Genomic DNA, 72,089 nt, shown 5'->3' with positions numbered 1-72,089 from the left:
TCTCTACTTTGGTTCAGCCAAGTTATACTATGTGAACAATAGACTTTTGAGGAGTGACTTTTAACTTAGCACAAAAAAATTTTGGCATTATATTAGAAGAGGCTCCCGAGTCGATCAAACAATTATGAAGATTCCTTTTGAAAATTTCATAGGTTAAGAGGGAAGGAGGCATGTGTGAATTAGATTTGTCACTGATTAGGATGACATCTGTAGGGTCAACTTTGTTTGAAGAAGTGGGGGGTTTACCCATGCCTTTAGCACCTTGAGATACAACAACAATAGGTAGGGGAGAAGCATGAACTACATTTAGTTCTCTAAGTAGTATTTTCTATTGTTGCTTCAGTTTGCTAAGTTCATGTATCAAAATATTGGCCCTTGTTTCCTTCATGTCTTCCACAATGTTATACTCCATGGTATTAGTAACTACAAGGGTCTTTGTTGTAGATGGAAGATTTGATGAAGATGGATTTGGCTGTGAAGCCTTAGGAGAAGAATTTTTGCTAATTTCTTTTTCCTTAGTAGTAGGAGTTGGAGTTTTCTTCTTTTGATTTGACTGAGTCATATCAACTAGACCTTTTCTTTTGGTGCTAACGGGCAAAGCTTCTGGTTCTTCTTCGTTTGAAAGGATAAAGTCCCACATCCCTTTTAGTTTGACTACTTCTTCTTCTTCAGTTTCTTCATCGTTCATTGTGGTTTCTTCTTCCTCTTCTTCTAAGTTGGACTCAACATTAGATATGGTATTCGATGACTGAGGACTAGAATATTGATTCCTCCTAAAATATCTGGAAGGTTTTTTGGTAGAAGAGGATTCAACAACTTGTTTCTTCATTTCAACCATTTCGTTAGACATGGTTTTCAATACTTTCTGAAGGCATTCAAGATCAAAAGGATCTTTTGGGGCTTTCTTTTTAGAGTCATCTTTGAAAGTAACTTTCTTAAAAAATTTGTCTTCCTGAGAGGTTTTCTTTTCAAGAGAAATTATGTGTTTCTCTACAGATAGGGCTTCCTTCATGTTTTTAGCTACTGTGGCAAAATTCGCTCTATCTAGAAAAATGGTTATATTGGAAGGAAGAGATATGTACCACTCAATTTGAACATCAGCACCAGGGACTGACGTAGTTGGAATTTTATTGAGTAGTTTGTTGAATATGGAGTTGAAATCTTTGATCTTTTCTCCCATTTTAGCCTTTAGATTGGACAATTCATTGATGAGCGATGTAGTGGTTCTATCATCTCCAAACTTAGCTAGGAATTGTTCTTCGAACATATCCCAGCTAGTTATGGAGCGAGGGGGAAACAAAAAGTACCAGCATCCTACCGATCCTGTAAGAGTATATGGAAATAATCTGACTACGCAGTCTTCTTCACTAACTTCATTTAAATTGATGGCCAACATATAATTATGGAGATGTTCCTCAGTTGGTATTTCATCATCAGGATTAAATTTAGGCAACCATCTCTCAGGATGCTTAGGAATATGGTGAAGAGGAGCTGCCATTGCTACAACACCGAGATTATTCCATGGTCTTACTCGCGATGGTGGTTGTTGTCCTTCCATTGGACTTTGAGTGGATGAGATGATAGGAGAGGTTTGAGTGGATGAGGATATGGGTGGCGTTTGAGTTGAAGAAGAGGCAGATTGGGTGCTTGGACTATAAGAACTAGCATGGGTAGTTGAAATGGAAGTTACAGTTCAAATTACTAGAGGAAATGAAGGAGTTTGAGGTGGAGAATTGGATAAAACCTCGCTAGTGGATGTCTGCGATTCAGACTTCTTGGTTTTCTTTCGGAAAGAAGAAATGGGAAATTCAAAAGGAGGAATTCTAGTCTTCTCACTTTGAGAACGAGTCAAGATTTGTCTTGGTTGTAGAACAGACGAAACACTTCCTTCAGATGACTAAGATCTTGCAGAATTTTCAGCTAAAATAGAGATTTTCTCTAACTTCTCTATCAAAGTCTGAACTTCTGGGGTTTCAAGGTTGTAGTATGAAGAAGGTATTTACTATTCTTTGAGATTCACTAGGAGATTTTAGAGAGGTTTGCTCAACTTCTAATCTTTGGATTGTAGTTCTAGATGGGGATCTACAAATTGGAGGAGATCTAGAGGGGGAATGACTCTTAGGATGGATTTTTGATTTATGATCAGTCTTTTTTTCCATTCACCATCGTGGCCCTCCTTCTAGCACCAAATGTTGAAGCCTCGAAATTCCATTGCAACAACATGAAGGATAACCACCCGGTCTAGACCTTGGAAGCAACTCCAGTTTCGTTTGATATGGTGGCTCTAACTGGGGATAATGGGACCAGTTTCGCATCAAGAATTGATAGGATGATGATTGTGGTTTGAAATAAGGTATAATGGAAAATGACTTAACTAAAATGATCTAATTAAACAATAAACGCATGCATCTATCTATTCTAACATTTATCTTAATATATACCCGAGGAATAACTTAAATCATGCGATCTACAAAGATATCTTAGAGAAACAGGTAATAAAGATCATTCAATTGCTATAAGAGATGAAATCATTACTGACAATTATTTTGACTAAATATTTAGGCAAAATAATTGTGAAAACTATATCGCATATATCAATTTCTCGTGTACTTAATAAGGAATTACAACTAAAACATTTTACAAAAGTGCTATAATGTCAAATTGTAGCTCAAATTTCATACATAATACAATATAAGAAAAGATTACTGCTAATTCATAAATAAAACTCATTCATAAAGATAGAAGTACCAGATATCAGAGGTTCTACTCATGAAGTCGGAAATATTGATCTGCTTCCTTTCAACTAAATATACTCTAAGAGTACAAAAGTGAAAAATCAGTAGAGTATGCTTTAGTTTCTAAGAAAATCAAGACCTTGTTCCAATTATTTCATCAAGATAGTCACAAAGTACAAAAGTGCAAACCTTTGCAAAGCGCTCTTGATAAAATTATGGACCCCTCTCTAAATGCATGAGAGAGGTTTAAATAATACAAAATATGTATAAAAAATAAACTATTACACAAAAAGCTGAGAAGGTTTCAAACAACCTTCCTCGAAATAAGTAAAATAAAAACTAAAAATAGAAATTAAAATGATGATGAGCTTTTTTAACTTAAATGTTTCTAATTAGCCATTCAGTCCTTTAGTTCATAGATATCTATCATCATCTTCACTTGAGGTGGTTGGTCGATTCTAGATCTTAATTGGCCTGTAAAGATAGCATCGGAGAGTGGAGGCAACATCTTTTGAGTGGAATTTGTTAGACAATGCAGAGTCATCCATTGATTGTGTGATTTCACCAGAGACTTCCAATAAGTGTTCCAATCAGGCTTAGACAGTATTTTGATTACCTTTTATTTCGTTTTGGCGGTCTCTTTCCATTTTTTATCTAACTGTTTGAAGTCTGGGAGAATTTCTTGCTTCCATTCTTTGATGAGGTTGGCACTATGAAGGTTTTCAATCATAGCTTCAATTATATTATTTGTTGTGCTAGTGGCTCTAGCCACTTTCCTTTCTTCTTGTTTCAATTGTATGTCCCAATCAATGAATATAGTATCCTTGTGGGACTCCTCGATCTTTGGCAGGTCAACTTTTCTACCTTCTTCTGATTCCTGTCAAGAAATAAACTTTGTAATTCTCTTATTGACCTCGTCATATTATAATCTATTATCAACAACTTGATTGGTTAATGCATCACTTATTTCACAATATGGATTGATCAATGAGATTTTCTGGAAAAATACTTCTTGTTGCTATGATAACAGAGAGTTTAGTTCAAGTGCTTCTTTAATAAATTCCTCTCTTTGAGGGTTGTCTCTGCGTTTATTTATTATAGTCCACATTTGATTAATCTATGAATCCTTTTCTGCGATGTCTACTTGATGTTGTAACCTCATATGTTCAAAATATTTCTATAGTTGTGCCATCTGTCTCTTCTTGTCTATTAGTGCTCTGTCTCTCCAGGTCAAGTTGTTGTTCCAACAACTGAATTCTTTCTTCTTTTTCTTTGAGAAAAATACAAACTTCAGTAGCATTATCAATTGTCACATTTGCATAAGCACCTGAAAATTGTGATAACTTAGTAAGGCAATCTGTTGGATCGATGGGGGTGTCTTTCCATACTACCTCCATCGATTCATTTTCAAGAATTGTTGTTGTTGATGTATCCAATTTCCTCTTCTTCCTTTGCCTCTTCACTACAACCTTATGTGTTGGGTTGTAGAATATATCTAGTGGGGGTATTTCCTCAATTTTTAGAACCTCCGAAGTTGGGTAGGCCAAGATGATTTCAATATCTTTAGTAGCTGTAACCCCTTGTATTGTTGTCTCCATGCTTATGACCTATTGAGTCTGTTGAGGAGTCTGAAATCCAAACGTTCCTTCAAGACTCATCTTTGTTTGCTGTACTTGGAGCTTTTTGTTAAATTTCTCCCATTCTTGATCCAAATCAATGACTTTGGTCTTTTCTGCATGAACTTGTGTGGAGTCAATCTCCTTGTGTTCCTCAATTAAGGCCTTTTTGGTCGTTTCTTCAGCACTTTTCTCGGTGTCCTCCTTAAGGTTTTTCTCAGGGATTTCTTCCATATCTTGACATTGGTGTTCAGAATGTTCTAAAATTTGAACCGATTTCCCTTGAGATTCCCTATCATAATTATGCTCAAAACCTTCCTCCAGGCTTATGCTGGGAGTGGGTACTCTTCATTCACTTGTTCTTTAATCTGCAATAGGTCCAAAGGGACCTTTGTTAGCCTTTTGTTCCTGTATATATGGAAGTGTTTGAGGTCTTCTGGCTCAGTTTGATGGATGCCAAATGTAAGACCTGCGAAAATATTTTAGCTGACTCGAAGAGATCATCGAAATCATCGTTCTCATGAGTAAATTGTCTAATTTTAGCCATAAAAGTGAAGTTCTAGGTGACCTTGTTAGGGTCGTACTGTCTGCCTAGCACAATAGCCAAATTTAGGGATGTAATATTTTGTATCTCCTTTGCCACATGCCCAAAATCATCTAATACAAAAGCACCACATTGCACTGGGAAGGTAGGCCAGATAGATTTCTTCATTTCTTTGATGGTTTTGGTAATACCATCCCCACTGTTTGATAGGAAATTTCTCTTGCCAATAACTTATCAGGAACATATAATGGAAGAACATGAGGAGTTGTGATACTCCCAAGAAATCTGACATAAGTAAATAACTCTTCGCCAAACCATCTTGCCAATGACAAGATGTTTATTTTAGCTTCCTCTAATAGCCTGGGGGCTTTCTTATAAAAAATAGTTTGGTGAATTGGCAACATAATGCCATGATAGATTTTGTAAAAGTGGGAGTTGAACTGTGATTCCCACAAAATCTTATGATAAAAATGGATATGAGTAGGGTCCTGTAGAGTCCATTTCCAGCCCATGTTTGGAAAATTTGAACAAAAACATATAGCGTCCATGACATATGCACTCATATAAAAAGGAGGGATAACCCAAGAGATGATAAATATGTTCTACATATATTCTTTAATGTTCATAGCCAAATTATCTAATAAAGTATTGCTCCAGTTCATAATGATAGAATTAACAGCGCATCAATTAATGGTACCCATTCAATAGAAAACTTAGTATTGTCTGCCTTTCCAAATAGCCTACACATCATTGTGGCTGCAAAATTATGTGGGGCTGATAGAGGTGCAATTGGGTACATACCTGTCAGTTTTAACCCCGTACAGAAATTACCTGCATACGAATTCTAAAACACATAAAATAAACAATGCGAGAGCATAACACATAAAACACATATACACAGAGATTTCCCCAAGATCCCAAAACTGGGACTACTAGCTTGATTTTTCATTATGTTCCTTTCAATGTTATAATACATATTTATACATGTCGAAGCATCCAATACCATGGACCAAAAACCATCGCGTCCAAAAACATGTGGGAAAATCATGCACAAAACCATAGGTGGGTCCGCCCATCCTAACATACGATCCAAAACCAAAATTTTCTGGGGCACTACCCCGGACCCCATAAAGTGGGGTTATGGGTACACCTCAAACCCCCTGTGACCCCCCCCCCCCACTACACAATCAACGCAACAAAGGGGGGCTACGCCCCCCCTCTAACCCCTTGGTTGACTACGTAGGCTAGTCGTAGAAAGAATATAACACAACCCAACATTCTCCCACTTGTTGTTTTCTTTCCACAGGGATCCACAAGAGAACTTAGTCATTTTTCCAACCCTAAAATGCCCATTGTCTCTCTACACCAAGAGAACTTCTCAGAGCTCAAAAATTTTGTCAATGCATCTACAGTATTCTTCAAAGTGTCCACCTTTACCAGCAACACCTTTTTGTCTTCTATCATATCCCTCACAAAGTGATACTGAACATCAATGTGCTTTGTCTTTGAATGATATGCGGGGTTCTTTGCCAAGAAAATTGCACTTTGGCTGTCACAGTATATCCTTATAGCTCCCTGTACTAACCCCATACTTGAACACAATCTCTGCAACCAAGCTGCTTCCTTGCTTGCATGAGTAGCTGCTATGTATTCTGCCTCTGTATTTGATAGTGCCACTATAGATTGTTTCTTACTCATCCAACTGACTGCACCTCAAATACGTTAAACACATACCCACTTGTAGATCTTCTCTGATCCAAATCTCCAGCCCAGTCTGCATCAACAAAGCCACGAATATCCAACATTCTGTCCAATCCTAATCTTCCTTGGTAGCACAAACCATAATCACTAGTGCCACGCAAATACCTGAAAACCCACTTCACTGTTATCCAGTGCACCTTCCCTGGTTTTGACATAAACCTGCTCAATACTCCCACTGCATGTGCAATGTCTGGTCTAGTACAAACCATTGCATACATTAGGCTACCGACTGCACTTGCATATGGAACATGGGACATGTCCTCTTCCTCTTCTTGTGTCTTGGGACACTGTTCAGCAGATAACCTCACACCTACAGGAATAGGAACCTTCACCGGTTTACTATCTTGCATATTAAACCTCTGCAGTATTGTCTCGACATCCTTCCTCTCGTTTAACCAGAGCTTCCTCTTTGCCCGATCTCTTTTAATTTCCATGCCCAAAATATAGTTTACAGTACCAAGATCTTTCATGTTGAATTTGGAGGACAATTGGGTCTTCAAATTTTGGATAATTTCTTTGTCATTTCCAACCAGCAACATATCATCCACATACAAGACTAGATAAATAAGACAGTCACCAATTAATTTAAAATACACACAGTGATCTGCTTTGCTTCTAGTGAAGCCAAGTCCCCGTATAAATGTATCAAATTCCTGATACCAAATCCTTGGTGACTGTTTTAACCCATACAGAGACTTCTTTAACTTGCATACAAGTTCTTTCTTACCCTTCACCACAAAGCCTTCAGGTTGCTTCATGTATATTTCCTCTTCCAGATCCCCATGAAGAAATGTTTTCTTCACATCCATCTGTTCTACCTCAAAATCAAAAGCAACAGCAATAGATAAAAGTAATCTAATAGAAGTTACCTTAGCAACAGGAGAAAAAATATCACCAAAATCAATTCCCGGCACCTGGGAATAACCTTTTGCTACCAACCGAGCTTTGTATTTCTCCACCTTTCCTTCTGCATTTGTCTTCTTCTTGAACACCCATTTTCTGCCAACGGGTTTCCTTCCAGCCGACAACTCCACCAAATCCCAAGCCTCATTTTTGTGCAAAGATGCCATTTCATCAACCATGGCCTCTTTCTAGAGTTTGCCATCCTCTGAGTCTATTGCTTCCTTCACAATTCTAGGATCATCGTCAGTAATAGATAAAGCAAAATTTGAACAGAAAGTAGATGGACTATACCTTTTTGACTGCCTTCTTTCTCGAACTAATCTTCTCACACCCAGAGTTTGTGGCTCTTCATCTTCTGATTCCTCCTCTGCTGTAGAGTCTAATTCTTCCTCCTTAAGCTCAAATTCTATCTTCTCAGGTTCCTTTGGTTGACTTCATGTTTAATAACATCTTTTACCTCTCTGAACACCACATCTCGGTTGTACACAACCTTCCGTGTGACTGGGTTCCAAAGCTTATAACCCTTTAAACCATCCTTATACCCAATAAAGATGCACTTTTCAGATTTACTATCCAACTTGGTTCGTTTCTCCTTTGGAACATGTACATATGCATCACATCCAAATAACCTCAGATGTGAAAGAGAGGGTTTCTTACCAGTCCATACCTCTTGTGGAGTCTTATCCTCCAACGCTGATGAAGGTGACATGTTGACCAGGTAACATGTAGTATTCACCGCCTCTGCCCAGAATTCCTGTCCTAACTCGACACCACTGAGCATGCTTCTTGCCCTTTCCATCAGCGTCTTAGTCATTCTTTCTGCAACTCCATTTTGCTGAGGTGTATATGGAGTAGTCTTCTGTCGTGCTATACCACACTTCTTACATAATTCTTCAAATTCCTTGCTGCAAAACTCTCCACCATTATCTGTCCTCAGCACCTTTATCTTCTTCTCTATCTGATTTTCCACGAGAGCCTTAAATTATTTAAACCTGTCAAAGGCTTTAGATTTCTTCTTAACGAAATGTATCCATGTATTCCTTGAGAAGTCATCTATAAATGATACATAGTACATAGACTTACCCAGTGATGGAACCTTCACAGTTCCAAACACATCACTGTGCACAAGTTCTAATATTTGTTTTGCCCTCTTACTACCAGAGGGAAAACTCACTTGATTTTGCTTCCCATATACACAATTTTCACGGAAATCAAAATCCAGAGAGCTATTACTCATACCTTCTACCATACCTTTACCATGAAGTATTCAAAGGCCCTTCTCTCCAATATGTCCAAGCCTTTGATGCCACAACATGGTCTTCTCTCCAGAGACCACTAGATTTTCTGCTCCACTTTCAGGAACCACAAAATTGTTGCACACATCAATAATAGTGCTACCTTGCAGCTTGTACAGAGTTCCAATTCGAACTCCCCGCATCAATACCAGTGCTCCCTGAACCATTTTGCAGGTATCCTTCTCTAACATTGTTTTTACACCTGCATCATCCAGCTTGCTTACAGAAATCAGATTTATGGCCAATGCAAGAATATGCAGAACACTTGGAAGTGTTCTAACCCTTCCACCTTGCAACTTCAACTTTACTTTTCCACGACCAATGATTCTAGCCTTCCTATCATCCCCTAAGAAGACATCACCACCATTGTATTTCTCATACTCGCAGAACCACTCTCTATGGGGAGTGAAGTGAAAGGATGCACCTGAGTCAATCAACCATGCCTCATGATTTACATGTGTACTTGAAGAAGCCAAGTACACATCCCCACCTTCATCTGAGGTGGTTTTCACCTCTGCAGAAGGAGCATCATCATATCCATTTCCTTTATCAGGAGCTTTAGATTTACAGTCCCTTTTGTAGTGCCCTTCCTTTCCGCATTTCCAGCACACCACCTTTACAGGGTTTCCTAGAGATTTAGATCTCCCTCTAGATTTAGATCTCCCACTTGATGACTTATTTTTGTTTCTGTTCTGGGACCGTCCTCATATAGACAAGGCATCACCATTCTGGCTCTCCATATTTTTCCGTCTCATCTCCTCTGTTAGCAAGGATGAGACTATTTCATCAAACTACAAGGCAGTTACATTGCTACCTATTGCAATAACCAGACTATCCCACGAATCTGGTAGAGAACACAACAAATTGATGCACTTATCTTCATCTGAAATTTTAATATCAACAAATGCTAACTGACTTACCACAGTATTAAATGTGTTTAGATGCTCTGTCACTGAGTCTCCATCTTTCATCCTCAGGTTATACAGTTTTTTCCGCAAGAATAGTTTATTCACCAAAGACTTAGATTGGTACAAAGTCCCTAACTTGTCCCACAAAGCCTTCGTCGTAGCTTCTCCTGATACATTGAACAATACTAAATCTGAGACACACAATCGTATTGTGCTCTTTGCCTTCTGATCCAACTTCTTCCATTATTCATCAGACACTCCCATTGGTTTAGTACCCGGATCTACTGTGATCCACTGATCTTTATCCACCAACAGATCCTCCATCTTGAGTTTCCACAACTCAAAACTCTAACCATTAAATTTCTCGATCTCTATCTTTCCACTGCTCGCCATCTTCTTTCACCACCAGAATTGATCTCGTAGATCTCCCACTGAATAGGGTCTACCACAGGCCCGAGCGAAACCCCTCAGCAACAAAGGCTTCCCCTTGAAGCCAAAACTGCTCCGATACCAAATGTAGGTTTTAGTCCCATACAAAAATTACCTGCATACAAATTCTAAAACATAGAAAATAAACAATGCAAAAGCATAACACATAAAACACATATACACAAAGATTTCACCTGGATCCCAAAACCGGGACTACCATCTTGATTTTTCATTATGTTCCTTTCAATGTTATAATACATATTTATACATGCCAAAGCATCCAATACCATGGATCGAAAACCATTGTGTCCAATACCATGGACCGAAAACCATCGCGTCTAAAAACATGTGCGAAAATCATGCACAAAACCATAGGTGGGTCCGCCCATCCTAACATAGGGTCCAAAACCATAAAGTGGGGTTATGGATATGCCTCAAACCCCCTGTTATACAGCTTTTTCCGCAGGAATAGTTTATTCACCAGAGACTTAGATTGGTACAAAGTCCCTAACTTGTCCCACAAAGCCTTCGTCGTAGCTTCCCCTGATACATTCAACAATACTGAATCTAAGACACACAATCGCATTGTGCTCTGTGCCTTCTGATCCAACTTCTTCCATTCTTCATCGGACACTCCCATTGGTTTAGTACCCAGATCTACTGTGATCCACTGATCTTTATCCACCAACAGATCCTCCATCTTGAGTTTCCACAACTCAAAAGTCTAACCATTAAATTTCTCGATCTCTATCTTTCCACTGCTCGCCATCTTCTTTCACCACCAAAATTGATCTCGTAGATCTCCCACTGAATAGGGTCTACCACAGGCCCAAGTGAAACCCCTCAGCAACAAAGGCTTCCCCTTGAAGACAAGACTGCTCCGATACCAAATGTAGGTTTTAACCCCATACAGAAATTACTTGCATATGAATTCTAAAACACAGAAAATAAACAATGCAAAAGCATAACACATATACACAAAGATTTCCCCTGGATCCCAAAACCGGGACTACCAGCTTGATTTTTCATTATGTTCCTTTCAATGTTATAATACATATTTATACATGCAAAAGCATCCAATACCATGGACCAAAAACCATTGTGTCCAATATCATGGACCGAAAACCATTGCGTCCAAAAACATGTGCGAAAATCATGCACAAAACCATAGGTGGGTCCGCCCATCCTAACATAGGGTCCAAAACCATAAAGTGGGGTTACGGATATGCCTCAAACCCCCTGTGACCCCCCGCTACACAATCAACGCAACGAAAGGGGGCTCCAGCCTCCCTCTAACCCCCTGGTTAACTACGTGGGCTAGTCATGGAAAGAATATAACACAACCCAACAATACCAGTTTTCTCCCACTTGAACTTGTTGGAGCCAGACCTCAAATTTTACATGTTGTCCATTGGGTCTTCATTTTCTTTTGCGAAGTGCTCAATGAAGTCTTTGTCATATAGCTTTTGTGGTTCTGGCAAATGATACATTCGACGTAGATTATCTAGAGTAAATGAACCCATGACTTCGTGCTTGGAATTCCTAAATGTTCTGTCTGAAATGTCCACATTGTCAATGATCCATCTTACTATATCAGTGTATGGCAAGATTTTAGGCCTTGCAGCTATTCTATGCAGGAAAAAACATGTTGCTTCAAAATAATAAGCCTCAGATGAGACCTTGGCATTTGCTATTGCTTTAGTCACAAGGACCCTTGGGTTTTCTTCCTCCAATAGATTGTACATTGCTTCCCATGAGGTAGTTCGCCATCCTTATTGCATGTAGTATCAGAGAACAACAGAAGCATGCCTGAATCTTCAGACGCAGTAGCCTCTGCAATCTTCTTTCCTTTCTTAGCTAGTTTCCTAAGCGTTGTTTTCTTTGGAAATTTCCTAAAATTTTGGCAATGGACGAAACAGAATGAAACGCAGAGTGACAATGAAAGAGGAAACACGATAACATAATAAAATCTAAAATGACATAAAGATGAAGCTTTTATTTCAAGATAGGTAAAACTTCTCGAGCCGTGAAAAGATTAAATGCAGTTAAACCTTATTAATTACTGATTAAGGCTTACGTGTGATTTTCTTTATGTCTCATCAAACCATCGCATTGCAAGTTGTAAATGATATTTCAAATTGGTGTGTTTTAAGTGTGATACTGATGAAGCGATTGCGATAAATCGCTTTATTGCAATATCACAAATCGGTGATGTTAGGTTATGTGGAATAGACCAATTCAAAGTCGCTTTGGTATTTTTTGCGATTTGCAATGAGCGACGTGCTTTTAATTTTTTCGAGCGCTTTTCCCTAAACAGATGATTATTCCATTGAAACAGATATTCACGATAGGTCGGACTTGATTCAAGTTATAACAATTTTTATTATTTCGTCAAGTCCGGACCATATCGCAATTCATAGTTTTTATGGTTTGAATATTTGCGCCTTTTCGAAAACCGTGATGCAATAAGTACTTTATATTATAAAGAATACTCTAAGGCTTAAGGTTTATAAAAGATTTTAACGCTATCGTCGGTCTTCTAAGGGGGTTCTTTTATCGTGTTTCGCAGACTCCGACTCATGAATAACCTTTATTACTTTGGGATCATGCGATGTGCAATAAAGCAAGAATGCTTAGTCATAAATTGACCCGAATTAATATCTTAAATCCATCTAAGGTTTTATTCCGAATGGATTGAAAGGCAAGCTCTTATTTTCTAGGTTTTTTTTAATTTTTTTTTAAGGGTCCCCATTTAATAATACAATACTAACTATTATATAATAAATGGGGGGTTTGTTGAATAGTACAACACCCTGTTGACTTTGATGAAAAAGGACTCGTCTTTCTTAATGAAGATAGTCCAAGACAAATTAATTCTCCAGAACCCTCAGTTGATCATCAAGAAGAACCAGAAGGACCAGGAAAACCTGTAGAACCTATCATCATTCCAGAAACCAGAAAGAGACCTACTTGGCTTAAAACAACTTTGCAAGAAGTTGAAGGACATGTAGCACCAAGAGGAATATTTAGAGAAAGCAAGAGACCCAAAAGGTACTCTAGTTATGCAACATTTTTTACCAAAGTCATTAAATTAGAACCTTCTACTTATGAAAAGCTTGTTGAAAAATAAGTATGGAAGAATGCAATGATAGAAGAATATCAATCAATAACGAAAAATTATGTTTGGGAAATCATTCTTAGACCAAAGTAAATCTAATGTGACTTCCAAGTGGGTTTATAAGATTAAGCATGCAATTGATGGGAGAATCGACAAATATAAGGTAAGATTTGTGGCTAGAGAATTCTCTCAATAAGAGGGAGTTTACTATGATGAAAATTTTGCTCCTACAATGAAATACACAACAATTACAACTCTTATCTCTATTTCAGCTTCTATGGGATGGAATATACATCAAATGGACATGAAAACCGCATTTCTCAATGGCATAATTGATGAAGAAGTTTATATTGAACAACCTCAAGGATTTGAAGTCCATGGGAAGGAATCCTATGTCTGCAGATTAAAGAAAGTTTTATATGTCTTAAAACAAGATCCTAGAGCATGGTATGCTCGTATGGATGCTTGTTTAATAAGGTTTGGTTTTGTCAAAAGTAATGCAGATCTGAATCTCTACATCAAGATAGTAAAGAACGAACCAATGATCATATTGCTATATGTGGATGACTTTTTAATAATAGTGTGGAGCATCTTATTCGTCAATGCAAGTAGCAACTAGTAGCTGAATTTGACATGAAGGATCTTGGATTAATGCACTATTACTTGGGACATGAAATTTGGCAGAAACATGGTGAAATATTTCTTGGTGAAGAAAAATATGTGATTAATATTCTACAAAAATTTGGGATGATGGATTGTAAACCAATGGCAACACCAATGATCACCAATTTGAAGAAGTTGAGAAGTTCATAATCAAATCTTGTTGATCCATCATCATATCGACAACTAATTGGTTCTCTGATGTATTTAGTGAACACTCAACCAAATATATGCTTTGTTATAAATACTCTAAGCAAGTTTCAGATGGAGCCCTAGACATGATCATTGGATAACAACGAAACACATCTTAAGATATCTCCATGGAACCATACATCATTGTTTGAGATATGTTGCAGTAAATGAGATTCAATTACTAGGTTACATTGATTATGATTGGGCAGGCAATGCTAATGATGGGAAACTTACTATTGGTGGTTGCTTTTGTTTGGGATACATTATGGTTTCTTAGATGGTCATAAAACAAGATTTGGTTGCACTAAGTACTATTGAATCTGAATATATGACAACCAGTGAAGTTAGTTGTGAAGCAATTTGGCTACATAAATTACTTATTGATTTGTTTGAAGGAGTATTGGATTTTACCATAATATGTTGTGATAATCAAAAGTTGTATAAAGTTCTTAGAGAACCCGATCAAGTTGTCAAAGAACCCAATATTTCATGTGAGGTCGAAGAACATTATGATTAAGTACCACTACATTCAAATCATGGTCCAAGATGGAGCTGTGAAGCTATAGTATATCTCCACTGACAAACAGGTAGCAGATGTATTGACAAAGTCCCTTCCTAAGGGAAATCATGAGCATTTTCAGACAAACTTTGGCTTTTGGATATCTCCTCCCAAATTGAGAGGGAGTGAGGATGGACACCTAATTCTCCACGTGTCATGTACTTTGGCCAAGAAAAACACTCGTAAGTCAAGTACATGAACATGGATATGGAAAATAGTAGATTGGATAATCATCATTGATCGACATTCTTGAGTCATGTACTGTGACTAGGACTAGTAGTTGTAAGTCAATTACATTGACCTGGTATAAGAATGGTCCTAGGGAGGACATACTTTGGTGAACCTAGGTGGAGTATGTGCCTCAAAGAGGTGGTTGTGTGGTGTCCTGTTGAATGCCTCCCAACATTGTGCTCTGATCTAGTGGAGAGATAGAGCTTACTTGTCAAGGCCTTGGTAATTTGACAATGTTGGTCATGATGATGTTTATAACGATGCTTATCAATCTAGATCATTTCTTATATGAATATTTCAACTTGAGATTATCCCTATGAGTCATTATGAATACCTCCCTAGTTAAGAGGGAGTGTTGAAGTTGTAACTAGGTTCGGTCTTCATAATGTAAATTTATCATTGATGTATTTATTATATTTATATTTTTGTCAAAGCATGTTCTTCATGCTTAGAGTCAAAAAAGTCAAAAGAATTTATTTTGAGTCAAAAGAAAAATTTATTTGAGTCATGTCCCATTTGGATATTTATAAGAAAAGGAATTTGAATTTTATTTTTGAGTCATAAGCCCACAAGATGACCAAATCGGCCCTCCCTGCACAAGCCGACCTAGCCCTCCAAGTAGCACTTATTCGACCCTCTTGGACAATTATATATAAGAAACAGTTTGACCTCTTGGAGAGATCATTCATTCAACACATCACATAGTATCTTCTACACCTAATGAAGAAGAATAAGGTTGAAGTCAAAGGAGAGAGAAGGAAGTCAAAACTCAAGAAGAATACCAAAATTTTTACTTTACTGTAGGCCGCGCATGTGGATGAAATTTCTTTGGCAAAGGGACAAATTTTCTTAGGTAATTTCAAGTTGAAATTCTGCCTCTACTATAAGACGAAAACTATGAGTTTGACCATATTTGAAGGAGTTTGACTAGAGTTGACTTTGACTTTTGGAGGAGACTTGGAGGAGGGTTTGACTTGGTATATTGGTGGAAATTTGGTCTTGGTCTTGGTCTTGGATATCTCTCATTTTGATCTAATTCTATAAGAGAAGGATTGTGGGGTTTTCCCCTTGTCAGTTTTGCCCTAACCTCTAACCTAATTTTTGGTGTCTCTTATCTCATTGTGATCTTTAAGTTTGGAACAATTTTATAATTGCTTGATGAAGAAGACATAAAATATTCACAAGTAATTATCAAGAAGAGGAATTAAGTGTTCAACTACATTGCACTTAGTTTCTCAACACCAAGGGCTCAACACCCAATGCTAAAGGGAAATTGAAAAAGAATATGGGCATCCAGGATCCACTCGTTATGAAGTATAGCTACAAAGAAACCACCTCGATGTCAGATACTAGATTTAAAGGATTAGCCCTGGGTCTGAGTGTATGGTTATATGGAGAAAAGAGCTAAAGGAAAAGGACCTTAAGCACACCAATGCCATTGATGAATTCAAAGGTTGACAGGGCATGATTTGTTGATAAAATAAATTGATAATTTCCATGACTAAATACCATGGATGGATACCCATGGTAAATAAAGGGCTAAAACCTTTTAATAAGAAGAGAACGAAATAAGAATAGTTGGCCTAAATGAATGATCAACGTAGTATAACCCCTCTAAGCTGATAAGAACAATGGAGTTAGTAAAAAGAATGTGAGGGGGAGTAGTTGTGGTATGATTATTATAACTAAGTGTCAAACCTTTGTGATATGAGTGTTGAAGATGTAAGTGTCAAGCTGTGCAGGATATAAATGTTGAAAGAGGTCAAAAATTTGGTGTTGTTGTGTGTGTGTGTGAGTATATGCTAATCAAATGATTTGAACTATGTTGTGTATATGATTTTGTATAAGAGAAGTCACTAATTTTAGTTTGAGAATCAATGAATGAGGGATTAAAGAGACTGACCAAGTAGGTTCTTGCAGAGAAAGGGGATTGGTGCCTCTTGTAGATTGGCGCCTACACAATCTATTGTAAATTAAAGTTGGTGCTTGTGTTTACCTTAAAAATCAAGAAGTATTTTGGTTTTCTCCCATTATGGGTGTCCACATTAACATCCTATGTTCAAAGCTTTATGTGATTGATACTATGTTATGTTATTGAATTTGTTTGGCCGGTTCAACAATTGTTAAAATTTATATAAAACTGATTTCCCCCCCCTCCCCCCCACTTGGTATTATTATGGGTTCTAACATGCATCCAGTCACAAAATTCATCTGATAAGTGGAAAAACCCATTATGCACATGTTTCATGGATTTTCTTAGCATGTATTTCCCTATGTTATTATTTGTTTTGTTATTATGGCTTCACTATGCTTATGGATTCATGTTCTGGTTGTGTCATGCATATATTTTTTATTATTTCTTTAAAATGTCGATATTTGTGAGAGTAGCATTGCCTAACTCAGTGGCTCGTGGATGTCACAAAACAAAATTTATGGCTATGTAAAATGACACGATCAAATAAAATTTATTTTCATTTATTTTTATTCTAACATGTTGCATCAAAACTTTGTATACATAAAAATACATAACACAAAATTTCATGATATACATAAAATAAAATCTTATTGAATCAACAAGTCACACCAAACCTAAAATACAGGTGATACACATAAAACCAAAAATCATTTTAACATAATGTGCATGAGCCAAAGTTTTTTTGGAAAAACACTAAATAAATAAAATTAATAAATGAAATGATTAACAACAACAACAAAACAATTAATACCTCAAATATTTTTTCAAATAAGAGACACAACGTATTACACTCAAACCTGCTTTATTTAATATACAATACTTCACATTCAAAATTAGTTTAATTATATGTACACCCTATCGCACTTTCTCAAACATTACTTCATTCTAATATAGGAAATAAGATGAAATGATATTTTAAGGTTTGCAAGACTAAAAATAATCTATGAGACTATTAGTTCCTTGTTTTTTGCTTTTTGCAATTCAATCCTTTTCCAATTCAAATTGATGATGAGCTGGCCCAACCTTCCAACAATCCCCTCGCTAAAAAGACAATGCTAAGAAACTAATGCTAGCATGTTCTCATAACTTTCTCTGATGTCTTTGAATGCATCAAATTCCAAAATGAAACGTTTTTCCAATCCCACTCGCCCAGAAGTGCAAAATGTTTGCACTCGTTCTTCCCAAGCTTCTTTAGGCCTTTTTCACCGTTCTGTTTCACACCGAAGTTGATGCGAGATGGTCCTTAATTGAGCAATAAGAACCTTTTCCCTCCATGAAATGCTAGCTCCAATGAACTCTTTTTGTTGTAGATCACACGTAGGGTTGAATTCCTCAATGTAGTACTTCTTCTTTCTACCCAACTCTTTTCCCCATACCTTTTTACGAAACTTTTCCATAACAAAATCCTTTAGATCCTTGCTATTTTTGGGACATGCATTGAGGTAGATATTCCATTTTTGCATCCATGTGTAGTTTTGTTTCATTCATGGTTTCTTTCTTTCACTCATGCCTTCATTGAAGATAACATTAGGCCATCTACTTACTCTCATTTGCTCAATTCTTTTAGATATCTTATGAGCCGCACCATAGTAATTTCTTCGATGAGAGTTGCTCCTATTTCACTCAAAATTATCTAATAAGGTCCTGAACTTTTTATTTTGAACTTGCTCATGATCAAGCGTTTTTGGATTTTCTCAATTTGTTTTCATTTTGAGACGGGGGTGCTTCTAGCCAACAATGCACACCCATACAGCATCACTGGACAAACTAAGAGTCCAAAAATAACTTTAATTGTTTGCTAATCCCATAACTCTGCCTCTCTGCATCTATTTTTAAGAGCATATAGTTCTTTCCACCCTCCTAAAATTCTCTTCTTTCTATAGTCCTCCCAATTGAGTTTATTGTTGAAATCAATCCCGAGGTACTTGTACTCATTTACTTCTTCAAGAACGTCGTCTTCAAAGAAGAAAGTACTCTGGCTCTACTTCCTTTTATTAGAGAAAATTATAATTTTGGTCTTGCTAGTATTGACTTGCATCCCCATTGCTCTAAAAAAATGCTCAAGGGCATATAAGTGCATTTGCAATCCATGGGCCGATTTAGAAATCAATACAATATCATCAGCATATAAAAGAAGCTTTATCACAAACTTCCCCAACCGAACACCATCTCCACCTTGCAGATTTAGCCACTCTTCTAATTTATCAATATATAAACCAAAAAGAGTAGGGGATAAAGGGCAACCTTGCTTAACTCCAGTGTCACTTCTAAAGCTTTCTGAAATACCTACTGAGGTTCTAATTTTGACTTTCACCTCTTCATAAAGTCTATGGACAACAACTCTATAATGCACAAGAATTTGAAGTGCTTCCAATATACGCCACAACTTATCTCTAGGGACTATGTCAAATGCTTTTTTGATGTCAACAAAGCAGCAAAATACTTCTTCTTTGTCCTCCCAAACATTTTCAATGATGTTTCTCAACGTGATGCCTTGATCCACTATAGAATGCTTCGGCCTAAAACCCGCTTGTCCTCTTGCCCTTTTTTCATTTACTTCTGCCCACTTACTAATTATGTTTTCTACCATGCTGCTGAAAAGCTTTGCAAACAAAGGATTGATCATAATTGTTCTATAGTTGGATGAATTATTAATGTCTCCACTTTTAAAAAGAGGTATTGCTAGGCTAGTTGTCCAATCTCTTGGGAATCCTTGATGAATGATGTTGTTGAATATTTCCATGATGTGCGATGCAATAGCGTTCATTCCCCATTTTAGATACTCTATTTGAAGTTCAACCAAGTCCTTTGCCTTTCCTGTTTTCAGCTTCTTAATTCCATTTTCCACCTCTTGTAACGTGAAGAGCTTTGAAGTTGTGTTGATCCTAGGGGGGCTTTGCCTCAGATTCTTTCTCATAGAGTTGCTTGCATATTCAAACCATTGATTCACTGTAATATTATTTTCAATTTGTTTCTTCCTTAGTTGCAGTGCTTGCCAGAAAAGCTTTGGATTATTCTTGCTTAAATATATTAACTCTTCTCTCCTTGTTTGCATGAACTCATCCTTTTTTCTTTTTAGTATCTGCTTATAAAACTTTACATTCATCTTCTCCTTTCCTGCCTTTTTCAAGGTTCTCCTTGCCATTTTGCATTCCTCATCAAACCAAGCCTTTACAGGAAAACAATTTGATTATGATTTCCTATTTTTTTCTCTTTTGCACTCCTCAAGTGCACTTTGAATTATATTTGTTAACTCAAGACTGTTGAAGCTTTTGAAACCAGTTTTCTCCTTCTGAATTAATCTCTCTAACATTGTCTTGAAGATAGTACAGTTTTCTTTTGTTAGAAGAATTTTGCCCCTTGATAGTGATTGTTGAGAGCCTTGAGTTTTCCTCCTATGCTGCCTTTCTTCTAACCATGATAACCTTATATAAATTGGGTTATGGTCTTATTTTAAGTCTCAAATACACTCTCCAATATTAACTTCATCTAACTTTTCTATCAAGCTTTGTGAACACATCACATAGTCAATGACACTTGCCCCATTGTATGTGTTGCAAGTGAAGTCCCTAGACCTTTTCCATCTATCTACCATTGCAAATAATTAAGTTGAAATCCCCAGACAATGTAAGAAACACCTCTCCAAAATTATTGCTAACTTTGTCATTTTCTGAACACCTCACCCACTAGGGATTCTCCTCTTCAGTGAGCCAAATAGGATTATTATCCTCTTTGCAACAAAGAATGCTAGCTTAATTATTTGTCGTTCTAGCATTGAAATCTCCCACTAAAAGAACTTCTCTCTACTGAGAGTACACGGAAATATCTTGTTTTAACGCTGCATATGGATCCTTGTTGTCAAGCCCCTTATTTTTGTAAGATTTTGAGACTTGAGGGGCAAAATATCATAATGCAATTCTTATGTCATTCTCATTATCTGATATTTTCAACCATAAATATTGTTTATTTGCATCTTCTTTAATTAACTGAATGTGACGACCTTCTTTTTCTTTCACTAAAACTAGTATTCCCCGTACCCTTTGTCATTTTCTACTACCTTGTTTCAAACTACCAACTTCAAATAATCGTCAAACACAAGAATTTTGCAACTATCATGCTCATGAGTTTCCATGAAACAAATTATGTCTCTACCTTCCGCAATAAGCCCTAACCCAAGTCCCCTCCTCCAAAAATAACCTCTACAATTCCAACATACTAAACTCAGATAAACATGGAAAAAGAGAAATTACTTAACTTTTATTTATACACAACCATGATCTTAATTTGCTCCACCAATTTGATAAACAAAATTCTCGCCCTCTCCTTATAATGACGTATTCAGTGACGTACCTTTTTGTACTTTCATGAGAAATTGCTCTCTGACAAGCTGTGCAAGTCTTACTGTTCGATTTCCCCGCATTGATTGATACGCCAATTTAACATTTTCATTTAAACAAAAAACATGTATAATGCTCACTGCTACAAAATCACATGCATCTCACAACAAATCATCAAGCCAAGCTCTGACTTGAACGCATCTCAGATGTATTCCGAGTATGCTGTTGGCACTATCATCCTATCAAAAGCGGATTCATTTGTTTATCATGAATACAATCCATGACACTTCCAAAATCCCATCCATTACAATTCTGGGAACAAAATCCAATTCAAAACCACTAAAATGTGAACCAGAAGGTTGCGGGAGTCCTCCATTCATGAACTCTGAGGATCCCGTACTTTGTAAAGATGGTAAGATGGAGGAGGGGTTGAACATTTTGGATGTGATGGGGGAGAACAGGATACCAATTGAATTTAACATGTATGTTAACCTATTGCAAGTTTGTACGGAAATGAAAGCTTTGGAAGATGGCAGGTTAGTTCATAATCGCATTCTGTTATATGGGTTAGAGCGAAGTTTATATTTGATATCCAAGCTTGTGAATATGTATAGTGTGTGTGGAAGCCTGAAGGATGCACGAAAACTGTTTGACAAAATCTCTAAACGGAATGTACTCTTATGGAATTCAATGATTAGAGGTTATGCCAACAATGGATGCTGGGAAGAAGCCCTTGGGCTTTATTATGAGATGCCGGGACATGGATTGCAGGCTGATAGGTATACATTTCCTTGTGCTCTCAAGGCATGTGCAAGCCTAGGTTCTTCTGCCTTATGGCAGGGTAAAGAGATACATCACTGCGTAATTAGGTGTGGGTTAGAATCTGATGTCTTTGTGGGCAATGCCCTTGTCACTATGTATGCCAAATGTGGAAGTGTGGAGTATGCACGCCAAGTGTTTGATAAAATGCCTCACAGAGATGTTGTCTCATGGAATGCAATTATTGGCTGTTATGCGCAGAATGGGGAGAAGGATAAGGCCTTGAGATTGCTTCAACAGATGGAAATGGAAAGCGTGAAACCGGATGCGGTTACAATTGTTAGTATCCTGCCTGTGTGCGTGAGCCTGGTGGATTTGCAGCAGGGTAAGGAAGTTCATGATTACATAAGAAGAGCTGGATTTTTACATAACCATTTAGTGGGGAACTCTCTAATAACTATGTATGCCAAATGCGGGAGCATAAATGATGCGCGAAATGTTTTTGATGATATGTCCCAGAGAGATGTAGTTTCATGGAATGCCATGATTGCCGGTTATTTCCTGAATGAACGTTGCGATGAGGCTTTGAATCTGTTTTATGAAATGAAACTAACAAATGTAAAGCCTAATGTCGTCACATGGAGTACGATAGTTGCAGGATATGCCCAAAATGGGTATGGCTTTGAGGCTTTGGAAGTTTTCCAGCAAATGCTGGAGGCAGGGGTGAAATCTGATTCTGTTGCCATTGCCAGTGTTCTCCAGGCATGTGCTCATCTCGCAGCTTTACTACAGGGCAAGACCATTCATGATTTTGTACTCAGAAATGGACTTGATGAGGAGATTTTGGTGGTGAATGCCCTTATAACTATGTACACCAAATGCGGGAGTATAGGATATGCCCACAAATTGTTTGATGAAATGTTTGAAAGAGATGTGATCTCATGGAATGCAATAATTGGAGGGTATGCAATGCATGGTTATGGTGAAGATGCTCTCAAACTCTTCTACAGAATGCAACAGGTAGACATGAAGCCTGATCATATCACATTTGTTTCAGTTTTGTCAGCATGTAGCCATGCCGGGCTTGTAGACGAAGGATGGCAGTATTTTGATCGCATGAGTCAAGATTATCACATCAGGCCCAGGGTCAAACACTATGCCTGCATGGTTGATCTTCTTGGCCGTGCTGGGCTTATTGATGAGGCTCAAAACCTAATAAATGAGATGCCACTAGAACCTGATGCTGATGTCTGGGGAGCCTTGCTTGGTGCATGTAGAATTCATGGCAACATAGAGCTCGCAGAAAAGGTGGCTGGGCAGCTTTTTAATTTAGAGCCAGAAAATAGTGGGTACTATGTTTTGCTCTCAAACATATATGCTGCAGCTGGCAGGTGGGCTGATGTAACAAAGGTGAGAATAATGATGAAAAATAGAAGACTGAAAAAGTCACCAGGATGCAGCTTGATTGATGTAAATAGGCAGATCAATAAATTTCTTGTAGGAGACAGATCACACCCTGAGTCTGATCAAATTTATGCAATGTTGGAGACCTTGTCTGGGCAGATGAAAGAAGCAGGGTATGTGCCTAACACAAATTTTGTGCTGCATGACGTTGAAGAAGAGGTCAAAGAACACATGCTTTACTGTCATAGCGAGAAGTTGGCCATTGCTTTTGGCCTTATCCACACAAGCCCAAGAACCCCTATAAGGATCACAAAAAACCTCCGTGTGTGTGATGACTGCCACAGTGCAACAAAGCTTATAGCCAAGATTGCTAATCGAGAAATTATTGTCAGGGACGCAAATCGTTTCCATCATTTCAAAGATGGAGTATGCTCATGTGGGGATTATTGGTGATGCCCTCTTAACGGACAATAAACATAACAGTTTCCATAGCAAGCAGCATGAAGACATGCTTTGGTTGACAAAGGGTCGTTGCATTAGTAGCTTCTAGAGTAAGGTGTTTCGAGATGGAAGGCTCAATAATCTGTCAGTGCAAATTATTCTTCCATCCAGACATTCTTTGACATGCTTTGACATGCTTTGGTTGACAAAGGGTCTTTGCAATTAGTAGTTGCTAAAGTAAGGTGTTTTGGGATGGAGGGTTCAACAATCTGTTGACGCAAATTACTTTGAATTATGATTTGCCTATTGAACAAATTATTATGAAGCACATCATAGAATTAAAATCACAGAGTAAAGGATGAAATGAGCCCAACCGGAAACATGCAACATGGAGAAACAAGCATCTACTAACTGTCTCACTATCTCCGAGGCTGCTTGTTTCAGTGTTCACAGCAGGAACTGCAATATAATTTTTCAATAATTAATTTCATTTTGTTAGTATTGATTTCCTATAGAGAAGCCCAACTCTTACTGTGAGCAGTCCAATATCTGATGTTAGAAGATACAAATTCCAGATGATATCCTGTGGACCTTTCGTTCCTTTCATTCAAAACTGGGTGGCAATCAAATACTCACCAGTTTTCGTATTAGTTTTACTTTTCGGGTCCTCGTTTTTTGGTTACGACAACAAAGTTTGGAGACATTGAGAGTAACATAGCAGACAAATGTCATTCTGGGTGGCTGTTTGGTGCAGTTGGTAGATTTCAAATACACTCTAGAATTTTAGATACAACGAATGTTTTGGAAATCTGGAGGCTTCAACGTCGATTAGTTTATGGTGGATGCGCAGATGCAGAAATATATCTTATTCCCAGGCTTTCTCAAGTTGAAGAAGCTGTGTAATTTGCAAAGAAAGAATGAATGGTATGGAAAAGACTTCACTTGAAAGTCATCCCCCTTTTAAATCATATTCTCATTATAAAGTTATGTTTTTTTCTTGTTCTTGTTCTTCACAATTTCCAGTCCAATGATTGCAATAATTGAGTTTTTAACTGAATTGTTCTTTTTTAAACAGGAACGTTTGGGCTTATAGTGGGGACTGGTTAATTTTTCTCTCCATCCATTTGTTGTCAAGGTTGCTGGGACTTTCGCCAGTCTCAGATGCAAATTTTATTGGAGCCCACCTGTTGGGATTTGAACTTGAGTTATCTTGACAACAAGCAGTTGGACTTGCCACTAAACCTTAGCTGGATGGACAGATATCTGACTATTTTATACATAGTTATGGGTCATTTTTATATCCGACAATACGGATTTTTTATTTCTGTAAACTGACACAAAGGCAAACAATTGTTGGAATGTCTCTATTGGGCCACCAATGCTGTCCATAAGGTGTATTCTGTGGACTGATTGGCAAGATTAAAATTTTATATGTCAGATTATGTGCATATGTGTTTCTTGCCATGCGTTGGCTACTGAGTACTGAACATTATTGATTATAGACCATATTCATGGTACGGCACAAGGATTTCTTTTCTTCATTTTTTTTACCATGTTGCTACCCTCCAGCGCATAGGCAAGAATGAGATTGCTGGTATTTTTCCAACCACAATCAACAATTAGCTCACAAAGTGCCCCAATCAGCAATCACCACTACCTCAAAGTGACCCAGGTGACCCCATGGCTTCAAGAAAAGCCCTCACAGAAATTGAACCTTACCCACTGATGAAAAACTCCTCACCAATGGATCCAACCCCTTGAGCAACACAGGGCTCTTCTTCTTGCATGACTTAGGGGAACCATAATGATAGAATATACTATCCATAAAATCATCCAAAAATTAAATGCTATAGCAATCAACCTATAATTATGACTTTACACGATCAATGTGGTAGGTAAATTATAAAGTTGATTAGATAAGGATGAGATTAAAATACATTCTATATTTTTTGGACGAACATAGAATGAAAGTTGGGTTCCTGATCCAGACTAAGGTATCCTAAATGTCCACAGCACGATAAGACATGATCAATTTTATCCCTATGAATAATCATGTAATATGCCCTTATCTTGTAGGATATGATGCATAACGCAATGTGTTAATGTCTATGATGTCATGTGACTGAGCAAGAGTCAAAAGAGCCATTAAAGGCATAGTACTAGCCTCTTGATTATCTCTGTAGTCATTGTGTGATGTCCGTGTTAGATGTCCTAATGTTGATCCATTGATCTTGGACGAGACTGTAGGTAGATTAAGTTTGTGATAGTTTGGGTCTGCACTAAGGGACAAGTTTGATGAAAAGCCAAGTATATGCATGCGCAATTTTGGCTGTTGCTTCATGAGAGTGATAAACAGCACAATTCACACATCATAGTGAATAAATTTGTGCAATTCCATAGTGGAAGATAGCATTGGGTTGTAGGATGCACTAAAAGTTAAGTCATGCATTCAAGCTTTCCAGCATGATGACATGTGATGAAGTTATATCATGCCTTGTTGCATAAATGTGTAGGCATCATTGTAGGCACCACAGTGAAACAACACAAAGCATGTTGGCCCAATTGAGAACTTAACAAGTGTTAACATAAAATTCCAACTATTATGACAGATTTTATTTTTTCGCTTGGAAAAATCGTAATTTTCATTAGTAAAGGAAAATTACATGCTATTACGACAGATTATCATGCTATGACTTTGTCTTTCCCGCTTCATTCTTGTAAAACATTGTACTATATGGAATATGAATAGATGACAGGCAAAACACTTTTCCATCCCTTAATTAGGCTATTTCTATTGGTTGTGATACTTCAAATGGGTTGCTTGTTTGCTTAAGGATTTCATGTTGTTTAGATGATTTGTATATTTTATGTTAATGAAATTCAAAGTTGATTTGTTAACTAAACAATTGCAATTTTGTGGATGTGATGTTTGATATATTAATTTTATGAGTTGCACCATTATGGTAACAATGTATACGATAGAATAAGCTCTTTATCCTTTGTGTTGTGGTTGTGAATTTCATAAGGGTACTCTCTTTTGGGAACAATTATTATCAGAGCATTGTTTCATTCGTAATTGTATAAGCTTCTAATATGGTTACGGTTATGACTTGATCTTAGAGCAAGAAAGTGATGGAACACAAATTGCATAGCCAAATTGAAGTGCTTAAGGAAGTAATTGTCAATCTCAATGACAACGAATGGACTTTCTTCACTCAAGTGTGGTAGACTTTGACAATTTTTGTTACATCACTTCAAACAAGTATTCCTCATAAAGGCTTTTGAATAATTCCATCCCGGCTTCTAACAATAATTCTAATCCTTCACCATTGTTGATATGAAGATCCTCTCTCAAAGTGGAGATCATTGTGGGAATCTTTTCCTATGCATGTGGGATGCATGCTCTCCTACCCCAAGGTTGGCTCAGCCAACTCTTTTCCTATTACATGGTGCAATAATTTACAAATGAAGAAAAGGTTTCCTTCAAAAAGTTGAGAATACACAAAGAAACATTGCTATTGGTTGAAAACCTTGTGAGTGTAGAGAGAGACTTGTTGCCACTTAGGGCATGAGGTGGAACGACTTTAAAATTGTTGTCAAGGGCAAGTATTTCGTTACTATTAACAATTTTTAGCTTTTAAAATATTTGATGCACGTAAATCATGAAACATAGATTTTTATATAAGAAACATTTATACAATTTATCTTTGTAAATATTTTGGAAACTTTCTCGTACAAAATAACACCAAGTTACAACTTTTGTAGGCGCCAACCTACAAGACATTTTAGTCCCCTAGCTGAGCAACAACTCAACAACTTTGTAGGCACCAACCTACAAGAGATTGTAATTCCCTCAGTTGAGCACCAACTCAACAATTTGTAGGCACTAACCTCCTTCAAGATACTTCACAACTTCTGCTGGTTCACACAAATCACTTTTCTTTAGTAGGATGTCACCCAACCATGCTACTCTTAGATTTGCTCTTTCAAGCCTAATCATAGCCACTTATCCTTTTCTTTTGCCTTGTCCTAGTCCTTGACTCAAGTCATTTAATCTTCACTCCACATCTTAGGTCACTTTATATGTTGAATTTTGTAGAATTTTCCCATCCTCAGAATACTTGAAGCTTCCCGCAAACACTGCTTCTTATCCTCTTACTAATCCACACTGATGTTTGAACACAAAATTTCTCTTTGTTTTCTCCTTTCAGTACGCACTACTTGTCTTCATAATCTACTTCTCTTTTGCTCTTTTAGAAACCTTCTAACCACAGTGAATTCTAGAAGGTCGGTTCTGCAACTGTTTTGTCAACTTTGACCCTTCTTCCCTTGCCTCGATTCTAGTCTACCTTAGATATTATTATCTTGCTTGATCAACAAACCAGTGGCCCTTCGCTTCCTCATTCACCCTGCAGTCCATATTGTCTATAACTTGGCCTTTACAAAGGTTTTAGGGCTTGGCCTCCTCATAAAGTAGAACATGCAATAAGGGCTAATTCGGGTTGCAACAAGGTTGAATTTATGCATATTTAGGTCTACTCCAAGGTACATGATCCAGGTGGATGTTGGTGGCCACCCACCTATCCTTATTGGACCCCCACAATTGTCTCTTTCAGTTTTTCAGTTTCCTTAATTGTAGCACAATTTACTATTTTTAGCAGTTTTTCGGGTCTTGAACTTCCGGAGCTATTTTGAGGCCCTAAACAACGTTTTTTGGGAAAACTGAGAGCAACATATGACCATAGACCAATGTTGCTCTTCCCAAAGTTGTAGTCATTGGATAGATCTTTCTAACGAGTATTGTGCACATCAAACAGAGATCGTATGCCAAAGTTACGATCCTGGGAAGTTGATGTACCAATTTACCCAAACGGGGCCCACAGTTTGGCGTTTCATCTCCTAGGGTTAGGTTTTTGGATGTTTATGGTTTTCTATTATTTTTCAACGATAAATAGGCCTTCGGGCCTCATTGTAACATAGTTTAGAGGCATGTAGCCGCCACATCTCTTCTTAGAGATAAGCTACCATCGCCCTAGCCGGTTTATTTCCATTTCTATTTGTAAGCATATTTCAATATTTTACATTAATGAAATGAAGCATTATTTCTGTGGCATCTCTGTATTTAAGGTTATATCTGTAATTTGTTTCATACCTGTTTAAATCCAGATCAATACAACTCCAAGACAGGGTAAAGACAATACTTTTTGCAATCAAAATAGCCCTGTCTATCGACAACTTTTAAACACAAGAAATTTAGCCCATGGAGGTTATCTAGAAAACACGATCACTTCTCTTAAAGCTTCCCTAGAGACCCACTGCCTAGATAGACTAGGACTCAACTTTCTCCAAAAACAAACAAGGATAAAAAAACATAGAAAAACACAAGTGAATATCCACAAAAATCACCTTTACAAGCCTTCCTGAACAACTTGGCAGTCTTCCTTAGTTAGCGCGTTGTTGCTTAGTTTGGTCTCGTCTCAACTTGGTCCTCTCCTTAGCTCGGATTTTATGTCAATCCAACATTGTTCCCTTAGCTTGGATATATGGTCAAACTCAACACTCTTCCCTCAGCTTGGATCTATGGTCTATCTCATACCGTATTGCTTGCATAGAACCTAAGATAATGCTCAAATGAGCCACACAAGTGGCATATATATAGTGTTTGACGTCATCCTTTTGGGGGTCAACTTGATTCAATTTGTCTTGGGGTTGACATGTACACTAGTTAGGTCGGTTTGTGTAAAACTTGTGCAAATGACATGATATTTAAATATATATATGAATGTTCAAAAATCCATTTATCTTCAACTGTGAGGAGTTAAGAGTTGCGCCACCTATCGTTGGAAAGGTCTCAAAATAAGTTATTTGACTATATAACTTTGGATTTCCTTTGACATCAAATACAACCATTTTCAACAATCTCTCCCTTTGTTATTGATGGAAATACTTAGATATTTGCTTCTTCTGGCAATTGCTCCCCTTATCTGCATTCTGTCCATACCTTTTGTTAGTTTCTCCCCCTATTTGCATTCTCTCCCCTTTTGACATCAATATTAAAGGGTGTTCCCCCTGTTTGCATCTTTTCAACACTTCCTGACAAATGTTCCTCTTTTTATGTCACCGAGCATTGCTCCCCCTAACTTTGTGCTTCCCAATGACATTTGAATCAGGACACCTGTTATACTATGTTTCAAGTGTCTTGTTTAAGGTGGAAAGAAATTTTAGGCACTCACGTTGTCACCATGGCTTGGTAGGTCATCACTAGCCAAGTGTTATATCCAACTTGTCATCTTACCCAATTAGCTAGGTTCAACTTTCACAGGTTTGCTTCTTACAAAGTAGCTCAATGTGCTTATGGGTTGTGACCTTTAATTTCTCTCATATCATCCAAGTGAGAACTGAAACCTTTGTTCTCAATTCTAAATTCAGCTTGGATCAAGTTAAACTGACCAAGGGAATTGGAGGTCCCAATGGTGGTTTCATCATAGACGAGTCATGACCGAAGTGACTTTTTTTTTAACTCTATCATTTAAATCACCCTATAAATCTTTGTATCCAAGAAGTAAGAAAACTTCTCATTCTAATCACAGGATGAAGTTAATAATCATGGCACTCCACCGAAACAATTGTCATCTCAATAAATTGCCTCCAATTGTGCTAGTTGGATCATTCCTCATAGCCAACTCATCTAAGGCATGAATAAAAAAAATAGAGAAGAGATGCAATGCAAGGATGATGGAGTATAAAATCTCTAGATGACTCTTTTTTGGGAATAAAAGTTTTCTGCTTAGAGTCCATGGCAATATTTTCAACCAACTAAAAAGGAGCAAGGCCACACTTCCTTGAAAATGCATTGCTTTCATTGTTCATCTCATTCCCTACTTCATCATCTTGTCCAAGGGAATTTTTTTCCAAATCATAACCTATCATTGACTCATCAACTTTTCTAGGACTCATATATAAAGAAATTATGTTAGAAATGTCTTTTTGAAGGAAAGAGTGCATGCAGTTAACTCTTGCAATGTTTGATTGCTCATCAAATGTTGTTGATAACATAGAATCGCCAAGTAAAATATTGAGCAATTTCATCAAGAATTCTTTTATGTGAAGACAAGGTGTTTTCACCTGTAGAAACAGAGTTGCAAGAATGCATTTGCTCTTGAAAAACATAATCCTATGTGATTTACCATGGTATTCATAGATGTTGACAATCCTAACTCAGAATCTTCAAGCACTGAGACATTAGAAGGTGCTAATAATCACAACTCCCATTGTGTGGCACCTTTCAAGCTCAACTCATCACTATCAATGTTGTCATTATCTTTAATAATGCGCAGGTTGTTGGGGAAATTAATTGCTTAATAAAAAAAACAACTAATGACCTGAACATTAATTATCAACCCAAGGAACGACTTTTTGTTTCAAGGCAGTCTGCAAAATATATGCAAGCAACTACCAACAACTAACATTGGTTCTACATGATTGGGTTCTACACCACCAAGCTCATTCGACAAGAAATAAAATGTAAGACTTGAAAACAATACTAAATTAAAAAAACAAAAAGTAAATGGCAAGAAAAGAATTATGCTAATCGCACGGTTTGAATCAATACTAAATTAAACCACACCTTGCTGAATTGAAAATTTAACTTATTGCACCCAACATAATTCAAATGCTCATATAGAGCAGTGAATTAAATGAAATCTAGAAATTGCAGGAAATAACAAATCTGGAAAATGTAGCAGCCAACAAATACTTCAAAAAAAAGAAGGAAATTTCCTTTAAGGAACAACAATTGAAATTCAAAGAAATAAGCACACAACTAAACTACTTTAGATATTCAAGGTAACACCTCGTCCAAGGTAGTGGGCCCAACTGCGCAAGAGTTAATTCTGCCTTGAAAAATAATTCAGATCAGATTACAAGTAGACAATTATGAAATTCCACTGATAGCTTCTTTCATTAAAAACAGAAATAGATATAATATAGCTCTGAGCTCTGCTTCTCATTCAATAATTGTCCATCCCTCTCTCTGATTTTTGTCTTCATTTAAATATAGAGAGAGCAAAGGAAAATTACAACTAAATTGATTACAAAATGATTTCCATTACAATTGTAGATTGTCCACAACAAATTGATCAGCAAGATCAGATCTGAAAGATCTCTCCATCATGATTCAGCTGGAATAAGTTGAATCTAGTATTGCAATTGGGAGAATTTGGAAAATAGTCACAACAACAAATCTGAGAAAATCGTCTTCAAAGAACCTTGCATTTCTCTCAATTCAGACCGTATTTTGGAAAATTATTCAATAGAAAACTAATTTGGTTTGTTGTGCACAAAACCCGTGTCTCAAATTTTCAAGATTCATCTTCATTTGCCCAAAAAGTCCAACGCAAATTTGTCACTTTTTATCCAAACAAATTTCTGAATTGGAATATTTGATTATGAATTAAAGATCAAATTTGCAATATGGAAGAGATCTTTGAGCCTAAAATCGTGAGTGATGTTATAACAAATTCATTGATAAACCATCATTGGAAAAATGATACATACTAATCTTCAATTTATTAAAAATAAAGGAGAACGGACATCATTAATCCACAAAAGTATGAATAATTATAAAATGGAATTAAATAATAAATTATGATAAATAACGTGAACAGGGGAAATGGATGAAGTAGATGTCAAGAAATGGTAATAACAATGACAATTTAATGGCTCGAAATCTCCCCCAAACTGAACATGTTGCATGTCCTCATGCAACCCAATGTCTTTCTATTAACCAAGTTGTAATACAATAACCAAGACTCATGATATTGATGGAACAAAAGGCCCCCAAAGGTTTCTTTAAAACAATAGTTATTCAATTCTAGCAATGTTGGTGGCGCTGTAACAATTTGTACATTAATTTTCAATAATATATATATATGAAGTTGCAACGAAATATAATACAAGTAGCACTGAACTTTGTTAACCATTTTCTCAAAAACTGCAAACCCTATTTTGTTGAAATTTTGCAAGCATATTTTTATTATATCAATGCTTCTCCACTCCAAAAATTAGAGCTATCTGATGCACAGATTTCAAGATATCAACAAAATGACTGTAGGTGATAGTGCATGATTTTAGTAATTTTACAAACTGGTTTAGCTTGAAATTTTCTGGGTTTGTGTATTTTAATGATACCTCTTTGATGCTAAAAAATAACAAGAATTCAGTTCATGGTTTTAAAGATACACGTGAATCGATTTTTGCACTAAAATTGTATGTTTTAAATGAGGAAGAAAGGAGAAAACATGCATCGTGCATAGCAATTTCTCCCCCAAACTAGAAAAACAATATGCTCTCATGCTACACTAGAAAATAATTTGAGGTTATTGCTACAATCATTTTTGAAGTCTCTTTTTGGTGTAAAACAACAAGGAATAGGGGAGGTTCTGAGAATGAATAAGGATATCGATGGTTGATAAAGAGTATTGATGACATGGTCATGATAAATAAATTAATGAGAAATGCAATCCCCCAAATTGAAAGAAAAGGTGTTTCTCAAGAATGGGAAGTGGTAAAGAAGGTGAAATAATGGTTGAAAAATATGAGTGAATAAAGCTTAGTGATTTTTCATGGCATTCTCCTAAACGTTTAATAAATCAGAAATTTATGTTATTTTACCTCAAGTTTTACCTCCATGAAAGCATGGAATGACATGGATGGATTGATATTTGTTGAAGTTGATGTAGGTTGAGCTGATGTTGAAAGTGATATGGAAAGTGGAAGCCATGCAAGCTGAAAAAAAATAATCATAAAGTGTAGCAGGGTTTCCTTCCCCCAAACTGATGAGTTGCCCTGACATCAAGATTTATATAACACATCTCATGAGTAGCCTCTATCAGTGATTCAACACCTCAATTACCTCATTATATATAAAAGTGACATAATCATGTTATGAATGTCATGGGATAATACTGGATAAAAAGGGAATACAAAATAAGGTGAAAAAGATGAAAAAAAGGATGCATTCCATAGACCCATTAGCTTTAGTTGTTATGGGCACACAAATGGTGATACATGGGATGAATTAGTTATCCGATTCTTTTCTTCTCAAAGATCTGACCAATTACCTGGCGTTCGCAATCAAAATTAGGTCTCTTTATTCTACCCCAAAATAATAGTAGTGTTGTTAAGCTACAAATAAATGATAACTAATTGGAAAAAGAAACTATCTTTGGTTAAAGATATGAAACATTTAGAATAAAGAAATGATAAATTAGATGATACAAAATTTCAAATCTCAAATATCCTAAAAGTTTCATCCCTGACATGTAAAGTGAATATTTATAACTCATTAATAGTTATAAACCATAACCATCATTATCTAAGAACATATTAAATAACACCCCATGAACCATGAGTTCTAGCAAACCTTATATATGTAACAGTAGGCTTTATTGACAATTAGTTATGAGAAAACAAGGTAACCAAGTATATCATAGTATTGAATTAACTTCTATACCATAGACATAACCATTGCTGCCAGCAGACGTCGATAGCCTACACATGGATGCCTTTTCAACTCATTGAGATGCTAGTGTTCCATCTATTAGAAATAAATACATAGTTATAAGAGAATTTCAATTTACTTAGATATCTACTGAAGATCATTGTTCTAGCTTGGTAACTAGTTAATAACAATGTCAATCACGGGAGCTAACAAAAGTGAACAAGTCGGCTTGTGATGACACCCCTTGTCCTTCAGTTTTACAACCGAAGGCCATTACCCCAACTTTGTGACTAGTAGTGGTAATGTCACTTTATTAGAACCTATGATCATGGTAGGTCAGCTCATGATGAGACCTCTTATCCTTTAGTTGACTATTTATGTTTAAAATTCAACTATGGTTATTATTAATCAACAAAAAATTACTTAATAGATGGGGTGGTGTTGAGGGTGTTGGACCTGCTAACAAAGGGGATCTCCCCAATGTGAAGTCCCAACTTGACCTCACACCGTTTGATGTAGGAGTCTCATCTGGTATGGAGGCCCGGTTTCCATATACTTAGAGATATGTCTTGGCTCTAGCTGTCAGCGCATGAGAGTGTTACGTTGGCATCTTCAAACATCAATATATGTGTTCCAGGTGAGTGTGTAATGTAACTGTGTCAAGGTTCTCTTACTACAAAGAGGGAGAGTAAAGTAAGCCTATAAATGAGAGGTAGTAGTACCACCCAGGAAGAGATACACGTGAACCAGAAGGGTCTATCCAACATCCAGCAGAATAGTCCACAGCGGACACGGTAGTTGTTAAAACCAAAGTACAATGGAAAATGCGTACACCATCTAGCAGAGTAGTCCACACGAATGTGACAGTTTTTATAACCAGTAAACAAGGCAGGTCTGTCTAATGTCCTTCGGAGTAGTCCACAAGAATGAAACAACAATGATAAGCAATACAACACATCTTCAATAATGTAAGTAATAAAACAACCAAAGTAGTTCAACTATTTAGTACAAGTTAAGAAAACATGCATTACAAATGTTTAAAGAGTAGTCTTACAAACATCTATAAAACATGCGTGAAAATGTGTCGGCCTTAACAGGCTTCTGAATTAAGAAAAAGTCCCACAACACATCTGTACACCATACATCACTAGTCCCAAGAGTGGGACATTGGAGCCACTCCTTGCTCCTCAAAGAACAAACTACAGACTCTCAAGGCTATGTGGGAGGAGACAAGGTGAAAAGTCCTTTGCTCATACAATGAGGGGATATATATGACCAAGGGTGATACTTGGCCCTATGACTCTTGGACTACCCTCATGACCGTTCAACTTCCATGACTTTTCAACTAACGTGACTCTTCAACTTCTTGTGTGCATCCATTGGACTTCACTTTATATTACATTGAGTTACAACGGATATGGCCCATAGTGGTGATGTAGCCAAGACAACTCATGACACAACTGAACATGACACTGCTGGCATGCATTGGCTGACTCTGGTGTCCATGTCAAGCTATTGCGCTGCCAGGTGATGGATGTAATCGTGGTGTGCTTTGTCTTCTCCTCCACATGGCATAGTGTTGTGGGGTCTTCGATGGTCTTGGTCTTGCATGATGATTCAATGCACGTGTTCCTCTTGCTTGTTGCTTGATGTACTTGGTACATTCGTCCAGCTGCAAGTAAGTCTTCTAGCATGTGCACTCCTACTTCATCCCATTCGTCGTCTCGCCATGATCTACCAGTATACCTATTCCTACAATTTACTCATGATGGGACGACATCAAATCCAAAATCTCATAGTCTAGCATGATGCATTGTTCTCGTGTTCCAGGTGACAGGGAGGGAGGACAACTCACTGAGACAGCACAGAGCGTAGCTCAGACTGGGATGAGAAACTCTGGGAGCATATCCTGTACTATTAGGAAAAATTACGCAGTGATCACAGGGAGGCAGAATTGCGTAGTGGATGACACCAGTAGAAGTTGAAAGGTGGGACCCTGAGGGGCACTTCTATGCAGTTCCTGGAGAGAAGACAAAACAAGGCTGCGGGGGACATGCTAGGCAGTTCTGGGCAATTTTCAAGTATAAGACATGACAGGGATGCAAGGGACCTATTAAGCATGACTACGTAGTTTTGGAGAATAGTGTAGGACAAGCAGCAGAGGGCTTGCTGAGCATGTCTGCGCAGTTTCTGAAGGAAGTGTAGAGCAAGGCAGTAGAGGACTAGCTGGGCATGTCTACGTAGTTTCTAAGAGCAGTGTAGGACAGACAACAGAGGGCCAACTGGGCATGTCTATGCATTTTTTGAGAATAGTGTAGGACAAGGTAGCAAGGGATCAACTCGGCATGTCTGCACAATTTCTGAAGGCAGTGTAGAGCAAGGCAACATAGGACTAGTTGGGCATGTCTGTGCAGTTTCTAAGAGCAATGCAGGACAGGAAACAGAGGGATAGTTGGGCATGTCTATGCATATTTTGAGAACAGTGTAGGACAAGGCAGTAGGGGATCAATTGGGCATGTCTGTGCAGTTTTGGAGAATAATGCAGACCCAGGGCTCAGTGCAGTGTAGGATTCTGGTAAACTAGAAGGAGGCTTGTTGATTGTGCTTGAGAAATGAAAAGTTCAGTTTGGACATGGATGCAGTTTCTGTGCAGTTTTGGGAGGAAGGCAAGTTTCTCACCTTCGGGATTATGCAATGCAACTGACCTGGAGGACAACCTCAAGTACTACGCAGTTCTAGGAAGCAGAGAAAGGTCACTAAGAGCTAAGACTATGTAGTGCAGCTCAGTAGGGGTCTAATGGAAGAGGGTTGTCTAGTTAGACAAATATTCAGGAAAATGTCTAAATGTTAAAAGCAAGTGAATTTTTGTAAACTTGATATTATGATCACACACTTAGCATACTTTGACAACGAGACAACACAGACCACCAGTACAACAAGACAAAACATGCCCTCAGTGAGACTGTCTTAGAGCTAAAAGCGACAAGTGCGACACTTGAGATAGACATTCGGACGACCGTGACGACACTGCACGATAGTGCTTACAACTTTGTCTATGAGTAGGATGGATGTTTACATAGCGGAGACAACCCAAACACACAAAGACAAACCTTTAAACTCACCAGAACAAGATCACAAGCATGACAAAACAATCAATATGCCAAAAGATGACCGTTGGTAAAACAAGAAAAAGGGTGAAAGGACTTCACGAGAGCTCATTGGGTGAGCTCGAGTGTTTTCAACCATCAAAGGAAAAACCAAGGAAGTCTCTGAAATTTGGATGCAAGCCAAAATTGTGGAGGGTGTTGTAGGCGCTACAACACTTGGCGACACACTGGTTGAATACCAACTTCTCTGTTTTGGTTCGTTTACAGTGTAGGGCCTTAGCCTTTCGGGGAGTATTGATTCATTGTGCGGATCACTTCAGCTTCCCCACTTACCCCATGGATAGACACAGTTCACCTTGTACCGACTCAGTTGAACACAACACAAAATTTAGCCAGATCACAGTGTTTCAAATCGGGAAGGGTAATTTGGCTCGCGAGCTTAATATTTTCAAAGTATAGTTTTTCATCTCTGGTGTTGCTCCACTGCCAGAAGGCCTGGAAAGTAACCCGACGAAGTCACGCAAGAACACAATCATTGCTCCACTGCCAATGAGTCTGGACAATACTTCGGCGGAGTTTCCTGCTTTATCTTTCTGCGCAAGAAGCCTTTCTCTTCTTTCGCCTTTGTTATTTTTTTGAAAAGAGAACTGTGCATAGGCACTTATTTATTTTTGGGGCAGAAGAGGGATCCTGACTTATTGAGAGTAGGAGAGGTTGTTCCTTCAAAGAAGCATATAAAGATCTTTGATTCAGGTTTGCTAATTTAGATTTCCCCTTCTCCGTTTCTACTAGTTCGATAAGCTTGAACACACTATAGCAGAAGACTGAGTACAAGCATGAGGTTTCCTAGTTCAAACATAGGTTTGTGGTTTGACCAAAAATCTTCTTACAGATGGATCATATTTTTCGTCAAGACTTCATCAGCTCAAAGTTACAACCAAGCACAAAGAAGATCGACATAGGATTGGCCAAGTGTTGTAGTGTCACAATACTCTTTGAACTTCAGCCACATACCCATTCAGAAACTAGAACACAGTGCAGGCACAACACTTATTCGTGTAGTGCAAACAAATGGAAAACTAAACACGAAAGGAAAAACAAGATGAGATGAAACGTGTACACAAAAAGGAAACAAAACCAAAAAACAAGAAAGCAAAATGACTAAAGCAACAAGATGTAAAATAAGAAAACCATGACGAACTATGATTGCAAGATGAGTGCAAGGAAAGGAAAATTGAGATGCAACTAATCCTACTCCTATCTTAACAACTAATCGACCGGGGTTACATGAAATGAAATTTCCAGTGAAGCCACCATAGTTGCTCCTGACCTGCATCCACAAATATACAAGCGATTAAAATAGATAAAAAAGTAGTGTGCAATAGAAAATACAAAAACTTGAACAAGATGTACACAAAAAGGAAGGTCTTGCTTGTGGAAAGAAAGATGCATCACAACCACCCACTACACGTGCTTACCATATTTATGGATACCCGTTCTAAAAAAACCTTGGAATCTTCTTGCGATTGTGTCTTTATCTGCACCGAGCTTCTTAGCAAGCGCGAGGAAGGATTGAAGCTTGTTACCTACAACATGGCTTGCCAAGTAATATTGTTCCATCCATTCAGCGATTGGGTTGTGAAATTCATCATGGTTGTTTTGACAACCTCATGATCTGTGAAAGGGTGGATTTTCAATTGATAGACAGGATCATGATGGGAATCTTGTAAGGAAAAGATCATCCTCAAAAGTCATGCTAAGACAATGACGACCTGCCATAACCATCAGCACAGGCTGAAGTGCCTCATCTGCTTGACGAAAATTTGAAGAGAGATATGTTAAACAGTGAAGATCAGAGAGCGCAAAGCCATTGTTATTAGATGCGCTAATGGGAAAATGATAATTCGAGTGACAATCACCCAAGATAGAGGAATGATCAGATGAGCTAGTTGAGATGTCATATTCCCAATTTGAAATGAACAAAGAAAAATTCATTTGAACAATCTTGTGAACGCTCTGAACAATGGAACCAAGTTAGTTGTGAGCTAAACATGACGGACCACCTTCCTGCAACTGGTGAAAAACTGCGCAAGCATCATGGTCATCAAAGGAATTTAAAAGAGATTCCATCATTGTGAATGCGTGAAAACAGTTGGAGAGAGGAACTCGATTCATGTGATATCTTGTGCATGCATCATAACACAGGGGGATTGCTGGTGTGATGAGTGGGCAGATTCATAGTACAAGATTTGTAAGAAGACTAAGGAGATGATCATGAGAGGGAAAATTCGATAAGTATGATTGCAGGAAAAGATAGTCTTTGAGATGATCAACTTCACAATTCCATGATTTCATGAGAGATGGGCATTCCCAACCCGGGTTTTATGTAAGAGATGTGCATGAAGATGGACATGCTGTAACAGATTCGTGGATTTGGTCATAAGTAAAATTTTGAAAATCTGAAAGATCAGACCTGAAATACCAATTTTATTTTACACGGGGATCCACACTAAATGAAACATGCATATAGATGGATTGTGAGAAACTAATCTTATTAGTTCGGGGGGTTTACCAGAGTTGTGAGGTCCTGACATAACCATCCATGGATGTTGAAGTGCCTCGACTCCTTGGTACGTCCCAAAACTTTCCAGAATTGCAGAATCATATTTTGAAGCGTGAACCAGATCATGCATGGCTTGAGGATAGTTGTTGTTGTTGATTTCAAAACTTCTCTCAGGATGGCTGACATCTCTATCACAGGTTTCACCAGATTTTTCAGCTTCAGCAAGCTGATTTGAAAAGTCGTCTTCATGCACACGAAGAGATGGCGGGGAATGGGAAGAATACTTTGTGATTAGACTATTTTCAACTTCATCATGAACATACTCACAGCCTTGTCTAAATCGAGGAGATAACTCATTGGATGGAGAAGTAAGAGAACATGGAGAATCTCTGCTACATGTAGATGCATCGTGAATGGTAGGACACAAGGGCAAGTGAGGTGAAGAGGAAGCTTCAATATGGATGTCTTCTTTGACCGAAGCATATTCTAGATCTGAGTTAATGTCTTCATGTGAAAATGGAAAATCACATGATGTGCTTGGGCGTTCGTCACGGCATATGGAAGCATGGGAGTGATGACTACCCAAGAATGGCAGCTGATCGAAAGAATTGTTTGTATAGGATGTTCCACCAAGATTAGAAGATTGAGTATCGTTTAAGAATGGAAGCTCATTAATTTGATACAAACAATTTTGAAACAGAGAGGGAAGATTGATAGAGTCCTCACCTTTATGCTCCCCTTCCTGTGCAATGTGGTTGCCTTGCAGCTAACCGCAATTTAACCCAACAACTTGAGAATCAAGTGAATGCGAACAATTGGTTGGTGAAGCAGATTGATCAAGAGAGTCATGGTACAAGGAGTCATGGGTTGTAGATGATAGAGGATGGCAGAGATGTAGATCAGATTAGAGACTTGAGTTATGAACAGTGACATCCTCTTGCAGAATGGAGGAGTGAGTCTTCATTATAGGCTTCCTAAGCCATTATGAAACTTCCTCCATTGAAACGGGAGATGGATGAGAAGATGGGTTGGGGACATGTTGCGCAAATTTCTCAGCTTTGTAATCAATGCAAGGGGGCACCCACTGTGCAAATTTCTCGACGTTGCAATCACCGAAAGGGGGTGCCCACATCCAGACCAGAAAGGGAGGAGGACAAGGAACAATTGGGGTGTTGGGCTCCTCCTCTACAATTTGAGGTGCCTCATGATCTGCAAGAGTCCGGGAGGAAGGGAAATAAAGAGGTTCACCGTGTTGAGAAATATGAACCAAGCATTTAAACTCTTCTCTCAAGAAGTCAAAGTTCACAAGTTGTCCAGTAATTTCGTAAGAGAGGTGAAGAAAGCGATGAACAAAGTCCTCAGATGATTCGTCAGGCTCCATACTTAAACACTTTTCTTTTCACGGAAATCCCAGTGGCTATACTCATCGAACGTTATAATCATCATTTCAACGAGCTGACCAAATGAATTGATAGAGGCAAAGGGTAATGTGTAACACCAGGTTAAGCACGACCTTCGAATGTGAGGGTGAGTAATACAGTCCATACATCTTCGTACTCTATCTTGTGGCGTAGGTAAAAGTTTATAACTTGGTGCATATGCTCACGAAAAGATGGTTCACCCTCACCACTGAAATTTAACTTGGACAGGTCATGGATAACTTCAGATGGGATGGTACACACGAACTTTGTAGAAAGACATCCCAAGATTATGATGTCAAAAAGAGCCATTTTTAAATAAGATATTCAAACCAGACTCTACAGGCACAACTTGTCATCTAACCCTCCTTCTAGCGCCATCTTGTCGACTGTGTCAGACCCACCAACAAAGGGGATCTCCCCACTGTGAAGTCCCAACTAGACCTCGCACCGTTTGGTGTAGGAGTCTCATTCGGTATGAAGGCCCAATTGCCATATACTTAGAGATCTGCCTTGGCTCTAACTATAAGCACATGAGAATGTTACGCTGGTATCTTCAAACAACAAGGTACGTGTGCCTGGTAAGTGCGTAATGTAATTGTGTCAAGGTTCTCTTACTACAAAGAAGGAGAGTAAATTGAGCCTCTAAATGAGAGGTAGTAGTACCACCCAGGAAGAGACACACGTGAACCAGAAGGGTCTGTCCAACATCCAGTGGAATAGTCCAAAGCGAACGCAGTAGTCATTAAAGCCAAAGTAAAAGGGAAAACACGTACACTATCCAACAGAGTAGTCCACACGGATGAGAAGGTCATTATAACTAGTAAACAAGACAGGTTTGTCTAATGTCCTGCGGAGTAGTCCACAAGGACGAGACAACAATGATAAGAAATACAACACATCTTCAACAATGTAAGTACTAAAAAAACCAAAGTAGTTCAACTATCTTAGTACAGGTTAAGAAAACATGCATTACAAATGTTTAAATATTAGTCTTAAAAACATCTACCAAACATGCGTGAAAACATGTTGGCCTTAATAGTCTTCTGAATTAAGCAAAATTCCCAAGACACATTTGTACACCATACATCACTGGTCCCAGTAGTGGGACATTGGAGCCACTCCTCGCTCCTAAAAGAACAAACTACAGACTCTCAAGGCTATGTGGGAGGAGCCAAGGTGAAAAGTCCTTTGCTCATACAATGAGGGGATATATATAACCAAGGGTGATACTTGGCCCTTGTGACTCTTGGACTACCCTCATGACCGTTCAACTTCCATGACTTTTCCACTAACGTGACTCTTCAACTTCTTGTGTGCGTCCAATGGACTTCACTTTACATTACATTGAGTTACAACGGATATGGACCATATTAGTGATGTGGCCAAGACAACTCATGACACAACTCAACATGACACTGTTGACATGTACTGGTTAACTATGGTGTCCATGTCAAGTTGTTGTGTTGCTGGGTGATGGATGTACTCTTGGTGTGCTTTGTCTTCTCCTCCGCGTGGCATAGTGCTGCGGGGTCTTCGATGGTCTTAGTCTTGCATGATGGTTCAATCCATGTGTTCCTCTCACTTGTTGCTTGATGTACTTGGTACGTCCATCCAATTGCAAGAAAGTCTTCCAGCATATGTGCTTGTTCTTCATCTCGTTCATCATCTCACCATGATCTACCAGTATACATGTTCTTATAATTCACTCATGATGGGATGACATAAAATCCAAAACCTCGTAGTCTAGCTTTATGCATTGTTCTCGTGTTCCAGGTGACAGGGAGGGAGGACAACTCACTGAGATAGCACAGCTCAGGCTAGGATGAGGAACTCTAGGAGCATAACCTGCACTGTCAGGAAAAACTGCACAGTGACCACTGGGAGGTAGAATTGCACAGTGGATGAAACCAAGGGAAGCTGCAAGGCGAGACCCTTAGGGGCACTTCTATGCAGTTCTTGGAGGGAAGACAATACAGGTCTGTAGGGGACATGCTGGGCAGTTCAGTTTTCAAGAGGAAGACATGACATGGCTGCAAGGGACCTGTTGAGTATGACTGCGTAGTTTTGGAGAACATTGTAGGATAGGTAGTAGAGGGAATTTTGGGCATGTATGCACATTTTCTAAAGGCGATGCAGAGCAAGGAAGCAGAGGACCATTTGGGCATGTCTGCACATTTTCTGAGAGCATTGTAGGACAGGCAGCAGAGGGCCAGCTGGGAATGTCTGCGCATTTTTTGAGAACGGTGTAGGAAGAGGTAGTAGGGGATCAAATGGGCATGTTTGCATAGTTTCTAAGAGTAGTGCAGGACAGGCAATAGAAGGCTAGCTAGGCATGTCTGTGCATATTTTGAGAAATAGTGCAGGACAAGGTAGTAGGGGATCAACTGGGCATGTTTGCGTAGTTTTGGAGAATAGTGCGGACCCAGGTCTCAATGCAGTGCAGGATTCTGATAGACCAGAAGGGGGCATGATGAATGTGCTTGAGAAATGTGTAGTTCAGTTTGGACATGGAGGTAGTTTCTGCGCAGTTTTGGGAGGCAGACATGCTGCTCACCTTCGGGATTGCACAGTTAAACTGACCTGGAGGACAACCTCAAGCATTATGCAATTCCGAGTAGCAGATCAAGGTCATTGAGAGTTGAGACTATGCAGTGCAATGCAGTCAGGGTCCAGTGAAAGAGGGTTGTCTCGTCGAACAGATATTCAGGAAAATGGCTAAGTGTTGAAATCAAGTAAACTTGTGCAGACTTGACATTGTGATCATACACTTAACACATTTCGACGATGAGACAACATAGACCACCAATACAACAAGACAAAATAGGCCCTCAATGAGACTGTCTTAGAGCTGAAAGCGACAAGCGCGACACTTGAGATAGACCTTCAAACGACTGTGATGAAAATTACACGACAATGCTTACAACTTTGTGTGCGAGTACGACAGATGTTTACATAGCATAGACAACCCAAACACACAAATAAAAACCTTCAAATTCACTATAACAAGATCGAAAGCATGACAAAAAATTCAATATGCCAAAATAAAATCGTTGTTCAAATGAGCAAAAGGGTGAAAAGACTTCACGAGAGCTCATGGGTTGAGCTCGAGTGTTTGCAACCATCAAAGGAAAAACAAAGGAAGGCTTTGAAATTTGGATGTAAACCAAAATTTTGGAGGGTGTTGTAGCCACTACAACAGGTGGCATGTCAGCTCCTTAAGAGCTAGGGATGGCGTAAAAAGTTTTGTAGAAACTATTTTCAACTTGGCTAATCTTACTTCTCGAAAACTAATAACCTTAAAATGACTGTTGATAAATATATTTTTCTTTGTTAAGATTGGGGTTGAGTAACAATTCATTAGATAGTGACAAAAAGATTGAAGTACAATTTTGTGGTAATCATAATAAATTTTACAAGATCAGGGACTTAACAAATTAAGAAAGTTGAAAATTGACATGATGAAATCATCTTTGCATAATTATTCCTTAAAAATAAGATTATGTTTATATATAAACAAAGATAAATTGACTACCCAATCATTATGTCAAAGAGGACCTAGAACATTAAAATTATTTCCCATTCACTAAGGAGAAAAAAAAACCAAAAATACCTACAAGTGTTGAATCGAAAGTGTGAAAATGGGCTAATAACAATAGTTGTGACTGAGGTAACATTCACTGTGACTTAGGTAACAACAACCATGATTTAGGTAACAACAGCTGTAATAGAGAGAAAAATAATTGTGACTTAGGAAACAACAATTGTAGCCGAGGGAACAACATCTGTGACGTAGGAAACAATAGTTGTGACTGAGGGAACACCAACTGTGAGTTAGGAAACAACAATTGTGACTGAGGGAATAACAAATGTGAGTTATGAAAATGCAACTGTGACTGAGGGAATGTAAACTATGATTAAAGAAATAACAACTGTGATTGATGGAACAACAACTGTGAGTCAAGAAACAACAACTGTGACTGAGGGAAAAACAACTGTGAGTCAAGAAACAACAGTTGTGATTGAGGGTGTTGAAATGTGGCAACAAGAATATTCCAATTTTAATTTTTCCTTGAATTAAAATCGAATTTAGTCTCACCAGCTGCTTGGAAATAATTAATTAATGCATTATGGATTAATTAGTTGGAGAAATTCAAGTTAGAAGTCTTTCTGAAGTCATGCAATAGTTATCCCTTGAATTAAGGAGATTATCCCTTAATTAAGGAGATAAGATTGAGTTATATTTGAGTTGTAATTAGTTAGCTCAGTTTACTGAGTTAAGTCCAGTTAAATTAGTTCCAAACTATTTGGGGAACTAATTATGAGTTATCAGTCAGTTGATGCATGCATGCACCAACTAGTGTACTCCAGTTAACTGAAGATTCCCTCATCAGAAACTCATGCATGTATATTCTAAGAAAGACCCAGTTGAGATTAAAGACAAGGACAATGTACTATCAGTTGCATGTGTTTTCCTATAAAGGAAACTCATGCATGCAGTCAAGGTAAGTTTCCTTGAGGATTGTGCAGTTCATACAGGGTGTGAGATCAATTTTCCACTTGGTTGGAGAAGATCATCTCAGAGGAACAGCACAAGGAAATAGGAGCTTGGAGGGCAGAGGAGAAGGCTTGTTAGAAGCCAGGATTGTCTGTGAGCATCTGTGAGGATTGTATTGAGAGCTAAGGCTTTGTATGATTCCTATGTATTTCCACCTTGTATGATAATACAGATAGTGGGGTTTTTAGCTGAGGCTTCCCCCAAAGTGTTTTCATGTGTCTTGGATGATTGCTTCTTCTTCTTCTGGTTATATGTGTTCAGCTTGATCTTGCTCAATCTTTGAGCTTCCACAAATTGATAGTAGAAGTAGGTTATAATATTTTGCTTTGGTTATATTGCATTATCGGGTTAATATACAGTGGATTTTCTACATGGTCTTAGAGGAGTGAGATTTGTAGAGAGTTTGCAGAATTTCTACAGAGGGAACAACAAACGTGAGTCAGGAAAAAATAGTTGTGACTGAGGAAACAATAACTGTGAGTCAGGAAATAACAACTGTGACTGAGGGAACAACAACTGTGAGTCAGGAAACAATAGTTGTGATTGAGGGAACAACAGTTGTGACTTAGGAAACAATAGTTGTGACTGATGGAACAACAATTGTGAGATAGGAAACAACAACTGTGACTGAGGGAATAACAGTTGTGACTTAAGAAACATGAATTGTAGCTAAGGTAGTAACAATTATAATTCGAGAATTATTTATCCAACAATACCATTGTTTCATGTTACAACCTCAAAATCACCCATACCATTTTAAGCTTTTGGACATGACATATCAAGCATGACTGTGGCAATCCCTCCCAAAAAATAATTCAATGGGCGATCCTAGCAAGGTGACATGGACATCATCCAATAGTCATAGTCACTTTACAAAATAACAAGGAATTAAGAGTAAATCATTCACGCCAAGACATACCATAAGAGTGTTTAATATTAGATATGAGACAACCATACACTTGATAACACTGGGGAACAAATGGACATATGTGGGGCAACATCCTGAAACTTAAGAACTTTCTTCTTTTATTTTGATAAATGAACAAACATCGTGACTATGAAAGAAATAACACTTGAAACATAAAAGCATAAGAGAAATCATAAAAGAAACAACACTTTATTGAAAAACAATAAATAAATAAATAAATAAAGTTACAACAACTATAATTTCGGGTGCAACATTGTTGTTTCCTAAGGGAACATCAATCTGTTTCTAGGAACAACAATCTATCAATGGTGAATGAATGGAAACAATTTTTTTTTTTTTTTAAATTCTTTAGTAGCAATGACTTGGATCTTCAAATCGATTATTCATTTCTCTTGTTATGAATCCATTAAGTAATAAAAAAAAGTCTTCACATTGTTTTTTTCGTGTTGGTGGGCAATAACGGGAACAATTTTGCAACAAGCTCTTATGATCCAATTTTTTTTTTAAATCATGGCACCTAGAAAGACTCAACATCATATGATATTAAATTTTTTAATAGCTGCTTAGATGAAATTCCCTTATTTCATTAACATTGTCTTCAAGTATCACTCGTTCATAAATTGATCTTCTTTATTCTCCCAGGACCTACAAAAAAACGAGCATCTACCTACAATAAAACATGAAATCATGGAAGAGGAGAGGTAATCAGGCTCTCTTAATCCAAGACATATTAAAAAAAATAACAAGTAGTTACTCTGTAAAAAAAATCCATAGAAAGATAAATAAAATGCATTTGTTACCTGCGGGAGAGCGGTGGCCAACCATACTAAACAACAATGTTTTAATCATAGCTTCTTCATTTTTTTCTCCGATTTGAGTGATTCCAAATCCAAATGAAATTTAATTTAGATATATCTCCAATAGAAATAGGTTTTACAAATTTCACAAGATTATGTGTCAAATTTACTTTGAAAAACCTCCATAACAAAGTCATTTTAGATTTCCCAACTTAGACCAACAATTGATATTTTAAGCATAAATTTTTTGTTTGATGATGAATTGAGCTGATTCAAATTGGAAATGAAATTAGGTTCATGTATCTATCTCCAATAGAAACATGTTTTGAATACAAAAGGAATTGATGAGTCAAATGTGCTAAGGAACATCTGGAAAAGCAAAGTTTAAGAGTGCTGATTTACGATAGGAAGTCAGTATTTTGGTCATAACTTTCTCATTTGATATAAAAATCAAGTGATTAAAATTTATTTTTAAACTAGATTCATAGGAGAATATACCATATAAATAAGTTTGCAAAATCTAGTCATTTAGGCCTCCAAAAACTAACTATGCCAACTCTGTCCCTGAGCTACCTACTAGACACCCTATCAATGTTTTGGTCATAATTTTTTTCGTTTGAGATCCAAATTGAGTGATTCAAATTGAGTTATAAAGTATGCATAAATGGATATTAAGGTAGAAATAGGTTTTGAAAATATGTCCATTTGGTCCCTCAAAACACGACTGTCCCAACCGTGTTTTTAGTAATTTTCTCAAGCCCATATGCCATAAAATATGATAAACAAACATTTTTTTCCAAAATGGTGATGAGTGTTTGTAGAAATATGATTTTAAATATAATATGTCTACATAGAAAAAAAAAAATCAAAAATACATCACCGATATTGATTGACACAACATATTGCAGCATACATAATCTTTTTACATATAAAGAAATTTATTTATTTATGTACTTATTTATTTTATTTTCTACACTAACCTACTCTATTTGAAAAATATAAAATATCTTTACATATATGAGTACTTCCAATGGAAACATTTTTGAAACAAGGTCTCAAGTATGTACATACCCAAATTAGGAAAATGTATATTAATAAATATCATGGTAAGAGAGACTAAGTTCCCTTGAAAAGATGGTGCCAAAAATTGCCGAAGTATGGAGTGATACTGCGAACAAATGATAGATTGAAACCAAGATTCAATATAGCCTTTTCTTTCTTGGTTTTCCATAGTTGTCATATCATGAAGTTCTTTCAATGTCTTATTGATCTCATCTGCTTGTTGATATTGACTAGAAGAAACCCCATTGTCTTCCATGACTTCTGCAATTTTAGGATTTAAAACCTTCCCAAACCTAATATAAGTTTCCAATAGTGGCGTAGGTAAAATAGAATGGGTGGGAAGGGTGGTTAAATTTCACAGTTCAACATTGTAAGCATGCTATACTAATTTATTATTATGGAGGTTTGGGATGGATTGAGCAGGAAAATGTATAGGGCATGGGGGATTTCGATGTAGTTGATTGAGTTGTAGGACTGACCTTGATAGGTAAACAAAAATAATTATTTTGTGTTGCAAGATGAAATAAAGATCCACGTAAGTAATAAAATGAAAAGATAGAGTTTGAACAAAACATGTCATCCATGATTGCTATGGTTGTGAGCTTGTAGCAGATTCTTTATTTCTTTGATATGATGCTTTCATTCCAGGTAAGAAAGAGAAAATATCCATTGGATGTTCCTTTTGACACTGAGGGCAAAACACTTGTTCAATTTTTTCTTGATTTTTCTTAACTTGCAAAACATCCAACTGTGACTTTAGAGAGCTAATATTATCAATTTTAAAATGTTTAAATAAATCGTTGATTTCAGCTCCTGTGTCTTATATTCTTGTAGCAGAATTGAAAAAGAAATAAGAAAGTTCTCTAGAATTTTTACTAGCCTTGGAGATTCCTCTTGAATACCTTATGCATAAATAACAAACATCATCATATGATAGTTGAAAAACATCACCTTTTCCTATAATATTTAAGAGTTCTATAAATTCATCTTTGATTCCATCGAGTAGGCGTGTTTTCAAGATATCTTTTAGCAACTGTTTATACATTGATTTTTTGAAGGTTTTATTTAAATCACCCCACACAGTCTTCCAAGCTTTCACAACCCCCCTGTGTCATTCTAAAAATATCTTCATTGGCCTTGCAATAGTCTTGATACTTTTTCAAGAATACATTATTCATGTCTTCCCATGTTTCAATGTAGTTCCCACCAAGGCTCATGAACCATCGGAGAGCTGCTCCTTTTAGAGTAAGAGGAAACACTTTCAACATTTGAGAATTAGTACAATAATCATATCATCTATAAAGTACTTCAAACTCAATAAGAATGTATTTGGGTTTTTGTTTTCCAAACCATGAAAATTTGGTAGAGCAGATGGGGGAATGATGTGCATTAGTGTCACTCCTCCTAGATCTCTGATAGGGAATTCAAAAGTAGCAATGTGTGTCATTTCTTACCAAAATATAAGATGTTTTTCATGTGCTACTTTGAGGTTCCTCCTTCAAATGTTCCTTCCAATTATTTAGTGGAATGGGTGGTGCTTACATCACCACCTAAGTGAAATGATAAGATTTCTTCAATTTCTACCTCTAAGATTCCTACTTTTATCCATGCATGCTATATGACTTGAAACTACCTACAGAGGGCAAACCTCACCACAAGTTAGCTAGGGTGCATGCGCAAGTTCTTACCTTTCGTCTTCAATATCCAACCCTCTTGGAGTCAGAAATGCATATACAACCAAATATTAGTGTGGTAGTGCTATTTCAGTGCCTCCCCAACAACGACACCAAAATGTTGGGAAAATTAATTGTTTAGTAAAAAAAAAACTAATCGCCTAAACATTAATTATCAACCCAAGGAACGAATTTTTGTTTCAAGGCAGTATGCAAAACATATTCAAGCAACTACCAACATTTAACACTGGTTCTACATGATTGGGTTCTACACTATCAAGCTCATTGGACAAGAAATAACATGTAAGACTTGAAAAACAATACTAAATTTAAAAAGAAAAAAGTATATGACAGGAAAATAATTATGCTAATCGCATAGTTTGAATCAATACTAAATTAAACCACACCTTGTTGAATTGCAAATTTAACCTATTGCACCCAACAAAATTCAAACGCTAATCTAGAGAAGCAAAGTAAATGAAAGCTAGAAATTGCAGGAAACAACAAAATTGGAAAATGTAGCAGCCAACAAATTACTTAAAAAAAAAAGAAATTTACTTTAAGGAACAACAATTGAAATTCAAAGAAATAAGCACACAACTAAACCACTTTATATGTTCAAGGCACCACCTCGTCCAAGGTAGTGGGCCCAACTGCCCAAGAGTCAATTTTTCCTTGAAAAATAATTTAGATCAGATTATAAGTAGATAATTATGAAATTCAATTGATAGCTTCTTTCATTAAAAAATAGAAATAGATACAATATAGCTCTAAGCTCCGCTTCTAATTCAATAATTGTCCATCCCCCTCTCTGAATTTTTTCTTCATTTAAATATGCAGAGAGAAAAGGAAAATTACAAATAAATTGATTAGAAAATGTTTTCTAATACAATTGTAGGTTGTCCACAACAAATTGATCAGCAAGATCAGATCTAAAAGATCTCTTCATCATTATTCGGCTGGAACAAGTCGAATATGGTATTGCAATTGGGAGAATTTGGAAAACAGGCACAACAACAAATTGAGAAAATCACCTTTAGAAAACCTTGCATTTCTCTCAATCCAAACTGAATTTTGGAAAACTACTCATTGAAAAACTAATTGGGTTCTTTTTGCACAAAATTTGTGTCTTGAATTTTCAAGATTCATCTTCATTTTCCCGAAAAGTCCAATGCAAAACTATCACTTTTTATCCCAGCAAAATTTTGAGTTGGAATATTTGATTATGAGTTGAAGATAAAATTTGCAATCTGGAAGAGATCCTAGAGGCTAAAATCGTGAATGATGTTATAAAAAATTCATTAATAAACCATCATTAGAAAAATCGTACAAAATAATCTTCAATTTATTAAAAATAAAGGACAATAAACGTCACTAATTCACAATAGCATGAATAATTATAAAATGGAATTAAATGATAAATTATGATATATAGTGTGATTAAATAACAATGGAAATGGATGAAATATATTTCAAGAAATGGTAATAATAATGACAATTTAGTGGCCCAACACAGGTCCATTACTAAACTAAGTGAAGGTGTTTCATCAGGAGTAGCCTTAATAGTAATTGTATTGAATTCATAATCGAGTGGTTCAAATTTTGGAACTAGTTTCGAAGTCACTGGTCTTGTTGCATCTGGGAAACATGAGAAGGGTTCCATATACTCCTCCTTCAGATGATTAAACTCCGTCAAAACATGAGACCCATTCTATTGTGATTTCTCATAGCTATATTGTTCATCCTAGTCTTGAAAAACTACACTTTTAAAATAAAAAAAGTGAAGCCATGTTGAGGAAACCTTTCTTACTAAGCAAATGTTGTGCCCAACAACCACCCCCACATAATTACTAGATATCGAATAATCATAGGGCGGGGGGGAGGATCACTCCACAATTTTCTGCCTATAAGGTTAAGAGCTATTATCAAGTGATCCCTGGGAGGAACCATGCTTAGGTTATAAAGTTTCATCGAGGTATTCTTTCATTCCATTAATATGCACTCTATCAAAATTCAGAAAGTAATATGCTACATCAATCGTTAAATGTCTCATTTTTTCAGATCATTGATACTAAAGATGTGTCAGAACATTCTCCTATCCCCATGTTGTGCTTTGTATCAGAAGTCAAAGATTGGAATGAAAATTGTTAAGTCATTGTGAAAACTCTACTTTCCCCGACTTCCCTATGTTGAATTTATATCATAAATACTTTCCCCACCCTCAAGAGCACATATATTGGACGTTGGAAACCAAAAAGAGTTCGTTATAAGAAATTTTTTAGCTTGTGCTCTCTCCAACTTCCCAACCTCGATACCATATTGGAAAAATATGGAGTAGGATAGTCCTGGCAATCATCTAGGCATCCTTCCTAATCACCCATTCCTCATATTAATGCTTATACCCAGTAGACCTTGATTATGGTCTCCCATTGAGACTCAACCATGCCTTATACCAAATAATTTCCATTGAACACCTCTATAAGGGGGGATATCTCTTGGTTTCTTGAAACCCTTCTGATGATTCTTACCTGATTTATCGCCAATGGCCTAAAATCCATCAACTTGATCTCATTGGGTCATTGTTGGTATTTTCTAATCGAAGTCTCACGACCCTCACAAAAACTAGAATTTATGACAAAAATATGTGTGTTGGCTTTCCTAGGCTGCATTAAAATCTTCCCGAGAGTGCATTAAAACCTCCCACAACTACCAATAATTACTATAAGGGAAAGCTTCAAACCTTATCTTCTCTTATTCTAATATGTGTATTTACACAAATTCCAATGCCCACTACCCACTCCGACTTTAACTCCTTGCAACAACAAAGCTACACTCTCAGCTCAAATCCCTCCAGTGCCAAATTTGATTTTGTTAGGGTAGGAAACTTCTTATACATATGATTTTAATGAGAAATTGGTTACTTGGCTCAAAAATCACACATGTTTATTACATGTAGGTGCTAGAGATGTTGAAATTTGAAAAAAATGTTGAAGACATGCATAGGAAAGAGGACAAAGACAAATATAATGGAACCCATTATACTAGATTCACCTGTGAGTGAAACCCACTTTATGGATACTAAATTCATCGATGGAGCCGATGTGTACCCAAATTGGGGGGAATTTATAGGACATATGGCAACTCCCAATTTGATGCAAGTGATGAGGATTTCAGGGTGATGAGCAACATTAGGAAATTTGAGATGTATCATATAGAAATGAGGCCGCACATTATGTTGTATAAGGACATGACGAGACGAGCAGTGACACATGTCGGTTTACAACAAGAAGCCATCGTTAACTGCGTAGGGGAAGTTGTGTCCTCCCTAAAGGCTAAACTTAGTCATACTTATCAACTGAGGCCTCTAGAAATCAAGTTGAATAGGTAGTGCCTGGATAATTTCTTTTCCACTCATCTGAAATTCATTAAAATGTTGAAGGGATGGTGGTGGGACAATGACTCATTCAATGAGTGCGCTAACAAGTAGTACCCTATGCAACACTTGCGGACACCATTTTTCCATCTAACAATTACGATTAACAGATTATGTGGCGAGTTTAATGCCTCTCACTTTAAAGTTGAATGGTTTCCTTTAGTGACAACGATAGTTTCGTCTAGTCACATATTCAATTTTTCAAACATTTTGTCAACAAAATTATTGAAGGCCTTTCTAAATATAAAGGAATCCCTAGTGAATCAAGGCCCCTCTTTTTATATGTCGACCTATTTAATAGAAGCTTTTTGTGCTACAAATGAGTTCCCTAGTCTAATTTGGAAGTGGATTCCCAAAATTCCACCCATTCATATCTATTGTCAAGAGTTATGGGAAAACTATTACCCCAATTTATTTTACGATATTTGTGACCATTTCCTAGCTCAAACACACCAAATTCTCTTTAGTTTTCTGCCCCCCAAAAAATATCTAAAGAAGCTAGAAAATCCCTCAAGGATTGGGGAATTGGTACTATGAAGAACACTACACATATATCTAAGTGTATGGTTGTTTGACAACCCCTCATATAATGCCATAATTGGTCCCAAATTGAGTGATGATTAGGGAGATTTCTTATCAAATTTTTAGAGTAGGGATAGCATTGGTTTTGGCCAACAATTCTAAGAGCTCATGGCCAGGGTTTCCTATCATAATAATTCACTACGCAGTAACCAAATTCCCATAGGAAAATAAGGAAGCACATCTAAACTATACACAACCTTCTTATTTTTGGGTTCCAAATTTTATAACCTTTCAAACCATCTTTATATCGAATAAAGGCAAACTTTTCAACATTATTATCTAGCTTATTCACATTTTCATTTGGAATGTGAACATAAGAATCACAACTAAATGCCCTAAGTTGTTTAAGAGAGGCTTCTTACCATTCCAAACCTCATGTGCAGTATTTTCATCCAATCTTGATGAGGTGATCCATTTACCAAGTAACATGCAATGTCCATTGCATTTTCCAAGAATTATTGTCCTAACATTGCACCACTAAGTGCGCTCCTTGCTTTTTCCATCGCGGCCATGTTCATCCTTTATGAAACTCCATTATGACATGTCAATGTCAATGTCTAAATATACACTACTTGTAGGATCAAAGGCATATTTCTTTAAGAAATAGATTCATATTGGTATAATTTTCTAGTATTCCTTTCTTCTTTCCAGCAATATGTGTATGTACAGGGTCTTGAGCTACCATTATATAATATAGGAATTTTGTGCTTCCTCAAAGCTTCTTTATAAATATTATACTTTTAGTAACACTACCTTTGAGTATGTATGTGACTACTTTGGAGATTATCATGTAAACTTTATTAAAAACTGGAATTGGCTTCTTGACGTCTTGTTGGATATGTGTTATACTCTTTGCATTACTATGCCCACATGTTGTATAATGCACAATGCAAAGCGGGGGGGGGGGTGCCCGAAATCCCCTCTAGGTGAGGGCTTGAGGGTAGCACCAAAAAGAAAAGATGGAAGGTTTTTTGTGTCTATTTTTGGTAGTTTTCGGCACACGATTTTTTCTGAAAGTGTTTTTGTAGCATATGGTATTTTTTCCCATGGTTTTGTAGTTTCAATTAAGGAACTATAGTTGTATTCTAATTTGGGGTAAAAGGATCATCGGTTTATGGATGTTGTGAGATATATATTATATTGTAATATTTTACAAGAGAACATATATTAAAAAAATCTTGCTAGTTTTCCTTGTTTGGGTTTCCAGGATAAAATATTTGTGTTAATGTGTGTGTTTTCCATTGCATATTTTCTATTTTAATAAGAATTTGTTTGTAGCAATTAATGGTACAGGGTTAAAACCTACATATGGTATTAGAGTTTTTTTTGCTACGGGATGCCTATGTTGCTAAGGGGTTTGGCTTGAACTTGTGGTAGACCTTGTTACAATGGGATATATGCGGAAGTGATCCTTATGGTGAAAGGAAATACTCAAAGATAGAGATCGAAAAATTCAATGGCTAGAATTTGACTATGGAAGCTCAAAATAAAGGACTTGTTGGTGGACATAGATTAGTGGATCGTTGTAGGTCCAATTTATGCATCGACAGGGATGTCAGCAAAAGACTGGACCAAGTTGTATCAAAAGGAAAAGAGCACAATATGATTGTGTCTCTTAGATTCAATATTAATGAATTTTTCAAGGGAAGCTATAGTAAAGAAATTTGGGAGAATTTAGGGGCTTTGTGTCAATCTAAGTCCTCGGTGAACAAATTGCTTCGACAAAAAAAGTTGTATAACCAAAGGATGAAGGATGAAGACTCGGTGACAGAGCATCTAAACATCTTTAATACTATGGTAAGTCAACTATTATATGTTGATATTAATATTTCAGATGAGGATAAGTGTATTTGTTTCTTATGTTATTTACTAGACTCATGGGACAGTATGGTTGTTTCTATAAATAGCAATGAAAATACTATAAGATTCGATGAAATGGTCTAATCTTCGTTATCGAAGGAGATAATACGAAAGAAAAGGTAAAACATAGATGCCTTATCTATATATTAGAGAATTTTTGAGGTAAAAAATAGGCCTAAAACAAAAATGTACAACCAAAATCAACTTTGTAAGAACTAATAGGATTCAAGATGGTGATGTCAACCATGGGGAATGATTCACCATTTTTGGAATAAAAAAGTAAAAAGATAAAAAAAAAAAAAAAAAAAAAACTATTTTTTCAACTCGTATTTTCAACTTATCTCCCTATGGTTTTACTCAAATTTCGAGCAGGATCACTCATTAGATGCGAAATTCAATTCCTCATCCAAGGTGTACCCATGTTGCATACTTTCGATGGACCCTACCATATGACAAATGAGAAATATATGAAAAATGTGATTGCAATCACGTTTTTTAATGTATTTCTCATTTTTCATGTAGGAGGCTCCATCGAAAGTATGCAACATGCGTAATCTTTGGATGAGGAATTAAATTTCGCATCCAACAGGTTCTATCACTCTAAATTTGGGTAAAATCATTGGGAGATAAGTTGAAAAAGTAGTTTTTTCTTTTTTCCCTCTAAAATTTGATGATGTAATGTAATATTATTTTGTTATTTCCACTATTATTTTATAATATTCCTTAGGAGGCCCATTTTAGACCTCAAAATTTCTCTAATGAAGAGGAAGATCACATAATAGAAATAAACATAAGTCCTCAAGTGGGAGATCTAAATCTAGAGGAAGATCTAAATTTCCAAGAGATTTGTGTAAATATGTTGGAGATGTGGAAAGGAAGGGCATTATAAGAAAGATTGTAGATCCAAAATTTCTTAGAAAGGGAAAGGATATGAAGATGTTCCTTCTATAGAAGAGAAAGCCTCCTCATATAAAGGAGGGGATGCGTACTTGGCTTCTTCAAGTACATGTAGATCATGAAGCATGGTTGGTCGATTCAGGTACATCCTTTCATATGACTCCTCATAGGGAGTGGTTTTGCAAGTGTGAAAGATATGATGGTGGTAATGTTTTCCTAGGAGATGACTCAACAACCAAAATCATAAAACGAGGAAAAGTCAAGTTGAATCTCATGGGTGAAAGGATTATAACACTCCTTGGTGTACTACACATCCTAGGATTGACTAGAAATGTGATATTGTAAGAAAGATGAGTGATGTAGGTGCAAACATTGTTGGAAAAACATACTTGCAAGATGGTTCAAGAAGCAATGGTATTGCTAAGGAAGTTCAAATTGGAACACTATATAAGCTACTAGGAAGCACTATTAGTGATGGGTGCAAAATTTCATTATTCCTGAGAGTGGAGCTAAAGAAGGAAAAACTCTTATATAGTCTCTAGAGAAAAAAGACAATGTTGTGGCATCAAAGACTAGGGAATATCAGAGATAAGGGTGTTCTAGTACTTCATGGTAATAGTATGGTATAAGGTATGTCTAATTTCTCTCTAGATTCTGGCTTTTGTGAACATTGTTTATATGGGAAGTAGAATCGGGTAAGATTATCATCTAGTTCTATGAGGCCAGAGAAATACTATTATTGGTGCATAGTGATGTGTTTGGAACTGTGTGTATGTCTCATTTATAGATGATTTATTGAGGAATACATGGATTTATTTCCTTAGGAACAAATATGAAGTCTTTGATAAATTCAAAGAGTTTAAGTGAACCAAACTTAAACAGGGACGCAACAAATTACAAATATAACGATGAATGTAGAGATGCAGTAGAAATAACACTTCATTTCATTAATATCAAATACTGAAATATTCTTACAAACAGAATGGAAATAAGACTAGCTTGGGCGAAGGTAGCTTATATCTGAGAAGAGATGTGGCAGCTACATACCTCTCAATTGTGTTACAATAAGGCTTAGAGGCCTATTTATTATTGGGAAACAATGGAAAACCCTAAACATCCAAAAACCTAACCCTAGGAAATGAAGCGGAAAAACTATGGGCCTCATTTGGGTAAATTGGTACATCAACTTCCCGGGGTCATAACTTTGGCATACAAGTTTAACACACATAATACCTCATTAGAAATATCTATCTAAAGAATACAACTTCCAAGTGGAAAACATCAATTTCCCACCCACGTTGACCTTGATTTTTACAAAAAAAACGTCGTTTAGGGCCTCAAAACAACTTCGGAAGTTCAGGACCCGAAAAAATGCCAAAAATAGTAAACTATGCTACAATTAAGGAAACTGAAAAACTGAAAGAGACAGTGGTGGGGGTCCAAGTGGAATAGGCAGGTGGCCACCAAAATCCACCTGGATCAGTCCTCCCCCCTTAGGAAGCAATGGTCCCCATTGCATTGAGTGCATCCATGAGATGGGGAAACTTATGTTGAACTTGGTCCCTGGTGAGCCACTTGCCTTAGTGCAGGAGTTAGCCAACTTTGACAACCCGATACAGTTGGATATTTTGCTGACAAGTGTTCTTGACCTGTGTCTCCATAATCCGATCAGTTGTGGCCTATTCCATGTAGTTTGGGTTTAACTCTATTGGTGTGAGTTGTTATGCAATGTCTGATGTGTCCAGTAATGGTGAGAAGTATGGTTGAAGGCGGTCCACATTGAACACTGGGTGCAAACCAAGGAATGGGGGAATTTTGAGCTCAAAAGCTTTGTCTCCCACAACCTTAGTAATGGTGTAAGTACCATATCAAAGTGTTCTAAGCTTCCATTGGGATCCTATAAGGTGTTCTTTCTACAAATGCAACCAAAATTTGTTGCCCACTTGAAACTTGTGTGGCACCTGTTGTTGATCATGTCGCTACTTGTACTTGACATTAGACTTCTCCAAGATTTAGTGAACCTACTAGCAGATGTGTTGGATGCGTTCAATAAATCTGGTCGCTTTATCAGCCTCGGACAATACATGTGTGGATTTTGTCTGTGTAGTCGCATGAGGCATGGCAACATCAATCAGACACAATGGTTGAAATCCTAGACCCACTTGAAAGGGATTGTGACCAGTTGAGCTATGGAGAGTTCTATTATAACTGTGCTACACATAGGGAAGAATCTCATCCCAAGTTCGTGGATGCTTGGAGTTGTACATGTGGAGTATGTGCTCTATCATCCTATTGATGACCTTCGTCTAGCAATCAGTCTAGGGATGGAAGGTTGTTGACTTGGTGAGATTTGTGTCCAATATGGTCTAGAGGATTGACCAAAATGTGCTCAGGAACCTACTATCCTGATCTAATATAATGGTTTGCAGGATCCAAAAATGTACCCATACTCGTTCAAAGAAGAGTTTGGCAGTTTCCTCTACTGTGATACTCTTCTTGCAGGTTTCCAATATAGCCATCTTAGAAAATCTATCCACGACCACAAATACACATTCATTACCATGCTTGGCAGAAGGGAGGCCAGACATATAGTCCATGGAGATGGATTCCCACGGTTGGCTGGGAGTAGGTAGAGGAGTGTACATACCTTGCTTCTTTATGGTTGGCTTGGCGATGAAGTAGGAAGTGCAAGGTCTCATATATTTCCCAACATACAGTCAAAGTTTGGGGCAATAAAAGTACTTTTGTAGTAGAACCACATTTTTCTCGACACCAAAGTGTCCTACGACCCGACTGTAGTGCACCTCCAAAATCAGCTTGGCACACTTGCTTGAAGGAACACAAAGGTGGTACAAGTAGCATAATAATGCAACCTAGAGGTGGAAATCAAGAACTTGCTTTCCATCTACTAGAATGTGGTATGTGGAGGCAAAATCTGGATCATTTTTGTATAGTTTCGACCATCCAGAGGTATCGTGGCCACAACAATTGAGAACAATAGCTACTATTGCAACTGGGGGTCAGTTGAGGCACTTTGCAACATTATTGGTGATGCCCTTTTTGTATTTAATGTTCAAGTGGAATTATTGCAGATATGTAGACCACTTTTGATGGCGATTGTTCTGCAACTTACCTTGTGTCTGTATAAACTAAAGAGGTTGGTGATCAGTGTGGATGATCGTCTCCTTCCCCAGAATGTAATGCTTCCATTGTTGGAAAGCCTGCACGATGGAATACATCTCTTTATCATAGGTGGGGTACTTCCAAATTATATCGGAAAGTGTCTCACTGTGATAGGCCACTGGACCCCGTGCTAGGTGAGGACTGCACCAATAGCATATTCTGAGGCATTTGTCTCGATTCCAAATGGTTTTTGCAAGTCTGGTAATGTGAGTACCGGTGCAAAGTAGAGTCGGTGCTTCAACTGAATGAACGCCTTATGTTGGTTCTCAGACCAAGAAAACTTTGATTTTACCCCACTCTTGGTAATCCAACTCAAAGGCCAAGTGATATGGGAGAATCCCAATATGAACCTTCAATAAAAAATTGTAAAGCCCAAAAATCTGCGAAGCTCCATTAGAGTGGTCGGTGCTGGCCAATACTGAATGACTTGGATCTTATTTAGATCCACATGCATGCCACGATCATCTATGATGTAACACAAATATTGGACTTGGATCATGCCAAAGGTGTATTCCTCCAAGTTGGCACATAATTTTATTTTCTGAAGGATTTGAAGGACCTACCAAATGTGTTACAAGTGTTCTTCCCAACTCTTGCTAAAGATGAGGATGTCATTCAGATAAACAACCACGAATGAGTTGGTGAAGGGCTGCAAGATGGCATCCATTAGCCTCATAAAAGTAGCAGGGGAATTTCTTAATCCGAAGGGCATAACCAACCATTTGAAAAGGCCTTCCTTGGATTCGAAGGTGGTCTTCCATACATCTATGAGCTCTATTGGAACCTGGTGATAAATAGAATTTAGATTGATCTTGCTGAAATAATTGCCCCCCTTGAGTTTGTCCAAAAGGTCATCAATCTGTGGGATTGGATACCTGTTCCTGAAAGTGATTTTGTTTAGTGCCCGATAATCAATGTAAAGCCTCCAGATCCCATCCTTCTTATGTAAAAGTACAATCGGGCTTCCACAAGGCAAGGAACTTGGTTGGATGTGCCCTTTTTGTAGAAACCCCTAGATTTTCCGCTTGATCTCTTCATTTTCTACAATGGAGTATCGATATATCGATTCGTTGGTTAGATGTGCTCTAGGAGTCGAATGCTTGACCTGACAGTGCAAAGGCACCCCTATGGGTGAGGAGAAGATGTCCTTGTATTCTTCCACGAATGTATCCATCTGCTTCTGCTGCATGGAGGAACCCTTCCTGAGGGCCATGGATGTGGCTACGATCTTACCCTTACTTTGAGAGCGAATTAGAAAGAAAACAAATTTCCCAGTTTGGGAGATGATCTTACTACATTTCTTAGCAGAGATCAAAGAGATGGTGGTAGGCGAGGCTACCTCCGATATCCTGTATAACTTACTACCCAAAGAAATAATAACAGAGCGGGTTATAGACTCATATACATCATGCCACTTCCATAAGTATGGTTGTCCTAATAATACATCACAAAATTCAAGAGGAGCAACATCACACAATACCTCATTTGTGAAAGGCTTGATGCTATATGTGACACTGCTGGTTGACGCGAAGATCTCATCCTTGGTGAAGCCACCCGATGGTGTACGACTGGAGATGTGTTGTAGTCTATAGGCCCAACCACTTCACGAACGCTACTGAATTGAGGTTATTTTGGCTCCTGATCTCTACAATGAACTGCATCGAAGAACCCTTCACCCACATATGTTTGTGGAATAGGCATCCCCCTCCTCTAGATCTTCAGGCTCAATCTTTTGGATCTTGTTGGTGGTCATAGTGACATTAGGATCCATGTTAATGATCTGCTTCCATTTTTCATTCCCCTTGTCAGGTTATCACTCAGAGTTGGAACATGCATCTGACTTAGAAGCCTTCAACTCGACCACTAGTGACTGCTTGGTGCGACACTCACTTGTGTTGTGAGTGGAGCTCTTATGGAACTCACACCACTTTCCTGTGTCCTTCTTTGTCTTCGTGGTCTTGTTATTTGAGCCTTATGGCTTTGGTGGGTTATCCTAGATCGCCCCACCTTGGATTTTCCCTTTGGATTGCGGTTTGGAGGTGCTTTTCCCTTTCTTCAGATTCGCAGATCCAAAGTCTCGCTTTTTCTGTTTAAACTTCTTCTCAATGTTGACAATGTATCAATACGCCATGCCAAGTGAAGGGATTTCCATGAAATCCATCTCATCTTGGATGTACCTATGTAGGAAGTCATGGTACTTGTGTACCAAAAGTTTCTGAGAATCCTTGATACCCAACTTCATGCAAATGGTATGAAAAACATTAGTAAACTTTGGCACATCTTGGTCCCTTCCCTGCCGCAACGTGGTCCACTTTATGTATTTATCCTCATAGCTCCCGACAGGGTAATACTACTCCTTGATGGCATTCGGGAACAAATTCCAAGTGGTTGCGACCGAAAATAGTGAGGTTGTACTTTCTTCCTTCTTCTCACAGTAGGTTTCCCACCAGTCCTTGATGAGGGTGGAGGCTTTGAGAAGTGCAAAAGTAATCTTTTCCTGGCTAGAAAAATCATGAACAAAAAAATATCCTTCTAGTATATTTAACCATTTATCTATGCCATCCACATTTATCTGACCCTCAGATATGGGGATGTCAAAGTTAAATTTTACCTTAAAGGGTGTGGTGCTTCCAAAGTAGCTATTGGAAGGAGATGTGTCGCCCTTGGGTAGCCATTGAAGGATATGGGAAAAGTTGTCCATCATCGCATTCCTTTGAAGCTTGAGGGCTTCTTCAAGCAAGATTTTGAAAGGATCTCCCGCCCCCTCATCTTTCTTCTATTCTTCCATGGCAGGCCATCAGGGTTTGTGAGGCTGGTCTTGCAAAGGTTCAACCAATTCTAGCCCTAACTCCTTATATCTTGACCTTGTTGGGAACATGCAAAGAAAAATAGAGAAAGAGCAGACCACTCTGATACCACTTATCCGAACTTAAACAAGAACACAAAAAATTACATATATAACTGTAAATACAGAGATGCAGCAGAAATAATACTTCATTTCGTTATTATCAAATATTGAAATATGCATACAAACAGAATGGAAATAAGACTAGCTTGGGTGAAGGTAGCTTATCTATGAGAAGAGATGTTGTGGCTACATGCCTCTGAATTGTGTTAAAATGAGGCTTCGAGGCCTATTTATTATTGAGAAACAATGGAAAACCCTAAACATCCAAAACCCTAGCCCTATGAGATGAAGCACCAAAACTATGGGCCCTGTTTGGGTAAATTGGTACATCAACTTCCTGGTGTCGTAACTTTGGCATACGATCTTTATTTGATGCGCACAATACCTTGTTAGAAATATCTATCAAAGGACTACAAATTCTAAGTAGCCAAATTCAATTTATACCCCATGTTGGCCCTGGTTTTTCCAAAAAGTGTCAATTAGAGCCTCAAAACGGCTCTGGAAGTTTAGGACCTGAAAAATTGCCAAAAATAGTAAATTGGGCTACAATTAAGGAAATTGAAAAATTGAAAGAGACAGTGGCGGGGGTCCAAGTGGAATAGGAGGGTGGACGCCAACATCCACCTAGATCATTAAGGGTCTTGTGAAAAATTAGATAGAGAGGAAAATTAAGGTGCTAAGGGAAAATAATGGTGGAGAATCTAGTGGGAATGAATTCAAATAATTCTATAAGAAATGTGGTATAACAAAGAAAAAGATTACTCCATACACACTTCAGAAAAACAGAGTGGTAGAAAGGATGAAAAATAAGTTGATGGAGAAAGAAAGGAGCATGCTCAGTGGTTCCAAGTTAGGATAGGAATTGTGGGCAATGTTAATGGACACTATGTGTTGTGTGGTAAATAGGTCAACCCCATCAGTGTTGGATGACAAGACTCCACATAAGGTATTGACTGGTAAGTTAACTTCTCTTAAACATCTTAAGGTATTTGAATGTGATTCTTATGTACATGTTCCAAAGGAGAATAAGAGTAAAGTATATAAGAAAGCTTAAAAGTGTATCTTTATTGGGTATGAAGATGGTCTAAAATGTTATTATTAAGCTTTAGAACCCAAAAACTATGAAGGTAGTGTATAGTTGAGATGTGGTATTTAGAGAAGTCAAAGATCTTAAATAAGAAGTCCTACCAAGGGAGAAATAACCAAAAATGATAGAGTTTGAATTGAAGGATGATGAATCAGATTCTATATAAGAATAAGAATCAAAGAAAGAAAAACCACAAACTCTAACACTAAGGAGATTAGTTCTGGGAAAAAGGAAGCCAAAAAGGTATACTCTGTATGATTTTTATTCAAATGTTTCTTTGTTTATTACAGACGATGGTCCTAGAACTCTTAGGCGTGTAGTGATTCAAAGGATGGAAAACTCTAGAAAAATGACATCATTGAAGAAATGGTAGCCTCAAACAAGAATGAGGTATGATACCTAGTGGATTCATTGGCTAGAAGAAATGTCATTGGCAACAAGTTGGTATTTAATAAGAAGTTGAAACTAGAAGGCAGAGTGGAGAAATACAAAGCTCAGTTAGTAGAAAAGGGTTATTCCCATGTAGAGGGAATTGAAGGTGGTGGTATTTTTTCTCCTATTTCCAAGTTAACTTTTATTAGATTTCTTTTATATATTGTTGTATCTTTTGATCTTGAAGTAAAATAGATAGACATGAAGACAACATTCTTACATGGGGATTTGGAAGAAGAAATATACATGAATTAGCCAAAAGAATTTATTGTGAAAGGAAAGATAGCGATGGAATGCAGCTAAAAATGTTTGTGTATGGGTTAAAGCAATCACCAAGAACTTGTTATCAAAATTTTGATACTTATATATTGGTACTTGGCTTCACAAGGAGAAAATCAAACCACTATGTGTATTTCAATTTAGTTGGTGATAATATTAGTTATTTGGTCTTGTATGTGGATGTTATGTTTCCAATTGGAAATGACAGGGAAATCATCCAAGAAATGAAAACTCAACTGTCCTCTAAATTTGACATGAAGGATCTCGATGCTGCAAATTTTATTTGAGGTATGGAAATTAAAAGAGATCTAAAAAACAAGAAACTATAGTTAAGTCAGAGGACATACAATATTATAGAGGTTTAATATGCAAGAATGTAAACCATGGAAGTTTCCTATTCTTGTAGGTGTAAATTTATTTGTAGATTAGTGTCCTAAGACATAGGAAGAGGAAAATGGCATGTTTCATGTTTCATGTTCCATATTCCAGTGTGATTGGAAACTTGATGTATGCAATGATCTATATTAGACCATACATTTCACATGCGATGGACGTATTGAGTAGATATATGTCAAAACCAGGGAAGGATAATTGGACAATAGTAAAGAGGGTTTTCAGGTATTTGTGTGGCACTGTTGACTATGGATTGTGCTAGCAAAGAAGGATATGATTGGATAGAGTGTTTGCATACATGGATATGTTGATGTGGATTGGGCTAGAGATCTTGATCGTAAAATATCTACAAGTGGGTATCCTATATGAAGGGGCAATCATTTGGATGAGAAAGAGATAGTTTGTAATGGCACTCTCAACTATAGAAGTTGAATACATGGAGACCACTCACGCAAGAAAGGAAGCGGTATGGTTATAGATATTGTGTATAGGTATTAGGTTGTTACAACAAGATTTAAGGATGTGTTGTGATAATAAATGTGCAATCTTCATGTCAAAAAACCTAACTTATCATTCAAAGACAAACATATTAATGTTCAGAATCACTTTGTGAGAGATATGGTTGAAGATAAGAAAGTGTTACAAGAAAATGTGGATAGTTTGAAGAATGTTGCAGATTCATTAATAAAATTTGTGAGCACTAAGAAGTTATCTTGGTGTAGAGAAACAATGGATATTATTTCCCTAGATTGTTGATCATGTACTCTTGTAATCCCATGTGTGCAAATAAAACAAGTGAGAGAATGTTCGATATGTGTTATATCCTTTGTATGATTATCCCCACATGTTATATAATTCACGATGTGTAGTGGGGGAGGGGCGGTCACTCGGGGGCTAGAAGACCCTTTATTTAGGGGGGTCACAAGGGAGTGAAAGCCCCTCTATGCGAGGGTTTAGGGGAAGTGCACTCCAAAAAAAAAAGGGTAGTTTTTTTATTATTATCTATTTTAAGAATTTTTCAGCATGGCGGGTTTTCCCATGGTTTTGTAGTTTAAGTTAACCAACTATGGTTGTATTCTAATCTAGGGCAAATGGATTGGAGGTTTATGGATGTCATAGGATATATATATTGTATTGTAATATTGTACAAGAGAAAATAATTAAAAAATATTGTTGGTTTTCCTGGTCTAGATTTCCATGATAAAATATTTGTGTTAATGCGTGTGCCTTCCATTGCATCATTTCTATTTTATTAAAGATTTTTTTTGTAGTAATTAATTATATAAGGTTAAAATATACACACCTTGATAGACAATACCATTTTATACAATATAGGAGAGTATTAAGAAAATATTTATAGGTTAATTATTCTTTTAGTTTTCTATAGATCATCTTCCCATATTTACAAGGACTTTTGGAAGAACTCCATAGAAGTTCAAACTTAGCCAAAATCATTATTACATAAATACTATCTTTCATAAACATTCCTATAACTATTGGTTCCATCACAAGTTTTTTTGTTCATCTTAGACATGTTTGATATATTGGTTTATAAATGAATGATTCTAAAAGTAGGATTGCATTGATATTTATATGCTTTATGGTTACGTGTTATAAAGTTGTTTCCTTTGAAACTTTCTTTGCAATCTATTTGAATCCCAAGATTTACTTGTAAATTGTCGTGGATATTCCATTGGACAGTTGATCACAGCATATTTGATAAAATTATACTTAAAATCCAAAATCTATACTATGAGGGTTATTTTCATTAGACTTATAGATTTATTAAATTATTGTTTTCATGCATGCAACATATAAAATGTGGAAAATAGAGAATAGACAAAATTATAGTCACTCACAACCATAATAAAACAAGATATGATCGAGGAAACCCTTCCGGGAGAAAGCTTACTGGAAGTGAGGCTAATATTCTTTCTCTTTCTTTGAATGGAAATGGATGCAAGTAAAAAGGAGTGAGACTTATGGCCCATAGACTGTTTCAGTGCACAAACCCTCTTTGTTTTCTCTCTATTTATCCACTCTTAACTACTTTTCTCATCTATGGAACGAAACTCACTCTAACATAATGGAACCCCATTTCCTTCTAGAGGCTTGGTTATAACATATCTCAATAGCCAAATAATGGTTCAGCTTGACTCCATTAACTCTTAACTAGAGTTACAATATTGACTCTTATACAGCCTTATTCATAATTATCATGTGGCTAGCCCATTTTCCATAAATAATGGGGGTTGATGCATCATCCTTCTGAATCATGGTGGTCAAAACAAGAAGGTTAACTTCCCAATGGCATTAGTTTTGCATATGGACTTCATTTGAGGTAATTTTTTGCATCGTTGGAAAGGCATATAAGTGTAGAATAACACTAGGGGTGTGTTGTTGGCGAATTTGAACCCCCAAAAAATACCATCTAATGCCTCAAGTTTCTTTAGAATTGTTTCAGACCCCAATTCGCTAAAATGGGACCCACTAGTAAAAATGGTCTTGTGAGCTTAGTCATCCAGTTTTTCCACTCTAAAAGCATCAAGATATACAAGAATAATATAATGGTCCAATCTAGATCATACCTCCCCATTTTAGGAGGATTTTGGTTCCCAAAACCTTTTACCAAATGGGGTTAGAAAATTTTTTCCTCCACCTTCTCTTAGGTGTACCATTTAACCTTGCCTAGAATTTTTCCTTTCAACCCAATCCACCAAAGGTCATGTTGCCTCTATCTTGTAGTCCTACAATTCTTCTGCAAAATTATATCCTCTGTCAACTTTTCTTGAGCATCTTGTGCTAAATCCTCTACAATAGGTATGGCTTGTTCCTCTTCCTAATCAACATAGAAGGGTCATAGAATTTCTTATTATCTACATTCACAACTAAGTATAAGTTCATGTATGGGGGTAGACTGATTTTATAGGAATTATCTTCCAACTTTTCTAGTATCTTAAAGGGATTGTATAACAGAGCCTTGATTTTCTTAGTAGGACCTTGTAGCCTCTTCTTGTTCAATTGTAACCATACTCTTGTATCCCACTATAAATGACTTCTCTATTTTGTGTTGATCATGCATGACCTTGTATTTTTCCTGCGACTTCTCTAATTTCTCTTGTACCTTTATAGGGATCTTCTTGATCTTCTCAAAAAAAAATTCTACCCTTAAGGCATCCACTATAAAATCCTCCCTCACTCATCCTTGTTTTCTATATGCAATATCCAAAGTTGAAGGTGGAAAATATCCAAAAAAAGTTTCAAATGCAACTTGCTAGTAGAAGTGTGGACTACTATGTTATAAGAGTGTTGTATATATACCATATTTTCATCCTAAGTATTTAGATGATTATAGTTGTAACCCCTCAAAAGTTACACTAAAATCATGTTGACTACTTATGTTTTCTCATCTATCTATGGATGTAATCTAGTAGATCTCTTCAACTTTTATTTTCTTCCAGAATGTAGCTCAAATTGCATTGATAAATCTTGTGTCCTTGTCTAAACTAATGCTCCTTGGTATCCCAAAGTTCGCCTAGACTTGTTAAGAGAATGATTTTTTTTCTTCTTTGCTAACTAATTGTCTTTTTACAAGACATGGGAACACACATTTTGTTGAACCTATCAACTACTATGAATACGTAGTCATGCTCCTTCCTGGTTGTTGGTAAACCTCCTAGAAATTCCATGGAAATGCTTTCCCAAGGATAAGTGGGTATAGGAAAGGGATGGTATAGACCCTATTTCCTATTACTAGACTTGTTGGTACATCAAAGCATGCATCCTATTATGAACCTAGCTACCTCATCTTGCATCCTCAGCGAATACACATACCTCTGCAAGTTGGACACCATCTTCCCTACACCAAAATGCCTTGCAACCTTGGAGTTGTAGATCTCTCTGATCAACCATTGTCACTCACTTGTAGGAACACATAAATTATCCAACCTATAGATTAACCCATTGTGGACATGGTAATCAACTATGTTTTCACCATCGTGCACATGACCCTGGATATGTAACTGTTGAAATAACTCCTTCAATTCCTCATCCTTTGTATATGCCTCTCTACATGCATCATGGATTAAATGCTCCATTTTCATCAGACTTACCAAAAATGTGATATTTGATTTGGTTTCATTGAAATCATGTTAACCAACTTATTTTTGTTTCCCTTCTTGTACTTGATCACTAAATGAAATTATTGTAAAAAGGACATCCACTTGTAATGTTTGGTTTGTTGTAACTTACTCTTGGTCTACATGTACTATAGTGGTTGGTGATATGTGTGTATTATTGTCTCATTTCCCATCAAATAGTGTTTCCACATTTTCATAGTTTGCACCAAAGCATATGTAGAAATTCTGAAAATTCTCTACAAATCTTGCTCTGAGACCTATGTAGAAAATCTGATTGTAGATTAACCTGATAATGCAATATAACCAAAGAAAAATACTATAACCTACTTCTACTATCAATTTGCGGAAGCTTAAATATTGAGCAAGATCGAGCTAAACACATATAACCAGAAGAAGAAGAATCAATCACACAACACACATGAAAATACTTTGGGGAAAGCCTCAGCTAAAAACCCCACTATTTGTATTATCATACAAGGTGGAAATACATCAGAAATTATACAAAGCCTTAGCTCTCACAACTAGCCAGCTCTCAGTACAATCCTCATAGATACTCACAAGCAATCCTAGCTTCTCACAAGCCTTCTCCTCTGCCCTCCAAGCTCCTATTTCCTTGCGTTGTTCCTCTGGGATGATCTTATCCAACCAAGTGGAAAACTGATCTCACACCCTGTATGAACTGCGCAATCCTCAAGGACCCTTACCTTGACTGCATGCATGAGTTTCCTTTATAGGAAAACACATGCAACTGATAGTACACTATCCTTGACATTTAGCTCAACTGGGTCTTTCTCATCATAGATATGCATAAGTTTTTGATGAGAGAATCTTTAGTTATCCGGAGTACACTGGTTAAGTGCATGCATGCATCAACTGACTAATAACTCACAAATAGTTTCTCAAATAGTTTGGAAATAATTTAACTGGACTTAACTTAGTAAACTGAGCTAACTAATTACAACTCAAATATAACTCAATCTTATCTCCTTAATTAAGGGACAATCTCCTTAATTTAAGGGATAACTGTTGCATGACTTTAGAAAGACTTCTAACTTGAATTTCTCCAACTAATTAAGTCAAAATAACTTAATTAATTATTTTCAAGTCCTTGGTAAGACTAAATTCGATTTTAATTCTCAATTTAATTCAAGGACAAATTAAAATTGGAATATCTGGATTCTATTTTTATCATTTCTTGTTGTTATTTTCAACACTCCCTCTCAACAAGAAAGGAATTCAACTCGATCCCGATCGTGAAACACTTCTCTCTAGTGTTGTTGCTCTAGCAACTCTAGAAACAAAAAACATCCAACCTGAATCAATATGATGCATCTGTCATCAAAGTCTCTGACTTCTATTGCCTCTTCAACTGAAAACTTTGCACTTCTGTTGACTCTGCCTTTCTGCACTGTTGTCAATCCTTCTTTACACTTTTCAGTATCTGAATGCTCTAGCCTTTGTCACTTTGATCTCTGACTGCATCAATCCCACTAATTCCTCTCGCTACTATGTACTTTAGGCTCCTGTATCAAGGTACTATCCATGAGATAAAACCTCTCAATGAACCCTGCCCAATTTCAGCATTCTTGGGACTATCACTTCACATCGCCCCACCTCACACCTAGAGGTATGTATACATGTGATCCCTCTTCCCACTTGGATTGAAATTCCCCCTTAATGGAGGTATCTGCATGAGTGGATCTCTTCACTTAGTCTCCTCTTTGCTTCTCCAATTGTGGCTCCTCAAGGCTTTGCATGCATCTTGAACCTCAAGAGCATACAGGTTCTTAACTCGTGAACCGATCTATTTCACCTGTCTCATGGTGATGTGTTTAAGGAAAACCTTTCCCTTACTAAAAAACACATCATAGCCACAGTCTTACAACATCGTGACTGATACCAAATTCTTCTTCAGTCCAGGCACATACTTCACATCTGTCAAGGTAATAAGAGCTCCATGCTCCCTTTGAAAAGCAACCATGCCCACTCCTAAAACATTATACCTTCCATCATCACCCATCTCTATGCACATCTTGAGGTCTTTCTCCTTCAAGGCATTGAATAACCTTTTATCACCGGTCATGTGGAATGAGGCTCCACTGTCATGATACCAAACACAACCCATCATCGATGTCACCATGCATGCAATGAGGGTAAATACCATTTCGAACTGAGAGGCTAATGCCTCACCTTCCAGTCCTTCCGAGGATCCCTTCTTGGACTTCTTCGATGGGTAATTAGTTGCATAATGTCCCATCTCGTGACAATTAAAGCATCTCACTTTAGACTTGTCACCCTTCTTCCCTCCATGAGAAGAATTTGATTTGGAATGTGAATCCTTCCCCTTTCCTTTCCTTGCCTTACTCACTAAGGGCAGATTTTATTCATCATCATTCTTGGATGAAGAACCATCTTGTGTGCT

The 72,089-nt window shown here is 37.2% G+C and overlaps 2 pseudogenes; one reads left to right on the top strand and one right to left on the bottom strand.

Moving 5' to 3' along the window:
* Positions 1–21,283: 21,283 nt before the first annotated feature.
* LOC149138348 (pentatricopeptide repeat-containing protein At3g12770 pseudogene) lies at positions 21,284–25,315 on the top strand (annotated as a pseudogene).
* Positions 25,316–30,496: 5,181 nt separating this feature from the next.
* Positions 30,497–52,318, bottom strand: LOC149138347 (uncharacterized; annotated as a pseudogene).
* Between the last annotated feature and the right edge of the window lie 19,771 nt (positions 52,319–72,089).

Source organism: Pinus tabuliformis, chromosome X, assembly GCF_031772625.1.
Source record: "Pinus tabuliformis cultivar Carrire ecotype Pingquan chromosome X, CPIR1, whole genome shotgun sequence".
NCBI classification, from domain to species: Eukaryota; Viridiplantae; Streptophyta; class Pinopsida; order Pinales; family Pinaceae; genus Pinus; species Pinus tabuliformis.
This window is presented reverse-complemented; position numbering and strand designations above follow the sequence as displayed.